This window comes from Perca fluviatilis, chromosome 8 (genome assembly GCF_010015445.1).
Source record: "Perca fluviatilis chromosome 8, GENO_Pfluv_1.0, whole genome shotgun sequence".
In the NCBI taxonomy this organism is placed as follows: domain Eukaryota; kingdom Metazoa; phylum Chordata; class Actinopteri; order Perciformes; family Percidae; genus Perca; species Perca fluviatilis.
In genome coordinates this window covers 22,212,884-22,284,271 of record NC_053119.1, presented here as the reverse complement: position 1 = coordinate 22,284,271, position 71,388 = coordinate 22,212,884, and the positions used below count along the sequence as shown (strand labels likewise).

At 41.0% G+C, this 71,388-nt stretch overlaps 5 protein-coding genes across 6 annotated transcripts in view; 3 read left to right on the top strand and 2 right to left on the bottom strand.

The window, feature by feature from the left end:
- nuak1b (NUAK family, SNF1-like kinase, 1b) overlaps positions 1-12,179 on the bottom strand; it is a 17,936-nt gene extending 5,757 nt beyond the window's left edge. The window contains 4 exon segments of the mRNA XM_039808546.1: positions 575-726; positions 5,880-5,935; positions 5,937-5,998; positions 10,881-12,179. Of these exon segments, the coding sequence (XP_039664480.1) occupies positions 575-726; positions 5,880-5,935; positions 5,937-5,998; positions 10,881-11,174 (564 nt within the window). The 5' untranslated portion in view covers positions 11,175-12,179.
- Positions 12,180-18,474: 6,295 nt separating this feature from the next.
- On the top strand, positions 18,475-44,207 carry mov10l1 (Mov10 like RISC complex RNA helicase 1). The gene is made up of 27 exons (XM_039808211.1): positions 18,475-18,606; positions 18,992-19,113; positions 19,264-19,451; positions 19,790-19,949; positions 20,261-20,379; positions 20,602-20,789; positions 21,128-21,268; positions 22,298-22,615; positions 22,826-23,023; positions 23,270-23,384; positions 23,788-23,965; positions 24,076-24,146; positions 24,249-24,340; positions 24,452-24,507; positions 25,627-25,715; positions 25,799-25,871; positions 25,954-26,135; positions 26,509-26,655; positions 26,945-27,066; positions 27,168-27,267; positions 27,824-27,970; positions 35,332-35,442; positions 37,276-37,425; positions 40,196-40,303; positions 42,172-42,312; positions 42,439-42,530; positions 43,935-44,207. Exons 2-27 carry the CDS (start codon positions 19,017-19,019, stop codon positions 43,960-43,962), a joined length of 3,411 nt encoding a protein of 1,136 aa, XP_039664145.1. The 5' UTR covers positions 18,475-18,606; positions 18,992-19,016; the 3' UTR covers positions 43,963-44,207.
- Positions 44,208-47,344: 3,137 nt separating this feature from the next.
- szl (sizzled) lies at positions 47,345-49,536 on the top strand. Its single transcript, XM_039809373.1, has 4 exons — positions 47,345-48,002; positions 48,157-48,323; positions 48,475-48,567; positions 48,701-49,536. The coding sequence occupies exons 1-4, from the start codon at positions 47,722-47,724 to the stop codon at positions 49,009-49,011; spliced, it is 852 nt and encodes a 283-aa protein (XP_039665307.1). The 5' UTR covers positions 47,345-47,721; the 3' UTR covers positions 49,012-49,536.
- Positions 49,537-50,672: 1,136 nt separating this feature from the next.
- LOC120564446 (prolactin-like) lies at positions 50,673-53,341 on the top strand. 2 transcript variants are annotated; one of them, XM_039809412.1, is made up of 5 exons: positions 50,673-50,721; positions 50,815-50,993; positions 51,144-51,245; positions 51,409-51,594; positions 52,930-53,341. In XM_039809412.1, the coding sequence occupies exons 1-5, from the start codon at positions 50,712-50,714 to the stop codon at positions 53,137-53,139; spliced, it is 687 nt and encodes a 228-aa protein (XP_039665346.1). In that variant the 5' UTR covers positions 50,673-50,711; the 3' UTR covers positions 53,140-53,341. The 2 variants fall into 2 exon arrangements, with proteins under 2 accessions (XP_039665346.1, XP_039665345.1); XM_039809411.1 differs by having other exon boundaries at positions 50,673-50,993.
- Positions 53,342-53,523: 182 nt separating this feature from the next.
- Positions 53,524-57,659, bottom strand: dbx2 (developing brain homeobox 2). The gene is made up of 4 exons (XM_039809594.1): positions 57,295-57,659; positions 56,386-56,469; positions 54,328-54,512; positions 53,524-54,144 (listed from the first exon to the last, which is right to left on the bottom strand). Exons 1-4 carry the CDS (start codon positions 57,569-57,571, stop codon positions 53,950-53,952), a joined length of 741 nt encoding a protein of 246 aa, XP_039665528.1. The 5' UTR covers positions 57,572-57,659; the 3' UTR covers positions 53,524-53,949.
- Between the last annotated feature and the right edge of the window lie 13,729 nt (positions 57,660-71,388).

Genomic DNA, 71,388 nt, shown 5'->3' with positions numbered 1-71,388 from the left:
CTTGGTAGTGATGATTCATCATTCATGGCTGTCTGGGACTCTCCTATCTGAGGACCATGACATCATCCCTATCTCCAGCTGGGAGGAGAATGACAAGAGGGGAGCCCATCCAAACAAGCCGTGGGACCTTGGGGTTTTTTATGGGAGTTAGTGAGATGTGGAACAGGGGTTGACATGGGTGTGGCTGGAGCTAAATCTCTGGGGGAAAGCTTTGGGGGTATCTCGGGACATCCATCAGCGTGTCAACAGATGAGGACAGAATTAACGCAGGGACTATTTGGCGCACTGTAATCGGAGTGTAAGCCTGAATTAAACTGGCCTGTGTTCCATCTTCACTCAGAAACAGATGACTCCCTGACACCAGCGCCAAGAAAAGCATACTGTGTAGGACCTGCAGATTAACTGGCTATATGGCTGACTGTGAAGGTGCATGGTTAATGTTATAATAAGCATGCTGTGGCCTGGAAAACAAAGTCTGAATGCGTGTGAGAGAGGCAAAGAGAGATTAAAGATGACCAAGAAAATGAATGTTCAAGTTTTTTCTCTATGTACAGTATGGTGTGGGTTTTCTCACCTTGTGGCAGTGGTGCACGGCGGAGACTATCTGTCTGAAGAAGTGTCGCGTCTCCCGCTCACTAAGGCGCCGGCGCTCGCTGATGTAGTCATACAGCTCGCCCTTGCTGGCGTACTCCATCACAATAACGATCTTGTCCTTGTTCTCAAACACTAAGAAATGATAAGAAAACAATTGGAGTCCATTAAGATCTATTTTCAGTAAAATACATCTATATTAATGGCAAGAGAGATGGGAGGACCACTTACAAAGTAAGTCCAGGTTCATTCTATCATAATGAAATCACAAATGGACGTTGTTGTGTAAAATGCAGAATAAACCAGTATACCCTCCTTTCAGTTTTGGATCAGGGATACAAATTCCAGAGGAGCACATTACATCTCTACATTTCTCCCAGGGTTACATCACCCAAACCCCACCTCATGTGTCTGGCTCCTTCAAAACATTGCAGGGAGGGTCTGTTAACTCAATCAAGCCCACTCCTCAGAGACCAGAGCGAGCAGAGAGCAAACAGAGAGAAAGCAGAAACCAAATCAAGAAGACAGAGTTAGCTTTGCAGACAGTATACTATAGTGTCAAGCGATGCCCTTGACACAACTTCACATCATGTCAACACATTTCACAACACATTCCCACATGCTTAACCACCATAGTGTGTCCATATCACATACATGATTGTACAACTGTTTAAATTCAGTTAAATTCAATTTATTGTATTATTGTAGCAACACGCTGCAACTTCCTGTTCTCACACCAAAATTAGGCTTATTTATTCAGAAAAACTAATGCATTACTTAAAAATCATCCCCTTTTTATTCTAAGATAATTCAACTTTCTCAATAATGATGGAAGCCAAGTAATATTCATGTCACTGTTTGTGTTTCTCGTTAAAGTCAAAGTAGTGAAAATGTATACAGTTTCTAATGTTTTATATATGACAGATGTTGAACTTTTATATGACCAAAACAAATCAAGAATAAAAATAGCAAACAATGCCGGATAATTAATTTTCAATCTGGCTGTTAGAAAAGACAACAACATGATTTAAACTAGGGGTGGGAATCACCAGAGGCCTCACAATACGATATCATCACAGTACTTATGTCAAGATACGATATTATTGCAATTTTAAACATATTGCATTAATTTATTTAATTTTAGTTTTTTCAAATGATGTCCCCAAAAGGAAACTTTGTCAACACCTGTTATATCTGAAAAGATAAATGGGTAACACTTTACTTTAAGTTTTCTACATAAGAGTGACATGACACTGTCATGAATACATGACACTCACATGACACTGTCATGACACAGTCATGACACATGAACCCTAACCCTAACCCCAAACCTAATCATAACCATAACGTGTCATGACAAAACCGAATGACACTTACTAAAAAAGAGTTATGTCATAAACGTTTATGACTTATTTATAATGTTTTATGACACGTTCATGACAGTGTCATGTCACTCTTATGTAGAAAACTTAAAGTAAAGCGTAACCGATAAATGTCTCTGTTTGTTCATGTCACTTCAATTGTATTGCTACAAAACGGGATTATCAAGCAGACAAACTAACCAACACATCTAGTAATAGATTGATACTTGGTGTCTGTGTATCGATACAGTATTGCCACAGAAAATATTGCGATACTATGCCGTATAGATTTTTTCCACCACCGCTAATTTAAACGTTTTATTTTTTTTATATTAACTTAACTTAACAGTACCAGTTGAATTTAAATTGTGGCTTGTTACACATCTGGTAACTGGAAAAAGAAATGTTATTACAGTTGTATTACTGTTATGAATTCCTATCCAACTGCAGTCACCAAACGTATCATTCTGTGTCAGTATTTAGCCTTCTGCTGTATAATTTCAACTTGGCAACATACTTCTCTCCCAGCGCTTTGGCATGAAGGGAATGAAAATGGTTAGGCAGGGAGAGAAGGAGATAGAGAAAGACCGAGGGAATACTGAGTAGATCACAACAACATATTCAGCCATGTTGTGCCGCATTGTGTGGGGGTGATTTTCCCACACAGCAGGGTCACCGAGGGTGAGAGCCTCTGCTTTCTGCACCCTTGAGTGAGCACCTTCATAGTTTGTCACACTACTTTCCTCACCCCCTTCCAGGGTCCTTTTAAAGATATAATCCTCTACAAAAACACACAGTTGCTGAGTGATGGTAATGCTCCCCAATTGTGACTGTCTGGCTGCTCGGGAAGTAACAGACGGGATGTAAGCCAAGCACCCGGGAGGGCAGATCCAGCCCTCTGATTGGTGGACGGAGTGGTGACCTCCTGGGGTGACATTCATGGTGATCCGTGGTGGGGTTGTGCTTGGAGAGCCAATTCTTAGCTTGCACTCACATTTACCTTTGACCCCTGGTGGTGAAGTAATTACCTGGCTTACATATTTTGGGTGTGTTACAGCCCGTTGGGTACGCCAGCCACCACTACAGCCTTGCTGTCACTCACCGGGCTTTGTTCGTAGGTCAGGCCCTCATCTCTGACTAATTAGCACCTATTGTCCTATTGCTGACACTGATGATAGACAATGTTGCAAGCTTGCACAAGGGACACCAAGAGCACTATTACAAAGCGTAATACAGAAACGTGGTGGAGTACTATTGATGCAGACAATAATACTTTTACTACAATAATACACTTTTTGATTTAGGTGTTTTTATGCAGATTACAGGTTATTTATTGAATTGGTGATCATTTCCTGAACTGAGCTAAACATAACAAAAGATCTTCAGAGTTTAAATTAATATCTTGGATTATGTCACCTTCAGAGAATGCAGCAACTTTCTTTCTGAGAGTTAAATGAGATCGATGCCACTCTCATATCTGTATAGTAAATATGATGCAACAGCCGGCAGCTGGTTGCTTAGCCTTCAGACAAGAAACGAGGGGAAACAGCTAGCCTGGCTCTGTCCCAACTAAAGGGCAACAACATATGTCTACCACCACCTCTAAGAGACAGAGTGTTATTGATCTTCTCTTCTAACTCTTGCAAAGAGAGTGAATAAGTGTACATTATGTATACTGTGCATGCTATTCAAACTGTTTCTTTGTCAGTTTTGTCAGGCTTAGCTTTACAGCGTCAGTCACTACCAGTGTACTACTAACTAATATTTGGGGGCCAACTGTCTAAACAATTGGGGCATTTACAACATTTTGGGGGCACTTTAAAAATGTGTGCACAAAGTTGCTTTTTTTTAATGAAATATGAGACCCAGATTAAAATACATGCAGTAATCACCATTTTGTGCAAACAAGAAAAAGTAAATAAAATACAGTAAATAAAAAGCATGTTATTGCTATTATCAGTGCATTTATATATAACAGCATTTGTGTAAGTGTGTTAGAGATGGAAATTAAATGAATTGAAATAAAATAAAATGATGGCTTAATGTAGGAATATGATATTGGCGTAAACTGGTAAATATATATGTTTTTTCAAATCTTGGGGGCTATTTTTGCCCCTCTGTCCTGTTTATTAGGGGCCTACTGAGATTTCTTGGGGCATTTTTGCCCCCATTAATTTTTGACTCTGGTCACTACATACAACATGTACGTGCTACTAACACTTTTTGCGTTGACAGCATTCTTTGGGGTTGATGTTTTGTTTTAAAAGGTGGACACTAGGGTACCAAGTTATGCCTGAGGAGCGATGAGCAAAATCCACTTTTAAATGCCCTTGCACAGCATGCTGATGGATGCAGAATGTGAGGGAGTGGTGAAAATCAATCTTTACACACACATCTGGTTCAGCTTTGCTTCACACAAGGCAGTTAGCAGGGCCTGTTGAAGAGGGTGTTGCCGGACACACAAATCTTGGGTCCTTTATATCTCTAAGGCAAGGCTGGGTGGAGGCCAGGCCACAACAGTAAACGCTGGGTTTGAGGAGAAACACCAAAGAGCAAGCGCAATGAGTCTGGTCGAGTTTGTTGGTGGAGTAGGCTGCTTGTAAAGGAAGGCAGCACACATTGGAACACCATACAGCCTCCTTGGAGTTTATGAAGCTGGGTGTTCTTTTAATCATTCTCCTACAAAACAAAAAAAACTTGGCTGCACTTCAGCCCTCCAGCTGACTACTGGCACGTTCCCATGACAAATAGTGATGTTTGTCACATATTCCCATTGCTGATAACAACCTCGGGACTTTGACACTGAACAAAGGACAGTGGGTAAGCCAGTTTGGGCAGTGGCACATAACTGGCTGCCATTGTGACAGGGCAGCTATACTGAAAAGGGCGTTGAAAGTGTTGTTTTGTTGATACTGGCACAAAAATAGTCACAAATCATATGAAACCGACTCACACTGCGGCGCCTTGTGACTTTAATTGCCAGCACATAGACCAAGACTACATTATAAGAGATGATTTATTTCAAGCAATATGTTGAAAGAACTCAATGGGAATTGTTCAACCTTTACACTCATCATTAATTCTAATCTAGGTTTTCTTTAAATGAAGTTAAGGTCATTCAAAAGGGCTCATATATAAAATAAAAAAGAGCCGTTAAAGCCTGACTTGAAGGCTTTGATATTTAGAGAGTTGCTTCCTGAGGTAGATATATGTTGATGTTGCTCCAGGGAAGGCTTAAGGCCTTTCCTCCCTCTGCATAGCACTGGACCAGGGTCAGACAGGGTGCAAGCCTGGATGACTAAGGTCAATTCAGTGTCTCCCTAGATAGACACACACACACACACCCGCCACACACACACACACACACACACACACACACACACACACACACACACACACACACACACACACACACACACACACACACACACACACACACACACACACAAGGACTTATGCAGACACACGTGCAAACACACACATACACAAGTAGAGTCTGGTTTCCAGATGCAGTTGTCTCTAAGTATCAGCAGATGTCTGGCCCTGAGATCAAGACCAGAGAAGACAAGAGATGAGACCTCTTAGATGTGGACAGGCAATCCCTTACAGTAGAATAGCACCCCCCCTTACATTCAAAGCACACGTGCACACACACATTCAGAGAGATCCAAAGCCATCCAGACTTTAACTGGCCGAGGCATCCAGACAGAGCAGAGAAGATGAATAACATCCCAGAGCTGTAGTCCAGGTCTTATTATGACATCTGCATGTCATAACATGACAATCCTGCAGCTTGGCCACAAGTGCTGAATGAGCTGAGGGAGGGGTGGATTTCGGACGTGTGTTTTTGTTTATGTGCGTTCAAGGCAAACAAGCATGTATAATTTGTTGTGTGTATGTATTTCCAGACATGCAGAAAATGATCACCTTCATATATAGAGATGATGTGTGGGTGACGGAGGGATGACATGATCTCAATCTCTGCGGATGTGAACCATGTCTTGGTCGTCCTTGATCTTCTCCTTCCGAATTGACTTGATAGCAACCTGGAAATAGAAGACACTTTGATCAGTTAACTTATAGCAACATACAACAAATTCACATTCACATGCATACAGATTTCACAGAAACAGATAGCTGGGGTGCAACACATTATCCTTTTTGCCCACTTAAACTGACTACATAATGAAAACATATGCTGATTTAACTTGGAATGGGAAATGACCAAAGAAAACCGTAAAATAAGACTAAAGCGTATTCATGTCACATTCTATATATTATCAGTGAACTTAAAAATGTACATGGCTCTTGCAGAGTACATACTGTCTCAGTAAAAACATGTGAGCCAACTCAATATGTATTGCTACATATCTTTCCCCAATAAACTGTCAACTTCATCTACCTCATTTAGCTCCCCTTTCAGGGGTGTAGGGCCTGTATAAGAACATTTGACCCAGGCCTTGCTGTTATGAGATGAGTCAAACAAGGAGGTCTTAGTCTCACACTGTGTAATTTACTTTATTCTGTATAAAGCAAAATTAGGGTGAAAAACAACCTGACATATGATGCCACAATGGAGGCTTGCTTTGTACTCTGCTATGGGCCTACATTTAAGCAGGTATTAGTCAGTGTTTTGGGCTGGACCCCCAACCCGTCTCTAACAGAGAGTTCAGAAATCAGATTCACATGGTGAAATGTGGGGTTTCCATAGTAACCGTCTATCTGAAAGCAGATGAGGACCCCGAATATCATGAAAAGGTGATATGGGAGGTGTTTAATGTTCTCTGGAGGAAGGCAGGGAGGCATGCAGGTCAGAGTGCTCCTCCATAAATCAGATGTCAGTATTAACCTACACAGCCGTGTTTCCTCCCCCGTCAGAAAGTCCTTGAGAAGACAGTACATTACATCGCGGCCTCTTATTTTTAGTCATTCTGATTAACTACAGCTAATGGCCTAGTTTTGAAATAGCCTGAAAAGCTGGCCTGCTGGGAGTTTTATGGAGGAATCAGGAGAATGGGCAGGGGGTTGAGGAAATTATTCAGTCTACTTGCCTTGCCAATGGGCCTGCTACAGGAGGTTCAGCAGTCAACAACTACACTTGATTTGACAATTTTTCACTGTTATGACTATGCCACCGGGGTAAGAGTCGGCCACAACTGGATGCATTCAACCCTCTAGCCTATGTACTCCTTAAATAAGAGGTTAGGGGCCTTTTCCAAAGAAACTAATCAAGAGTACATATGTCACTATAATTGTAGCCTAAACATTCTGGATTGAGTCCTGGGTTTGCTTTGATCAGGCCTCTATAGAGTCTGTATGCTCTGAATTCTGTTAGTTTAAACTTTTGTCCTCTCCTATCTAAGCGGTAGTATTCTGAGGAGCCCAGCTTTATTCCATTCAACAGAAACCACAGGCAGTAGCGAGTGCCAAACTAATTACTGTGTACATCAATAAAAATAACCCCAAACCGGAATAGTTCCTTTCCAGAGCATGCCTTGATTACATAGAATTTAAAGAAATTATACCATAATAAGCAAGATGAGGTCCAGGGGGTGCACATGCTGTGTTCATAATTGGTAAAAGTTGTTTGTGTCTTAACACTGATGTTTTCCTTCTGTTTACCTCATCAGATTCATCAACATTTTATCACTGATTCCCAAAACGTGAGTACATTTTTTGACTTTGGTGTTTAACAGTGAGTCATAATGTGAGTAACCTTCCTGGATTTAATGTAGGAATTAATTCAGGAATGTATTAATTTAGGCAACAACTGAGAAATGACCTACAAAAGATACATGCAAAGGCAAATTAAGGTTCTCTGTATAACTACTGCCTAAAACCACAATTTTCTCCAAAAAGGGTAATCAATCTTTAACAGCCATGGTCTTCATTCCACGCAGTATGTTAATTTATTGAATTAGCCAGCTCTCCCACGTTGGGTTTGAGATAAAGCCAGGTATCTCTTGTCTATCTCCTCATGTTCCCCTGCCCTGACCCCAATGTGGATCATTAAACAGGACTGCAGATCAGCCACTTGCCAGCTGGCTGGGATGGCTGACACAGCTACGCTTGTCCTTAAGTGGATCCCTATTACTGTCACTCACAGTAAACAGGCGCTGTACTGCTGCCCATGCCGGCCCCTGCCAGGTATGCCCCCCCCCCCCATCCTTGTTCGCAAGAGAGCTGTTTGAAGTGAAAGTCCATGCTTCGCTTCACTGGAGCCTGACATCTTCCTCCGCTTTCTCAGGCCATTAAAATAGATGAAGTATTCATCACAAGCTCACCCTTCTCTGTGTTCTCTAAAGATCATGATCATCTGTTGTGTTGAGTGTGTGTGTGTCTGAGTCAGAGTTTAGCGGGAGAAAGAGAGAGTCAGTGAGAGGAAGAGGCCCATCACTTTTCCAAAAAAATATATTCTCAAACACAGCCAGGAATCATAATACCTCATCAACGGCACCACATATAGCAGAGGAATGTCAGTGTTTTCCCCTCTTGCGTACCTCTCCAGTGAATCCATTTTTGGGGAATGATGTAATCTGGTGCTTTAAGCTCTTATTAATATGACTCTCTAACCCCTTTAACTAAGGCTGTCCCTCTGTTGTTATGGTTGTGGGCTTCCCTGTCTGTGATAGATCCCCCATACAGGCTATTAAACTTCCCCTTCAATCTCATTTCCTGCTGTGGATGGCCTTTTAAGTGTCACTGCCCATTTCAGGCCTGGCTGTCACCACAACCTTTTTACTATAGTGTTCTAGATGGCAAATACTAAGACACACACAGTCTCTGTCTCTCTCTCCTGAGTATACAAACATGAAACCCATCTTCTAGAGGCTTGTGCATATGTCACATATCCTCTCTATGATCTCTATGATCAACTGCACTCCATATAATGTTGGGTTTCAACTGAGCTACCAAGCACTACAACATATTGCTTTGCAGATTAAAGCAGACAGTCACTCAGTTCTACTTTCGCTGACACACTGAATGTGCCCACATCTAATCAATCTTTCTCATGTGCCTTGAGCTCGTTCCACACATGCATACAAAAAGTCTCACACAAAACCTTCTCAGTCTGTCTCCTTACTTAGTTCTCTCTGCTCTTCTCATTTGGTTTGTGGAACGAACCAGTAAAGGTACAGGGAGTCAAGATGATTGCATAACAGTCTCACCATGCAGCTGTATCTGCCATACGGACACAAGGGACTAACTTAAAGTCAGAGGTCAAGTAAACTCTAGCAACGCGGTGCCAGCAACACGTGGCCCGTAAGGTGGCCGGCAGTTATGCTCTGTCTGTTTTCTGCTGGTTCTGCTGGTTTCCTAAGATATACAAACTCCCACGTAAAACACAGTGGTGCAAGGAACTCCTATACGATACTGAGATGCTATTTAAAGTCTGAATGCTATGCTCAGGACATTGCAGCACATTACAGGAGAAGGGAAGGACTTAAGCCACTGAGTTTGGACCTACAAAGAATTATTTGTATACTGACAGGTGTTTTTTATTATTTTGTCCACCCCATTGCTATCAGAGAGGGTCGGCTAAATAACAGAAACACCTGTCTGTGTAATGCAATACATATTAATAGCAGCACAAACTACCGGTACATCCGCCAATATGACCATGAAATTGATTCAATACCTCTCTAAAACTGAACATTATAACCTTCATGTAGGTAGGATTTGATGCAGGACTGTGGTATGAGACTAGTTAGACGAGATTAGTTTCAGCTAGGTGTACCTGATAAACTGACACCTAGTTTGCATGTACTTTCTTGAAGATTGGTTAAGAGATGTAGTTTAAAACATAAGTACCTGTGGGGTAAGCTTTAAAGCATGGTTTTAGAAACACAACACATGTAAACAAACCTTGTGGGTGGCTGTCAAATAATGCAATTCGTTCAAACGATACATTTCGGAATGACAACAAGTCTTTTGAGTTATCGTAGAGAAACAATATCTCAAACTCTCTCATGGCAAAATAATATATAATAATATAATATAATAATTATAATTTATTTGGACCCTTCCAGTCAATGTGCATTGTGCAATTCTACAATGCTAGTGAAAGTAAAATAGGCTTCACATTCGAGCTGCTGCCATGGTCATAATAAATAGGAAAATGAAGACATGGACAAGGATCCAAGTGGGACAGGCCAAGAGAGAGTAAGCCCTATCGGAGGGTTTATGGTCCCCCTAGCAAGCATTCATTTGCCAGGAGCTATGAAACCATTAGGGGACATTGTTGATAGATACTAAGTTCCCCCCTGTGTTCTCAGTGCATGGACAGTTCCTCATGTCCTGCCAGGATGGGCACAGGGGTCAAATTTTGCCACAGGAGAAAATATTTGGAGAGATGTGCTGGTCTGCAAAGTCATTACAGCAGATGAGTTTACTATGGCAAAGACCGCCTGCATTTTTTTTTCCTTCTTTAGAAAGAAACAGAAAGTGTTTGACTGACCTCTGCAAACAAACTCACACCCACATAGCAACATAAAAACAAAACCGAAAGGATATAAAGCCTGTGTCTAAAACACTGTGTCAAAAAATGTGAGTGGGCCCTAGTAGTCTATCTCTGGGGGACTGTTAGCTTTTTTTTTTCTACTGGGATCATTGGAGTCACATCAGTCAGTCAGTAGCCGGATTTGCACTCCAGCATCCGGTCGTGAGGCCCCGCACAGGACATGGCGTGTGCAGCCACAACACCCTGGCCCCATGGGCCCTTCTGAGCAAAGGGGAAATTCCCGGGGGGAAGGAGTCATGCACACGCCTATGAGTGCAACAAAGCACCTATTTTTTTGACCAAGTGTTTTTTTTTGTAGTGGCTCCTAAAGCGCTTTAAGAACACAAGTTGCCTGCAAGCGTCTGGACCGACTAAAAGCATCATGGCAGAAGTTTACAGCTGCTTAGAGTGTCTGTTAAGTGGCTCACCTCTCTGCCGGAGTGTCGCTCAATGGCCTTCTTGACTTTGCCATATGTGCCTCTTCCCAGCGTCTCCAGCAGCTCGTAGCGGTGTTTCAGGTTATGCTTGTGGTGGTGTTTCTTCACGCCCGAGTTTCTCCGTCCATCACTGCTTGCCGGGGTCTCTTCGGTTGAGTTGCCGGCAGGTAGGGATGGAGCTGGAGGGGAGAGGTCACCCCCCGCCGGTTTGCCCGCGGAGGTTTGGCCTCTCTGGGCCTCAGGACGCGTTGCCCCCCGGTGGGGCGATAAATAAGCGGTTTCCATCTCACTAGGGAAGCGTTTTACCTTCCCACTGTTAAATATTTCAAACTACCTACCTAAAATAAATTGCTAATATAATACTTATAGGTCTAATAATAGTAATAATAAATAAATAAATTACAAGGAATAACGCGTAGCCTACTAGTCATAGCCTATTACATGTGGAAATTAACATTTCCAGATTGTCTCGGTTGATCAATTGGCTTTGATCAAAGTGAACAGAGATTTCTCCTCCTACCTATTCATGTTTATATCGCTATATAATCAATCTACTAATGGATTAAGCACAACAAGTCTATAAGGACATTATCGGTCCATAATTACCTGATACATAGTCGTGTATTACTGGATACAAATTTATTATAGTGCCAATATAATAAAATATGTATTCAGGTTTCGGCAGCAGGCAGCATGCCGGAAGCTGAATACACTTTGGATTTAATGATGATAAATTGGCTATAATGCAGGCTCTATCCCAATAAAAGAAAAAAATGACTAAATCAATTGGTCTGATCTCCTCACTCCTCAATCGACTTGCATGATCTAGCTGTTAATTCTGGCTCGTTCACCTTATCTGTCGTCCTAAACGCTGGCAAAAGCACCGACTCACATCTAAAAGGCGAGAAAGCTGCGACAAAACCGGCGTTTTGGATGAAGATGACCCTCATTTTGTCCACGGCCCAGGTATCGCTCCTCACTCATCTGGGCTGTGTCTATTGTGCGACTGCATGCTCCGTGCAGTGGTCGACGGTGGTAGAGGTGCGCTGTGATCGGACACTATCTCAAGCTGAGACGATTTGGATATTGCCATGGTCGTTTTGCTGCTCCCCTTCTTCTTCTTCGCATGCCCTTCTTCTTGTTTCTCCCCTTTCTCTCTCTATCCTCAACGTGAGAGGCTGTGAATAAGACTTGCGAGAGGATCCGAGACCGGAGGCGGGGTTTACGCAGACCTCCTCCTCCCCTGTCTTTTCTCTCCCCTTCCCTCTTTGTGCTATCTTCCCCTCGCCAATCTCTCATATGACTGCTGCTGAGTTCGGGGGCGTAGCTGAATCATGTGCACAGGAGGTGACACCTCCCCACTGTCATCCATCTTTGTCAAAAACGTCTAATCATTCAGAGCTCAAATACAGTTATTTATTTACTGATCACAATTGCACAGCCCTTCATCACACCCAATTATTACCTCCATCAAGTATGTCATATGTTCTTACCCATTGATAGTTAACCTATAACATTCACATCCTTAAAGGAATAGTTTGACTCAGTTTGTTTTGCTTTCTTGCTGAGATTGATACCACTTTTCTTTTCTGTCCAGTGACTATTAAGCCACAGCCATCAGCAAATTAGCTTAGCATAAGTTAAAGACTGAAATAGGTAAACAGCCTGCCTCTGTCTGAAGGTACCAGCAACTCTAAAGCTCACTAATGAACTTAATCCAAACAAAATCCACAAAAAGTGAAAAAAACAACATGCTGTGGTTTAAGGGGGTTCTGTGCTGGTTTCCTTGTCTTAAACTCTTGTCGTCACCATGAGGTTGCCAGGCACCCGGCCAACAAAGAGTGTATTTCCTAAAATGTTTTTTAAATTCATTTGAGGTGTACTGAAAATCAAAAAGTACCCACGCACTGCTTGATGTTCCCCAAAAATGTAAACATGATTGCAAACGGTTCCACGAAAGATGGTCTTTGTCAGGTAAAGTAGTGTGAACACGCCTACACATTTTTTGGATGAAATGATTAGATAACTGACTAATTACCTTTTACGCCCGTTATTTAATGTTGACAATGAGAAAAGGCTTCCCAAATGGATCAGTAATACCACAAAAAAGGGAGTGCTGAATGTTGAATGTAGAAAAGTAAGAATATTTAATATGCTAACTATGTGCACAACAACAAGCACTTAAATGGCATGAACAACACAAATAGACTCAGAGTAGCAGCTAACCTGGATTGATAATGTCATAATAGAAAACTGTATGAAGAAAACAATAGTGGGAGACTATAGGTTAAGAGTACTGAGCATATGATCCTCTTACATATTTACTAATGTAACATCTTTAACAGCAATTTACAATATTCGTAAGGCTACTCTTCAGTGTTCCACTCGTGTCTTTTTAGATTAGTCTTTACCATTTGTAATTTCTTTCATTTTTAAAATTGTTTGCAAAATGTTAAAAAGTAACACATGGAAGGTTATGTAACAAACAATGCAACAAATAGTTTATTTTTGATGCAGATCCATATGCAGGTGAGGGTCAAGTTTTAGTTTATCATTTATTGTCACATACATGTTTGCACAGCACACTGTAATGTGACTGTGCATTTAAACCTTTCTGGTTCAACCTAACTAACATATACATATACTACTATGTATATTGTATTATGTGTTATATGTACCTGTGTCTGCAATAACGTTTATATATAACATGCAAACTCCACACAGAAATGTCTTACCTTGACTAGGGATCTAGCCCAGGGTTTAGAAAAAGAAATATTTTACATATTTCCCATTCTTGTCTCTGTGTTTCTTTCAGTTCAGATCTGGATCAAGCATGCATATTTAAAAAAAAATGTAGGTAAAAACAACTGAAGGGTGAAGTGTGTGCGATCTGACTGCTCTAGATAATATGTTGGTGCAAGGAGATCTGGGTTAGATTCCCACTGCAGTACATCAACCAATGTGTCCCTGAGCAAGACACTTAACCCGTAGTTGCTCCAGAGGTGTGCGGCCTCTCGTGTATAGCAATTGTAAGTCGCTTTGGATAAAAGCGTCAGCTAAATGACATCTAATGTAATATAGGATTTGGCAGTTATCATGATATCACTAACTGGATTGTTATCAGAATAGTTGCATACTGATCTTCAGAAAAAAATCAGCTTCCTGTCTAAAACAACAGCTGCTGTATTACAGTTATATAGAAAGTTTGCCAGCAGTTTGGTCAATTGGAAAGGAAAGGAAAACTCAAATCACCGTGAAACAAAAATATGTCAAATACACACATTATGAAATGCTTTTTAGGTATGTTATGCTATACAGTGCAATGTTGTGCATTCATTCCATTATAATGAATAACAGACACCAAAAAACACTGGCTCTGTTTGTCAATGTAATGTTCCTGCACTTCCCCTGTGTTTTATATACATTCATCATTCCAAATGAATTCATACGGTATTTGCATCTGGTTTCCATAATGAAAGAGAATGGAGACAGATCTCAGAAGGGATTATCAAATGAATCCCATGTTTTTATGTGGGCTGTGCTATTTTGAATAGATGTCATCAACATGTGAACATATTTAGTTTACTAGTTTCTTTTTGTATAAATTCCAAAATGTCTGTAAACTTTTTTTTATGTTGACATGCGTATTCTTAGCAATATGGGCAGGAAGCCAACTCTTCTTTAAATAACTACTGACACCCTGGCCAAACTCTGTCCAACAATCAGATTGAATTGACTGTATAGGTACTTGTTCATATGCTTGTGTATTTTAGCTGCTGATTACAGATATATAGGGGAAGTCTAGGCTCATGTCAAACACTTTATGTTTAAGGAGGGAATCTGTTTTCCCAATGGTCTTCAGAATAGCTGGCATAATTTTTGAGGATTCGTGCCATTTGTTGTCATTAAACAGGGCAAGTAGAGTGTCCAGTTATAGCAACACCGACTTGAAGATTAGTATCTGATCTGATTCCTCCCTTGGCCTCATTTGCACTCTGCAGCAAAGACGGTAGTTGTTTTTGTGTACAAAGAGTGCCGCCACTGCCCTCTTGTGGTGAAAGTAGGGTCACATCATTGTCACGAGGAAGAAGAACTTTATTAATCTCTCTTTTTTACATTCTTTCTTACATTTTTTCACTCTGTTGTTATTTATCATTACACACGCGCACGTGATTGCGTCACTCCAATCAGTTAGGGGTTCAGTGCCTTGCTCAAGGGCACCTCGGCAGTGCCCAGGAGGTTAACTGGCACCTCTCCAGCTACCTGTCCACACTCCATGACATTGATCCAACCTGGACTTGATCTGGCCACCCTCTGTTCCGGTTCTCAAGCCAAGTCCCCTATACAGACTAAGCTACTGCATTGACAGTACACAACGAAAATTGTCATGACAAAGTCAGACAATAAGAAAACATTCAGAGTGACCGAAAAAATATATGACATGATCCACACATAGAGCCTGGTTGTTGATTCACTGTATAAACCGTTCTCATTCAGCAATCAAACATAAAAGCATGACTTCCCTTTGTGCTCATAAAAACTAGTGTATGATTCTAGGCTACACCCGTGGAAACGGTTTTAATGGTTCATATATAAACTTGCAATGTTAATGTGCTATCACATGCCACAATCTCCTGAAGGCACATCATTTTAAACCACCTTCATAAAAATGCTTTTTGGGAACAGCTGCAAACATAGAGGACATGGTGTGCCATATAGACCATATCAGTGTTTTTTTCATGTTTTACTTCTTTTTGCAAATCCATTAACTACAAGTCCTTCATACCCCTCACTTGACTGCTGGGCATTTTCCAAAGCACCATTTCCTCTTTAAATAAGACTTTGACTTGCAGATATTTGATTTGCACAAGACAGATAACAAATCACAATGAACATTTAACTTTTGTCAAAGGTATTGTTGCATGACAATTCGAGCAGTTTTAATTGTAAAATAACAATACACGTTTAATAACTTCAGAAGACTGTGGGATACAATTGAACTCTACAGAACAGCTACTTGATGGACCTCCTGAGATAATTATTCAACACATTTTATGCTGATGGGTAATCAAGTAAGGTCTATCATTATTAGTCTATTATTCACATTAATGCAAGTACACCATAATGACCATTAAACGTATTCACAACGGCGTCCTGTCGGCCGTTGCCATTGACTGTGTATGTATTCGATTAGGCTATAAAAAGAGAAGAGGTGCAATGCCGTCTCGGTTCGGAAGTTGAAATCCTTGTTTTCTTTTTCAGATGGCCATTAATTCAGCGATCTCTAAACAACTGTCAGATCAAAATATAAGGTCGTCATGCAACGCTCTGAGGACGCAATGAGCGCGTCCTCAGAGCGGTTTTACCAAAGATCCTTTCTAAACTGTCTCTGGTTTAACCGGTTTTACCACGGATCATATAGGCGGCTATCTACCTCCCTCCCACATTAGCCTACCCAAACCTCCACCTCACCCGCCGCCTATGGTATTGATTTTCAGAGAATGTTCTATTGGCACTGTTGCGATAACTTGATATCATTGTGAATCCATCAATACTTTGAAGGTATGCTACTCAGTACAAATATTGAGCCCTAGCAATTGAAAGGGAGACAGTGTGGTGTTGGTGGAAAGTTCAAACATGTTAGAAATGTGAGTTAGTTAATGCAAGAAGGTACCAAATTCCATTCCATTTCACGAGAGTGACAGAGTCTATGCGTACACTATATGCAGCACTGCCTGACATAAATCTCCAGTCTTAAGTTAAAACACTTAACAGATTTATCCATCGATATTCAGAATCCCTTGGGCAATTGTCATTACAAAGACAAAACAACACACATATTTTTTACAACCCTGGTGCGCACACAGTGATAATCTAAAGTGAAAAACGGTTTTAATACTAAGACTAAGACATAAGTGAGTGAAGGCTGTAAGGAACACACTCGGCAGCAACACTATCGTATTAAAAAGGTCTATCTTACACTGAAATAATATTTGCTATAATACTTGCTGGAGAGGAGGATAATGACAGGGGGACATGTCACACATCAGATCAGCAGACTGACTCATCAGTACAGTTTGTTATAAATTCAGTAAAGCACAGACGACACACTGGCAGATCGCAGGTGTGAATGTGATGGCATTGAGAGTGATGCAGTGGGTGTTGCTGAAAAAGAGTACCGGTACAGTGTTTTCCTTCCAGATGAAATCATTAAAAAAAAAGTGTTCCACAGAGAGATGAATGAGACAGTTGGTAAGTAAAAAGATGGTTCTTTAATGCTTAAATGTGGCAAACGAGTTTACAGTGGATTCTCTATTCATCAGTGGTGACATAGGCCTACTCAGTAGAGTTAGCATATGTTAAAGGTCCCATGACATGGTGCTCTTTGGATGCTTTTATATAGACCTTAGTGGTCCCCTACTGTATCTGAAGTCTCTTTCCCGAAATGCAGCCTTGGTGCTGAATTACAGCCACTAGAGCCAGTCCCACAATGAGCTTTCCTCAGAACGTGCCATTTCTGTGTCTGTAGCTATTGAGGAGGAGAGAGGGCGGGGCAAGGTGGAGAGTGGGGTTGTGGCCTTGACCAACTGCCACTTTTCTCATTTGAAAGCCATAATGTCTCTCTCTCATGGGTTGGCCAAATTCTCTGGGCGGGCAAAGCAGAGAAAGGGGAGGTAACCTCGCTTGTTATGACCTCATAACAAGCAAGATTCCAGAACAGCTTATCTGAGCTTTCATTTTCTCAAAGGCAGAGCAGGATACCCAGGGCTCGGTTTACACCTATCACCATTTCAAGCCACTGGGAGACCATAGGCAGGCTGGGGGAACTCATATTAATGTTAAAAAACCTCATAAAGTGAAATTTTCATGCCATGGGACCTTTAACAACTTGCAACGTTTGCAACACTGTCATCTCACTTTATAAAATGTCAAACTGCTTTAGCCAAAACAAACAACTGTGGAGGGTAACGTTAGGCAAAGGATTAAATAACTTAGATTCTAGCATACATGATAGACATTTTAATTCAATTCAATTCAATTTTATTTTATTTATAGTATCAAATCATGACAAGAGTTATCTCAGGACACTTTGCAGATAGAGTAGGTCTAGACCACACTCTATAATTTACAAAGACCCAACAATTCCAGTAATTCCCTCTTGCTCAAGGGCAAGCAGTTAGTGGACAGTGGCGAGGAAAAACTCCTTTTAGGAAGAAACCTTGTGTGGTGAGAAAAACTTCCCTTTCCTCGATTTTCTTTAGGTAAATTAATCTTTATTAGGCTACTGCCTTCTAGTAAGCTTTAACTGAAAACACAACAAAAGCAGACAATTCACAAACTTTCCATTTCCATTTTAAATTTAAATGAACTAACATTAGGGTCCATAGGGTCATGGCTTTAGGTAGGGTTTTTGTTGCCTCAACCAATTCTCAGTGCGACCTGGCCATAGACAGTATATGAAGGACCTGGCTGGTTTGACAGTGAACATATATCTGGTAGGTTCACCATTTTTTTCTTAGCACCTCCCCTCGTCGTAGACATGAATGGTTGACCCATGGATGTATTAAGATAAGGTTGACCGCGTTTGACCCAGCGCTCCCGCGCACGTACGTACGCGTACCTGTCAAGTGCTTTGCATCCGGGCCGGGCTGAATCAGCCACAAAAAAAACAAAGAAGAAGAAAAAGTGAAGAAGTCTCCTTTCCAACACGTGAATTGTAATGTTAACGTTTGTTTAGTTAATATTTGTGTTGACAACGGTAATTATAAAAAAAAAATAACATCACCTAGCCCTTATTCTTATATAATGTCCTCAATTACTCTCATCTAGCTACACGCCGAATCAAGTAACTTTAAGCTAACGTTAGCTTTGGAAAAATAGCATTTTTTTTCTAGCTAACTTGGTGTGAGCTAACGTTAACTACCTAGGATTAGGTTAGCTGACGAACTTGGTTATTTGGATAGATGACAATCTATTTTTTAAAAACTGTTCCCGGACGTATTAGCCAGCAAGTAACGTTAATGCCAAAAGCAATACACAATGTGACCCATGTTTGTGATGTTAAAAAAACCGCTACCTGCTAACATGATTCCGTTTTCTAGCTACTTCAGCTACCATTTTGCAGATATGCTTACTGCTGTGCGGTGTATGCTATCTAAGCTGATTTCTCCATTGTGGAGGACGGTAGAGGTGGATGGAGAAGGCATTTTCTCCGGTACACCAGGTAAATGCAACATTCCCACAAAGTATAGCTAGCTAGATCAAGTTTACTTAATTATTCTATATTGCTTGGTGTTTAAAACACTACAATGGCAACACATCCAACAGCATTGATACCATGTCGTTTTTGGTCCACATTTGTTTTGCTTGTTAGGCATGGAGGACATTCGCCACCTGCGGGGCAGTGTGGTAACTCAGCTGTGCCTTGACTATGCCATGATAGACGATGCAATCTACTTCACTAGTGGAGAGGTGTTGGGTGGGGTACCTTTGAAAGAAGGAGACGTTGTAAATTGCATAGCAGTACGAGATGGTGCCCAAGGTGGATGGAAAGCTTTAAGGGTGAGAATCATGGCCGGCATGAATATTGCAAACAACATACAATTAAAATGTACCTTGTTTCAGTTAAGTTGTGTTTTGGGGTTTGGTGAAATAGGACATATTCATCAACTCAAATATCAGAATCCAAATGTTTTATGCATCTCTTTTGTTGATTGATGCGTTGCTCCTCTAATATGATATAAGAGTTGGCATAGTCAGAGAGGTGACTGAAGAAATGTGGGAATTTAAGCTATACTTGTACTTTGTTCCCTCGACTTACAGTGAATCTGTCAGGAAAAAGGGCCATCATGATGCACATATAACATGTCAGAAATACACCATATAATCCTGTTATTTAGGTGGAGAAGAATGCAGATGCTTGGGAGGATGGAGGAAAAACCTCAATAGAAGCGGACAGTATGCAGCTGCGGCCTCTCATTGGCACAGTCACATCATTTGAAAAAGATGGTGGCTACATAAACCAGACCACGTACTTCCCACGCTACAGTCTATGGGAAGGTATCGATACTTACTGTACTTTACTCGCTAATATGGTCTTGACCCCATGATGCTTTGCAAAAACATACTGTTTTTAACACCCACACTGGTCTTTCAGTCCCAGAACTGTCCAGCATTTTAGGCAGAAGTAGACATTTTACAGATTTAACAGCTATCCTATTTTTACAGTTGATGTTTAGTTAGCTCTCAAACTTGAGAGTAGGTTAGTCAAACTCACAGCCACACTAACTTTTATTAGCACTTGGCTAAAGGCTGATGTCAACTTTCCTGCTTGTTGGCACACTTTGTCTATTTTCTCTCCTTTTTGTCAGGTTATGAGCCAATGAAAGGAGACTGGGTCCAAGCTAAATATTTTATCAATCTTAGTGGATCACAGTGGACCACCCAGGCTCATTCTGTGGCTCCTTTACGCTACTGCCGCCTAGACAAGGTGATTGCATCATTGAAAGTCTTTGGCTATATCCACTCATTAATCAATTTAGTCCTTTTTTTTAGTACTTCAGTTGCATTTGTAATTAATTTTGATAACGTGCTAATGCTTAAAAGCTCATTCATGTCTGTCTAATCCAGTTGAGTAATATTATATCCTTGTTTGGTTATAAATCTAATGACTTATTTCATTCCCCTCCTCTGAATGATCTGCTATCTCCAGGTGCGTGTGACCAGTGTGTATGGTAATATTGGAGTGGTTGAGGACGATGTGTTCTTCAGCCTGGATTCTCTGCTGCTGCCTGCCCACTACCAGCCTTTGCCAGGGCACTTGGTCAACCTGGTAATGGTGGAGAGCAGTCAGTCCCTCTACTGTTGGAGGGCCCTGTGCATGGCACCCTGCCTTCAAAGGTATTGGAATTGTATCTTTATAGGGCTACAACAAACTTCTTTTTTTTTTCTCAAATGTAAGAGGAAAATAATTTATAAGGCGAGGTCTTCAAATGTCTTGTATAGTCTGACCAAAGGTCCAAAACTCATAGGTATTCAGTTTACTGTGATATATGACAAAGAAGCAAATCCTCATTTGCGAACCTGATATTTGTTTTCACTATTTTAGCTTAATAAATGACTGAATCGACTGAAGTTTCTTTATCATCAGAAGTTTAGTGGTTTTCCATATTTGTAAAAATGTTGGTGATACAGATCAGTATTTTGATGGCTTTTTTCCCCCTTAATTATTGTTGCAGTGGGAATTCTTCTGCTACATGTCTTCCAGAGGCTGAACTCCAGAGCATTTTGGAAAACAAAGGGGGGCTGGATGTAACAGTCTATGGCCAGTTTGAGGATCTGATGATTGGGGAGAAACGAGAGCTGGTGCTCTGGATACAGTGAGTGACCAAAGAAGAAAGAAAATATTCACATTCAGAGTAAAACTAAATTAAAGCACTAATAACAAACCTCTGTAAAATATACCTATAGTTCTTATGATTAGCATTGGTTATCGTCCAAGAACATTTGGCTCCGTGCCGGCGATAGCCGTGGCCAGATTTTGTCCCTCCTGTTCTTGTGAACACAATATCTCAGGAACGCCTCGAGGGGATTTCTTTAAATTTGACACAAACATCCACTTGATGCACTTATTAGAATTTGGTGGTCAAAGGGCACTGTGACCTCACCAAACACATTTTTGGCCACAACTCAAAAATTCATATGCATTTTGCATGACATTTTATATCCAAAAAGTCAAAGGTGAACTTCACTGTGATATCATCATTTCTTGCCATTATTCAACACCATAACTCAGCAACAGAAGGGAGACATTTGGTCGGATACTGAATTGGTGACTCTAATCTTGGGTGCCCACCTTGGAACTGGTGATTGTATAGATCTTCTGTTCTGTCGGGTCTAAGATGTTTGTGAAGCATCCCCATTTTAGAATTCGTAGCTTCTTTGCAGCAGCATCCATATTTGAACTTTGTGTTCTGTCCTCTTCCTCTCAGTTCACCACAATATCATTGGTTTTGCTGATATAGTGAAGACAGCATGCTTCTCATTGGAAATTATTCAGTGGAATCATACATGTCAATATAGTGATAACTCAAAAAATATATAACTAATACCTTTTTTTTTTTTATTCCTTCAAAGTCTTCAGTAAATAAATTATGTTAGTCTGGACAAACATGGATGTAAACTGCAACTTGACTGGTTGGCAGAGGCATATAACCACGAGGTGGTAATTCTAGTTTATCTTTGCAAGCTTCATTAAAACTCTTGAGAGCATAGGTCTTTTGGTACAAACCTCTCAAATCTGAGATAAAATGAGATTACTAATATCTCTAAATATGTTACAGAGCAAATGACTTTCCACCTGTAGCACAATGCACTATTTTATAATCTTGATCTTTCTCTCATCACAGAAATAAAGGTTCAGAGACCCACAGGCTGAAGTGCTGTGACTTTGCTGGCTGGGACTCAGAGGAACAGTTCACCCTGGTTGCTGTCAAAGGCTTCACACCACTAAGACACAAAAGACCGCCTTTGCAAGAAAACTGCTCCAAGTCTAAAATCTGCTCGGAGTCTTCAGAAAAGCAAGTCAGTGATGCAAAAGAGATAGACAAAGAAAATGGTGAGGTGCAGAAGGATATTACCCATTCCCCCGGTGTAAGGAGGGAGGAAAGAGAGATGGACATTTCACCAGGAGAGAGGTTGTCAATTGTAGTAGCCTGCCAAGCAAAGTAAGTTATTTTGAAACACTACAGATAACAGAAACTGAAAGAAGAGTAGTGGATCAATAAGATAAATGTGGAATGGAATTTTGACTATATCTGGGCATGCTGTTTTGCCATATAACAAGCTCTTATTTTTTTCAAGTGTCAAGTGGATCTGTGGGGCTCTTGTTACTAGGTTGTCTGTACAACTAAATCTCATGTGGGGAAACTCCTCAGGAGCCTGGGAAGCTGTGCTGAGCTGCTGTTGCTGCATTTCTCCTCTTTCACCATCGGGAGGCGCCTGGAGGTCACAGTCGGTAGTAAAGAGGAGAACCTGCTGCAGCCCTCTGAGCCCTACAGTCCCAGAGATGCAAGTCTGGTCTCAACAATGCCTACTCAAGTGATCACGGTCTCTGCTCCAAAAGACGCACCAAGGTATCAACACAACTGATTCTGCTGCCGCCTGAGGAAGAGCACCAAGCTTGAAATTAATTGCCTACCTATCTAAGCTACTCAGATAATTTGGCACTTACTATATGTGCTTAGGAATGCTAATATATAATGGGTATATGTGGGTTGATCATAATAAATATTTGCACCTTTTGCATGCAGCAAGCTTCCAAAAAAGAGACCTTTTTTTTTTTGTCACCTCTTGTTTGAGATTGACTTTTGCACCTGCAGGCTCACCAAGCGGCGGCTGCCAACCTTCCTACCTAACTTCCCATTGCCCCAGGCTCTCAGAGACTGTGTGGAGGCACAGAGCGATGTGCTGGTAGTTCAGCCCTGCCTAGGAGAGGTGAGCATGCCTGTGATGAATTTTAGCTGGTCATGTAGAATGAGGTAACGGAAGTTGCAAATTAAGAGTTGGATTATGGCTACCTACACAATAAATTAGTTTAATGGTGCATTAAAGTACTTTGGGTAATGAAGGCTACCAATATTGATTTTCTTTGTGAATACATGCCTTCTGAATCAGCACAAGGAGTGAACATCTGGGCCTCTTAATTTCACGAGCAGGGCGATGTATGATATTAAAAGACCGTTTATTTTAGAGGACACAAAGTGCCATATAATTGACTCAGTGGCTTCTGTTACGTGTTTTGGTTCCTGTGGTAAGGGAAAGAAAATATACCATATTTGCCCTCAGAGATCAACTGAAATATCACATTATCCTTCTCCTGCTGTGCCTGTTCGCTCAGGAGCTGTCACCATCCAACATGCGTTCGCGTTTCTCAATCCTTCTCTGGCTGGAAGAGCTGAATGCAGAGAGGGAAATGAAAGAATTTTCAATTGAAGGTGCCCTTCTCACGAAAGGGGCTGTCTACCTGCACCTAGAGGTCCTTGGGTTGGCCGACGGCAGACCCAGTCTCAATATAGGTGAGGAAGCCTTAGGAGTCCTTCTTAATCATTGTTGAATTATTGCAACGGTTCATGTTGTGAATTTTTTTGTGCAACACAAGAAGGGTTTTGACTAGTTTTCTCTGCAGGTGACAGAATAGTTTTGAAGAAACCCCAGAGTGCAGGTGTGGTAATGGAGTATGTTAGTTATGTCACAGAGGTACGGAGATATTTGATACTCTGAAGCATTTTTTATGTTCTGCATAATCTTCTCTCTTTCTTTAGATTTAATCTAAAAAAAAAGCTCTGTTTTGACTCCCAGATCAAAGACGAGACTGTGAGTTTGAGAGTGAATGCAGAGTTTCAGCGCAGCTACCTCGGAGAGCCACTTGATGTTGATTTCTCTTATAACAGGTTAGAAAAGAGATTATGTTTTTGATTTCATAAACGCAATGCAGTCATATTTCATCCGGAAATAATGCGTCATCGTTGTAATACAAGTATTTTGACTGCTTGTATTACCAGATTGACCATGAGGCGGTGTCACAATGCACTTGAACAGACAAAACAGTTTGTGGAGAGTAAGTTAAGGTTTTATTTGAATCGCTTTAAGTCTTACTCCTCATTTCCACCAGATTCATAACGGCTGCGGACCGGCTCCGCTGCGTGTCTGCTGCGTGCTCCGCCGTCCGTCAATACCCACCGGGTCCCGATTTGTTGCGGCACGGCTGCGGCCATGACCGACAGCTGTAGTCACGAGGACCCACAAGTTCTCGCGAATTCAGGTAGAATAGAACCACAAAACCAACAACCGTTAGTTTCCATCCAGAGGAGTAGAGGGGCAACAGCTCTGTGCTGTGTTTCAAGGTGTAGTGCAGGGAAATATGATCTGCCGTGAGCACGGTGTATTCTATTTTGAAAATTAACCGGATGTTTTAATTTGCTTCTGTGCTCGACTTCCTGTCCCGCACTATCTACCGTGTGCTGAATTGCTGCGGAGCTCTCCGGCGTCCGGCAGAAATAGAAGCTCTGCGTATCTGCTGCGGAGGGCTGTGGATCGCCGGAGCTGGGACGCAGTCGGAACGCAGCCGTTATGCAGCCAGAGGAAATACACCCGCTGACTTTAATGGAAACCTAATGACTCCGCCGCCGTTTCGGAGCTTTTCCGCATCTGGTGGAAATCCACGGTTACATAAAATTGCATGCATTATACAGTGCTCTTAGGAAGGTACAATATAAGATGTCTTTAGAAGCAAGTATCGAACTGACATTCATGAGGATGAAAAAATGTTCCACTGCAAACGCAGAACTAAAGTAATTTCCCGAGCCGCTTTTATATTGAAAAAGCTTGGCTCCAGAGGGTGCCGTTTATACCTCGCCTCTTTTTTGCCTTAGTGAGAGAAAGAGAAAACAGAATTGCCCAAGGGATGAATTAAAAATCATTTTTTACTTCCCCAGCAGTGTCTGCTTGCTCAGGCGCTTACAATCTTTTTGACAACCAAAAATGACATCATATATCTGTATTTCTACAGAGTTTAATAGACCATATCATGATTTGAATATTTACAAGTTTAAGAAGTCTTGTTTTATACTTCTGGTTTTATTTATACTGGAGAGCTTCACATAAGCTTTCATGACGGTTCATTTTAAAAGTAGTCCAGTAAGATTTAAATTGCTGTCATTTTCACATTGTTGTGCAGTTCTCTTCCCCTCGACAGTGACTGTTCAGACCCCTCAGTGGACAGGAAAGTGGGTAGAGGAGCCAGACCAAAATAAAGAGGACAATAAGGTAAAAGAGAGAGAGGCGGGGGGGGACAAAAAAGACATTAAGTCATTAAGTTTTGATTAAGTGTTATTGTATCTGAACAACAGACTCCAGCCATGGAAAATGGAAAGTTGTCAAGCATTTCCATCGACATGAAGTCAAAGGCCACACAGACTAAAGGTACAGATTTGATTTGGTACAAGCTTTGCCACATATCAGAAGACATTGAGAGCACCAATGACAAATGTGTAATCGCTTCTAGATGGTAGACTGGCATCCAAACCCATCCCCAGCCCAGGGAAATTCTTTAACCCGGACCTGAACCCCCCTCAGAGAGAGGCAGTGAAGAGGATCATGGCAGGGGAGTGTCGTCCCATTCCTTATGTGCTGTTTGGACCTCCAGGCACTGGAAAGACCATCACCCTCATAGAGGCCATACTACAGGTACATACCCACAAACACTAGAATTGAAAGTCCCTAAATGTATTTGACCAATAACACAATGTATTCTTAAACAAATGCATCCAACGAGTTATAGCTTTGTTGTATTGAAGTAGTGCCTCAGACCCTGCCCGCATTCATTTTTATTTTTGGAATTTTTCCTGTGGTGTCCACATTTTCCACCTGTTCAAGTTGATGGTCTAATGTTGTAATTTGGACAAGGAAGATTGAAAATGTTGTGTTCACACTGGTATTGATGGCAAACTTCTCAACAACTTAGAGCTGCAATAGTGAGTGTGAGTATTTTATGCCTGTCAAACTTACTCCCCTTCTGGTTCCCTGCTTGTGTGACTTCATAAAGTATTTCCACCTCCAGGTTTACCACTTTCTCCCCAGTAGTCGGATACTCGTATGCACTCCTTCCAACAGTGCTGCTGACCTCATCTGCGTCCGCCTACATGACAGTGGTTTCCTGCATGCTGCAAGTATGGCCCGCGTCAACGCATCTTGTAGGCAGGAAGAGGTACTTAACATCATCAGGGAAAAGGGATTCACTGCAGTTCCTTTGGCAACACACACCTAATTTAAAATGTGTATGATCAAAGGGAAAATATGCATGCTCCTGTGTGTACAGTATGGTCTGTACAGATGCCATCTACATTTACCCCAGGTTGGGGGGTATGCTTATCGGTAACCCTTTTTAAATAATAGATAAGGTTGTGATCACATGCTCTGTCTGCATCTATTTTTAGCACATTGCTTTATTATCTAAAAGTTGCATGCCATGTTGATGTTAAATTTTTTTTTCTTAGTCCATCCCAGAAGTGCTGAGACTGTACTCGAGGGCAGGAGAGGACATCCGTCATGCCTCTTTTCACAGGATTGTGGTCAGCACCTGCTCCAGCGCTGCCATGTTCCATAATATAGGACTACAGTAAGGCCTGGGCTGTAGTTGGGATAGTTGTATACAGCTTTTGTCCTCACTTCTATCTCCTACTTTCTCAGTTCACTTACTGTGGATTTGTTTTTCCTCAGAGTGGGACATTTTACCCATGTGTTTCTGGATGAAGCCGGCCAGGCCACAGAACCAGAGTCCCTGATTCCCATAAGTTTTGTATCAGAGAAAGATGGACAGGTCAGCACAAATGCACACTCACTGACTACATGGACTCCAGGATTAACTGATTTGATTTTGTAGGTAAAATGTCAAGGTCACATTATTGCGATATCTCAGGAACGCCTGTTTTGCAAAAGCACTTTTCTGGCTATTATTCAACCCCATAACTCAGGAACATAAGGGGAGACAATTGGTCCAATACTGAATTGGTGACACTAATCTTGGGTGTCCACCATGAAGCTGAGGTGATTGTATAGATAGTTTGTGCTGCTGGGTTGAAGATGTGTGTGAAGCATCCATGTTTTGCCAAAAAATATTCTTCAAAGTCTTGACTACATATATTATACAAGTGGACAGATATGGATGTAAACTGCAACTTGAATGGTTAGTGGAGTCAAACAACAGCAAGGCGGTAATTCTAGTAAATCGAGTCAAACAACTCGGCGGTAATTCTGGTAAATCAATTCTTTTACTTCGGGGAAAAAATGATTTAGAAAAGAAAATGAGCCTTATTATTGAAAACATGTCCAAGCTTTTTTGATTAATAATTACTTTTTTTTTCTCACCTGCTTAGATAGTGTTGGCCGGAGACCCCTGTCAGTTGGGTCCAATAGTGAAGTCCAAGCTGGCTGCTGCCTTTGGCCTGGGGGTGTCTTTGTTGGAGAGGTTGATGGCCAACCAACTGTACTCCAGACATGACTGGGGATACAACCCTAATCTGGTAGGTGCACTGTGCACACAAAGTTTTAAGGTGGTGTTTGGTAGCAAGTATCACATTGATATTAATGAAGATAATAAAAATGTTTCACATGCTACGCAAAGGATATGCTACATGGCATGACGTGTGTGTGTGTGTGTGTGTGTGTGTGTGTGTGTGTGTGTGTGTGTGTGTGTGTGTGTGTGTGTGTGTGTGTGTGTGTGTGTGTGTGTGTGTGTGTGTGTGTGTGTGTGTGTGTGTGTGTGTGTGTGTGTGTGTGTGTGTGTGTGACAAACAAACAACAGGCCAAACGTTTGGACACACCTTCTCATTCAATGCGTTTCCTTTATTTACATTGTAGATTCTCACTGGCATCAAAACTATGAATGAACACCTATGGAATTATGTACTTAACAAAAAAGTGTGAAATAACTGAAAACATGTCTTATATTTTAGATTCCTCAAAGTAGCCACCCTTTGCTTTTTTGATAGCACTGCAAACCCTTGGTGTTCTCTCAATGAGCTTCATGAGGTAGTCACCTGAAATGTTTTCACTTCACAGGTGTGCCTTGTTAGGGTTAATTAGTGGATTTTTTTCCCTTATTAATGGGGTTGGGACCATCAGTTGTGATGTGCAGAAGTCAGGTTGATACACAGCCGACAGCCCTATTGGACATTCATATTAGGGCAAGAACCAATCAGCTAAGTAAAGAGAAACGAGTGGCCATCATTACTTTAACAAATGAAGGTCAGTCAGTCCGGAAAATTGCGAAAACTTTGAATGTGTCCTCAAGCGCAGTCGCAAAAACAATCAAGCGCTACAACGAAACTGGCTCACATGAGGACCGCCCCAGGAAAGGAAGACCAAGAGTCACCTCTGCTGCTGAGGATAAGTTCATCCGAGTCACCAGCCTCAGAAATCGCAAGTTAACAGCAGTTATATATATAACAGATTAGAGACCAGATGAATGCCACACAGAGTTCTAGCAGCAGACACTTCTCTAGAACAACTGTTAAGAGGAGACTGCGCGAATCAGGCCTGCTAGGAAACCACTGCTAAGGAGAGGCAACAAGCAGAAGAGATTTGTTTGGGCCAAGAAATACAAGGAATGGACATTAGACCAGTGGAAATCTGTGCTTTGGTCGGAGGAGTCCAAATTTGAGTTCTTTTGCTCCAACCGCCATGTCTTTGTGCGACGCAGAAAAGGTGAATGGATGAATTCTACATGCCTGGTTCCCACCGTGAAGCATGGAGGAGGAGGTGTGATGGTATGGGGGTGCTTTGCTGGAGACACTGTTGGGGATTTATTCAAAATTGAAGGCATACTGAACCAGCATGGCTACCACAGCATCCTGCAGCGACATGCCATCCCATCCGGTTTGCGTTTAGTTGGACCATCATTTATTTTTCAACAGGACAATGACCCCAAACACAACTCCAGGCTGTGTAAGGGCTATTTGACCAAGAAGGAGAGTGATGGAGTGCTGCGCCAGATGACCTGGCCTCCACAGTCACCGGACCTGAACCCAATCGAGATGGTTTGGGGTGATCTGGACCGCGGAGTGAAGGCAAAAGGGCCAACAAGTGCTAAGCATCTCTGGGAACTCCTTCAAGACTGTTGGAAAACCATTTCAGGTGACTACCTCTAGAAGCTCATCAAGATAATGCCAAGAGTGTGCAAAGCAGTAATCAGAGCAAAGGGTGGCTACTTTGAAGAGACTAGAATATAAGACATGTTTTCAGTTATTTCACACTTTTTTGTTAAGTACATAATTCCACATGTGTTCATAGTTTTGATTCCTTCAGTGAGAATCTACAATGTAAATAGTCATGAAAATACAGGAAACAAACTGAATGAGAAGTATGGATGGATGGATATCAGAAAGTATTCAGACCCCTTTAAATGGTTTCACTGTTTCATTGCAGCCATTTGCTAAAATCAAAAAAGTTCATTTTCTTTCTCATGTACACTCAGCACCCCATCTTGACAGAAAAAAACAAATGTAGAATTTTTAGCAAATTTATTAAAAAAATAACTGAAATATCACATGGTCATAAGTATTTAGACCCTTTGCTCAGTATTGAGTAGAAGCACACTTTTGAGCTAGTACAGCCATGAGTCTTCTTGGGAATGATGCAACAAGTTTTTCACACCTGGATTTGGGGATCCTCTGCCATTTTTCCTTGCAGATCCTCTCCAGTTCAGTCAGGTTGGATGGTGAACGTTGGTGGACAGCCATTTTCAGGTCTCTCCAGAGATGCTCAATTGGGTTTAGGTCAGGGCTCGGGCTGGGCCAGTCAAGAATGGTCACAGAGTTGTTCCGAAGCCACTCCTTTGTCATTTTAGCTGTGTGCTTAGGGTCATTGTCTTGTTGGAAGGTGAACCTTCGGCCCAGTCTGAGGTCCTGAGTACTCTGGATGAGGTTTTCTTCCAGGATATCGCTGTAATTGGCCGCATTCGTCTTTCCTTCCATTGCAACCAGTCGTCCTGTCCCTGCAGCGGAAAAACACCCCCATAGCATAATGCTGCCACCACCATGTTTCACTGTTGGGATTGTATTGGGCAGGTTTTCTCCACACATACCACTTAGAATTAACGGCAAAAAGTTCAATCTTGGTCTCATCAGACCAGAGAATCTTATTTCTCATAGTCTGGGAGTCCTTCATGTGTTTTTTGGCAAACTCTATGCAGGCTTTCATATGTCTTGCACTGAGGAGAGGCTTCCGTCGGGCCACTCTGCCATAAAGCCCCGACTGGTGGAGGGCTGCAGTGATAGTTGACTTTGTGGAACTTTCTCCCATCTCCCTACTGCATCTCTGGAACTCAGCCACAGTGATCTTTGGGTTCTTCTTTACCTCTCTCACCAAGGCTCTTCTCCCACGATTGCTCAGTTTGGCTGGACGACCAGGTCTAGGAAGAGTTCTGGTCGTCCCAAACTTCTTCCATTTAAGGATTATGGAGGCCACTGTGCTCTTAGGAACCTTGAGTGCTGCGGAAATTCTTTTGTAACCTTGGCCAGATGTGTGCCTTGCCACAATTCTGTCTCTGAGCTCCTTGGGCAGTTCCTTCGACCTCAGGATTCTCATTTGCTCTGACCTGCACTGTGAGCTGTAAGGTCTTATATAGACAGGTGTGTGCCTTTCCTAATCAAGTCCAATCAGTTTAATTAAACACAGCAGGACTCCAATGAAGGAGTAGAACCATCTCAAGGAGGATCAGAAGATATGGACAGCATGTGAGTTAAATATGAGTGTCACAGCAAAGTGACTTATGACCATGTGATATTTCAGTTTTTCTTTTTTAATAAATTTGCAAAAATTTCTACATTTGTTTTTTTCTGTCAAGATGGGGGGTGCTGAGTGTACATTAATGAGAAATAAAATGAACTTTTTTGATTTTAGCAAATGGCTGCAATGAAACGGAGTGAAAAAATGTAAAGGTGTTAGTTATTTTATTTATATATATATATATATATATATATATATATATATATATATATATATATATATACACACACACACACACACACACACACACACACACACACACACACACACACTCATTCATTCATTCATTCATTCATTCATTCATTCATTCAGACCCCTTTAAAATTTTTCTGTATGTATGAGCCATATGAGTGGTATGAGCCATATGAGTGGTTTTCCTCCAAGCCACTGGGGGCATGATATTGCCTTGTGTTCCCAAGCCTAGACTGGCTTGGGTATTTAAGTTCCTGTATTGATGCAAACCGGTGTTGTTAATTGAAGAAGAGGAGCAAACTGTTTTTTAACTGTGCTCGGCTTACATTGTTTATGGGACTTTATAGGATTTATTATTCATTATAACTCAACGCTGTGGACGTGCAAAATAAACGACGCAAAATGCAACCTAAATGAAAAGGACTGGATATCGTTTGTCTGAGTACACGTTAGAAACACTAATCGCAATTGGCAACCAGTAGCAGCTAAGTATAGGACTTAATCACTACATTTAAGTTAAAAAAAAACTGCTTCACTTCGGCTGTGGGATTTGACGTGTTCATAATTGGGATCAACGCGATTTGGAGCGACACCCAAGTTGGACCGCAGCGGAACCGAAGGTGGAACGCAGCTGTACTGGAGCGTTTGGCGCGACACCGAAGTTGGACCGCAGGGACACCGAAGGTGGACCGCAGCTGTACTGGAGCGTTTGGAGTGACACCGAAGCTGGAGCGCAGCGGAACCAAAGGTGGACCGCCGTTGCTGGTGTAACGAGCTCGCTGACTGCGCTCTCACTCTCACACATGGGCCATTTAGCTAGCAGTAAGAGGGGAGTTGCAGGCCCTGGAGCTCTGTCAGGGCAGCGGCATTTGGTTGTCCATTAGCCCAAAAGACGGTGACTTTGCGCAGGTATGGAGTGCTGTGGGCTGCCAGCCGTGACGGAGCTCCAAGTACCTCATAGCAGGCCGGGGTCTGTGAAGGTAGGCAGGCCGGGCGGCGAGGCAGCAACACAGGCAGCACCGGCACTGAAATCCGACACACAGTTTTACCAAATTTGCAATTGGCCATCAATTTTTGTAAAATGGCCAATATTTGAGCTTTATATAGTTGATTTCTCGCTTAAAAAAGTCTCGGAAGTGAATTTAATAACGAAATAGCCCGACAAACAATGTATAACTTTGCAGTGTCTGAAATATGAGACCTGCTGTCGAGTCTCCCATGTATTTCTATGTAATTTGCTCAAACCAATCAGCGCGCAGCTCATTCTGAATATTCATGAGCATACCATATTTGGAAGAAAAGCTCTTGTTCCAAATAGAGCCATATTCACAGGGTAGTTAAGGGCCCAATAAAATAGCATTCGGGCAATTTTCAGCCCAACCAATGTTTGCATGAAGCAAAAACAAACAATAAGGGGGAGTGTCTATACTGTCTTGAACAATTTACTAATGGACAGCCAAGAGACCTTGTACGCAGCTGTCTTCATATGACACCAGAAAGAGGTTACACTGTTGCCAGACAGCTACTGAAGGAGCATTTTGGAAATGAAATAAAGGTCACAGCAGCCTACATGGAAAAAATTACTGGCTGGCCAACTGTCAAGTCAGAGGACATTAAAGGACTCCAAGCTTATGCAGTGTATCTGCGTGAATGTTCCAATGCTATGGAAGAGCTTGATTATTTGCAAGAGTTAAACATGCCAGCAACCATGAGAACTGTGATTCAGAAACTTCCGTATAAGCTCAGAACAATGGAGAGTACAAGCATGCCAAATCTTGGACACAACCAAACAAAGAGCTTGTTTCACTGACATTGTCAAATTCATTGAGAAACAGGTCAGAATCGCTTCTGATCCAGTCTTTGGTGACATTCAGGACACTCCATCTCCGAAAGGTACCAAAAACAAGTCTCAAATGAAAACCCCTTTCATATTTTAAGAAACAGTTTTGCGACTCATGTGTCTATTTCTGATGAGTTAAAAGCTGATGCTCAAGGAGTTAAAGCACAAAAAGAAAGTAACTCCTGTGACAAGCCAAACCAGAGGTCCTGTCTGTATTGTACAGAAAAGGGCCCGCCGCCCGCCCGCAAAATGTTTTACGTATTAAACGGAACTGACACTTCGCTGCAACACAAATATTTATTTACCTCTGTTCACACACAATGAGGCATATTTTCATTTCGTTTTGATTGAACTGTATTTTTGAGGAACTGTAGGTCTACAAAATGAATTTTCCAAGAAATTCTTCATAGGGAAACCAAAACCCAAAGTAGGCTATAGTATGAAACCATTCATAATGAAACTAATTGCATATTTGCCTCAGTGGCAAAGTTAGCAGCCTTGCTGTGTGCATTTGATTTTTCTTGGCTTTTGGAAAAATAACTCCAAGGCTCGGTTATAGGGGAATTCAGAAAGAGGTGGCCCATTAATGCTGAGTAGCCTACATGCTGCTAGATGGTCCCCCTGTGGCCTGTTCCTTAACCAGGGACCAGGACTGTCATTTTGACCGTTTTGAAATTTATATGTGTAATAACTTTGCTAAATAAAAAAATACAATCCTGCTGGTATCTGACTTTTCCTAAAAGAGTCTGTATTTTCATTTAAAATTGTTTTTAGGCTATATACATTACACAAAAGGCAAAGAAAATATAAATCACTTTTACCTATTTTGGCCATACACGGGCTCGGATTTTCACGGTTTTGTTTTTAATCTTTTGCGTGGTTGAAGATGCATCTTGGTTGCTTAGTAATAATCATAGTCTCTGTCAGAGAAACGTAACTAGCGATCTCGAGTAACAAGTGTGGGCATCACCGATGGGCCGAAGGCAAAGCCAGAGTTGGTAACGTAGGCTACGGCGTGGATGGACTTTGTTCTGAATCAGAAGAAAAGCACCAGGCGCTCACTCTGTGAAAGGCGCGGTACACGTAGATGGCCGGTAGCTGTCTACGTGTTCATATAACTTTATACATGCTACACCTGGCTGGAATCATTGCACACATCCTCTCCAAGGAGTGCACCAGCTGTAAAATGTCCCAGAGGAAGTTCACGCAGCAACTGCCAGAGGAGCTGAGAGCGGAGTTTATGGAGGAAAAAAAGGGCAGCGGCGCACGGTCCGAACAGCGCTGCGCACCACAGCAGACACCAAAACGGAGGCAGTGCCAGGTTAGGTTATAAATGTTCAAATAACATACTTTTAATTGTTATTTGGCTGTGAATTATGTTGAATGAATTTCCCCCAATATGTTTCTGGACATGAATGTATGAAATAATCACGGTTTAGCCTACTATGCCATATGATATCAAGGGTGATCACCATACCTCGTCTGGAACTCACTGCTGCTGTTGTAGCCATTAAAGTTGACAAGATGCTTCACTCAGAGCTGCAGATTCCACTGAAGAAATCGCGCTTTTGGACCGACAGTACATCAGTTCTAAACTATATCAAGAATGAGGACAAAAGATTCCTAACCTTCGTTGCTAACAGAGTTTCCATGATAAGAGACAACTTAGACGTTTCACAGTGGAGTTATATTCCCACATCCCTAAACCCTGCAGATGACGCTTCAAGAGGATTGACAGCTGAAAGGTTGGTAACCAAAGATGGATTGAAAGCCCAGCTTTTCTATGGGATCCAGAAAATGAATGGCCAAGGTTGCCTTTGGATTTCAGCGTCCCAAGTGATGATCCAGAGGTTAAGCAAAGCATCGATCCTCAGACTGAAAGAAATCCTGCTGAAGCTGAGTAAGCAAAGAAAGCGGTTGCAGCTCCCACATAGTAGTGCTAATGGAGCGCCAATGGTGGATGTGCAGCAAGAAATGCAAGCTTTTCGATCTTCACTCAAAGGGAAGAACTTGTCACTGGATGACCTCTTAGAAGGTGAGAACTCACTGATTTCCTTTTGTCAGCGCGAGAGATTCCAGGATGAGATTGCTGCATTATCATCTCAAAAATCTGTGAAGAAAGGCAGCACCATCTACAAGCTGAATCCAGTTCTAGAAGATGGCCTTCTGAGGGTCGTGTGGACGCCTCAATAAATCAGCTTTACCTGAGGACACAAAACATCCCCTCATCCTGTCTAAAGACCAACACCTCTCAACTCTTATTCTCTGCCATTTTCATGAGCAGTTGGGCCACGCAGGAAGAAACCATGTGCTTTCCACTGTAAGGAGAAAATATTGGATCACAAATGCTAACTCTGCCACGAGGAAAATAATAGCAAGATGCAGATTTTGCAAACGCTACAGAGGAAAGGCTGGTGAACAAAAGATGGCAGACTTGCCCACAGAGAGAATTGTTCCTGATCTCCCTCCATTCACTAATGTTGGTGTTGATTATTTTGGTCCATTCGAGGTGAAAAGGGGACGTAACCCTGTAAAATGTTACGGAGTGATCTTCACAAGCAGGGCCATTCACCTGGAAACTGCTTACTCTCTTGATACAAGTTCATGTATCAATGCATTGCGAAGATTCATCTGTCGGAGAGGACAAGTTTGTCAGATGAGATCAGACAATGGTACCAACTTTGTGGGAGCTGAAAAAGAATTGAGAGAGGTCTTAACATTGTTAAATCAGGATCACATTGAAAGATACCTGTTGCAAAAAGGAATTAAATGGAGTTTCAACCCACCTTCTGGATCACATCACGGTGGCGTTTGGGAGCGCATCATACGGATAATCAGAAGGGTGCTGAGTTCAGTTCTTCGTCAACAAAGTTTGGATGATGAAGTATTTCAAACAGTGATTGTGAAGTTGAAGCAATGCTGAACGACCGGCCCATCACTAAACTATCTGAAGATCCAAATGACCTTGAGGCATTGACTCCTAACCACTTGCTTCTACTGAAAGGGAAGCCTATTCTACCACCGGGACTTTTTGAAAGAAGTGATCTGTATGCAAGAAGAAGATGGAAACAGGTCCAATATATTGCTGATCTCTTCTGGAAAGGATGGACTCCCGAGTACCTACCATTGTTGCAGGAACGACAAAAATGGACAAAGGAAAAAAGAAGCTTTATGCCTGGGGATGTCGTCGTTGTGGATTCTATAGCTCCACGTGGATCTTGGATGCTTGGAAGAATACTGGAAACTTTCCCTGATAAAAGGGGACTTGTACGTTCTGTTCGTCTTCAAGCAAAGACAAATGTGGTCATACGACCTGTAACTAAAATATGTCTCTTATGTGAGGCCACAGAGTAAATACGTGCACCAAGGGTTAAATATGGTTATGCAGTAAAGATTTTTTGCATAAGGTATCAAAACCAAAGTGTGGGTTTGTTTAAAGTTTTTTATTTTTTTTATTTTTTTTATATTATGGTTCCTTTATTCATATTGTTAATAATTGCTTTGTCTTCTACCAGAAGCAATTAGGGGCTGGTGTGTAGGAGCCATATGAGTGGTTTTCCTCCCAGCCACTGGGGGCATGATATTGCCTTGTGTTCCCAAGGTCTAGACTGGCTTGGGTATTTAAGTTCCTGTATTGTATTGTATTGTATTGTATTGTATTGTATTGTATGTATGTATGTATGTATGTATGTATGTATGTATGTATGTATGTATGTATGTATGTATGTATGTATGTATGTATGTATGTATGTATGTATGTATGTATGTATGTATGTATGTATGTATGTATGTATGTATGTATGTATGTATGTATGTATTTTGTATGTATGTATGTATGTATGTATGTATTTATGTATGTATGTATGTATGTATGTATGTATGTATTTACTAATTAAAAAAAAAAAAAAGTTTATTACGTACATCTAAAAATATAGTCTTTGTTTGATTATTCAAGTAACTGGGATATTCAGCTCCCACATTTATTCCAGGGATTTTGCTCTTCCCTAGGGCACAGAAATGAGGGAAGGTAACAACCCATCATGGTTTAACCCAGTGGAGGCTGTACAGGCCATGCTTTACTGCTGCCAGCTGGCCAAGAAGCTCTACAACCCTGTGGACGCCTCTGACATTGGCATCATTGCCCCCTACAGGAAACAAGTGAGACTGCACGGTTCAGCTGTGAAATGTGTATTGTGCTTTTTGAGGTCAGGTTTCAAATCAAAGCTTTGAAGGGGTGATAGAATGATTATATAGGGTATTTGACACTCTTCCTTATGGTCCCCTAATGGGGTATGTAACATTGGTTGGGCTGAAAATGGCCTGGTTGATATTTTATTGGCCCTTATGCATCCTTGTGTTTTGGCCCTATTTGTAACAAGAGCTTTTCTTCCAAATATGGTATGTTCATGAATACTTAGATGAGCTGCGCGCTGATTGGTTGAGCAAATTGCCATACACACACATTAGAGATGCACGCTGATTGGTTGAGCGAATCCCCAATACACACATTAGAGACGCAACAGAATCTCATATTCCAGACACTGCAATGTTTCGTTACCAAATTCACTTTCGTTACCAAATTCACACCAAATATGGGCCGTTTTACAAAAATTGATGGCTAATTGCAAATTTGGTAAGACGTGTTGGACTTTAGGAGCTCCACACAGTCTGACGAGAAAGCGGCAGCCTGCTGGGCTCCATACCCAGCGCAAAGTCACCCTTTGTGGATACTGCACTACCGGGGCTCCGCTGCCGGCATAACTATAGTATATTTACAGTTTGAATTTCGTCACGGCACTTATATCACAGCTACCCCAAGGTCTTACAAAGCTAACGTTGTGTCCGATTTGAATTTAAGGTATTTTCTATGAACTCAGGGTCTTGATAGGAGGAGCAGCTAGCTAACTAGCTATATGTCCCATTCAATACAATGGGGAAATATCGCAGCTAGCTAGCTACACTTTCGGCATAACTAAAGTATATTTACAGTTTTAATTTCGTCACGGCATGTATATTACAGGTTCCCCAAGGTCTTACAAAGCTTAGCTAACACTTCAATTGAATGCATTTTTGTGAATGTCAGAGTTAGGAGGAGGCTAGCTAGCTCTCATTGATGGACTCCAGCTCACCGCGGCTCTATCAATGAGACTCGCGGACAAGAGGCGTTTATTTCCCCGATTGTTTGTTTAAATAACTCAACACACATATCCATTATAAGATAAACTGGAACATACGGGCTGCGGTAAGAGACTGCGGGCGTAACAAGCTCGCTGACCGCGATCTCAGTCACTCACCGGCCGGCCGGTAGCAGGAAGAGGGGAGGGAGAACAGTGAGCTGCAGGCCCTGGAGCTCTGTCAAGGCAGCGGCGTGTAGTAGTCCAGTCACCCAGAAAGTGTGAGTTTGCGCGGGTATTGAGCACGGGGCCGCCGGCCGACCTCAATCGAGCTCACAGCAGGCCGGGGTCTGTGACGGAGGACAAGCAGGGCGGCGATGTAGCAACCCAGGCAGCACCGGCCACTAGGGGTGGTACGGTTCATGAAAAAACACCCGAACCGCTCGGTTCGCTAGTCTCGGTTCGGAGCGTGTGTGTACCGCACGGTTCGTCAGTACACTGTTAATGTGCACTAACCTCTTACTGCCGTAGTGTCCACTTTTGACACCTATGTTAAAACAGTTACTGGAAATGACGAGCGGGATGGGCGTGACAAACGCAACCCATGGCAGCTGATTGGACAATTGCGTCACATGGGTCTGGCTGGTCATGGCGGCTCGTTCAGAATACGATCTCATATTGTACTAAAATAGTTCACCGAAACGTGTTTCTGAAAACATTTTAAGCGAGAAATAGGCCATGCAGTTGCTGAATCTGTCTTCATTTCAGATCGACAAAGGTCAGTTTAAAAGATTTTCGTCAGATTTTGAGAGACACCGAGCCGACCGCTCCTCAAGTGGAGTGGGGTGCCGCTGCAGGTCACGTCACGTCACCTGCAGAAATGTCAAGTGGTGGGAGAGGCTGCCCAGAGCTGGAGGATGCACCAGCGTCGTTTATAGTCTGGTGTGTGGGAACATTTTGGATTTCACGTTACCTATGATGAAATATAACAATATAGAACTGCCACTGTGTGCACGTTTTGTGCAACATGCATTCAATATGCTAATTTTAGCTATATGCTGAAGTATATTCTGGAGTGTTAAAGAAAAAATAAGAACCGTACTGAACCGAAAACCGTGACCCTAAAACCGTGATACGAACCGAACCATGGGTTTGGTGAACCGTACCACCCCTACCGGCCACTGAACTCCGACACACAGTCGGACAAAATTTGCAATTAGCCATCCATTTTCGTAAAACGGCCCATATTTGAGCTTTACATAGTTGATTTCTCGCATAAAAAAGTTTCAGAAGTGAATTTTGTAATGGAATAGCAGAGATCTGTGTGACCTAGATTCAGAAGACTACCTGATCTCAGGTCAGTTGTGTAGCCTATGTAAATGTTGGGGCGTGACCGTTCTCTTAATATACCCATGGGCGTGACAAAGGTACAGGTTTTGAGATGCTTACGTAAGCAACTAGCTTTGTTGAGATTCGCCCGTTTCCAGCGGCAGTTTCAAAATATGAGATTTTCATAGTAAAGGGGTGTCAATGGGATTTTGAGCTTCTATGTATGTCCTATTTACCCACCGAACTGTCGTTATTCAACTATGACAGGGTAAAATCGGTTTTGCATTCTATCACCCCTTTAAAGCACTTTAGTTGCATGAGTGAGTGAGAATCTCTTTTCTTTTTCCTTCTTAGTAGAGTGGGAGAAAAGCTATTTCAGTGTCCTTTCACATTGAACTCCAAGGTAGCTTGAATGGCTTAAAATTTTTGAAGTTGCTTTGCATATGCTAACCCAGTAGTGCCCTTGTTTTCTTATTACTCTCAAGTGTGAGAAGATTCGAGTGCTGCTGGGTAAGGTAGGCCTGTCTGACATCAAAGTTGGCTCTGTGGAGGAGTTCCAAGGACAAGAGTTCCTGGTCATCATCATGTCTACGGTAGGAAAAAACTGAATTTGGGTTACAAATGTCAGAATATTTTCCGGCTCAGTCCAGACATATGCCAATTGTGGAGGAGAAAACTTATGTGTGTGACAATGGTGGGGCATCTGTGTTGTGCCTAAACAGAACGATGTGTTGTGATCTAAGGACCTGTTCAGCACTTACTGACCAATTTTTTTTAATTTAGTTATGCCGGCAGCGGAGCCCCGGTAGTGCAGTATCCACAAAGGGTGACTTCGCGCTGGGTATGGAGCCCAGCAGGCTGCCGCTTTCTCATCAGACTGTGTGGAGCTCCTAAAGTCCAACACGTCTTACCAAATTTGCAATTAGCCATCAATTTTCGTAAAACGGCCGATATTTGAGCTTTAAATAGTTGATTTCTCGCATAAAAAAGTCTCAGAAGTGAATTTGGTAACGAAACATTGCAGTGTCTGGAATATGAGATTCTGTCGCTTCTCTAATGTGTGTATTGGGGATTCGCTCAACCAATCAGCGCGCATCTCTAATGTGTGTGTATGGCGATTTGCTCAACCAATCAGCGCGCAGCTCATCTAAATATTCATGAACATACCATATTTGGAAGAAAAGCTCTTGTTACAAATAGGGCCAAAACACAGGGATGCATAAGGGCCCATAAAACATCAACCAGGCCATTTTCAGCACCACCGTGTGGTCAGTGAGTGTAGTTTCTGTTGGGTGATATGTATCTACCTCTGCCAAATTTGGTTGATGTAGGTTTAGCAGTTTCTGAGATCCTGATAAATTTGCTGCAGAGTGAAGATTTCTTTTGTACTACATATCAGTCAAAAGTAGCATTAAAAATAAAATCTGTATCCATTTGCCTTAATCACAGCTTGCAATACATAATCTAATGATTCAACAAGCATTTGTAGAGTTTAAGAAATGAAATGACGATGACAGCGATCATTTCTGTTCCTTGACCTTGTCCAGCAAATTGATGTGTGAGCAAGATGTTCACATACTGTACATTAACATTTCATCCAAGCATTTTTGTTCAAAATAATCTATTCATGAGAAATGAATATACATGTTGGCTTGCTAAAAACAAAATCTTGGAAAAAGCAGCACACTTTGCACCACACCAAAAACATTGATTAAATATTAGAAGTTTACCATTTGCCACTTTTACATGATGAGAGAGAAGTCTACATAAATCTTATTTAAACCTTAACGGCCATTTTCTCTCTTTAGCTTGCAACTAGAGTATAGAAGTAGGTAGTGATTAGGATGCTTTGGTTATTTACAATGTATCAATCACTAAGACTGGGCAATACCTAATGATTGGAAATATACCGAAAACTGTTGCATTTTTACAATAATGTGTTGGTTTTTCTTTAACTGAAAAGCAGATGATGTCATCCATTTAAAATTATTAAAGAGTCTGTAGAACACAAACAGCAATCCCAACCAGTGGTGGGAGAAGCATTCAGATCCTTTTAGTTAAGTAAAAGTACTAATCCCACACTATAAAAATACTGTTACAAGTAAAAGTCCTGCATTGAAATTTTTACTTAAGTAAAAGTACGGAAGTATCATTAGGAAAATGTACTCGGAGTATTAAAAGTACTCAATGCAGAAAAATCCTCACATTTTAGAAACTGGAAACGATCAAAACAGTTCTGTCAATCAACTAAGCCTTTTGTGTGCAAAAAATAAAATAAAGTTAAAGTACAAAGTGGTATGGAAAGAAAGGACTCAAGTCAAGCAAAGTACCTCAAATTTGTACTTAAGTACAGTACTTGAGTAAATTTACTTGGTTAAATTCCACCACTGATCACAACCTTCCCATAGTTTATTCCATATTTTGGCAGTTACTCAGTTCATTTCATTCTCTTATGATATAGGTGCGCTCTAATGAGTCAGTACAGAGTGACGATTTGCAGAAAGCACTCGGCTTTCTGGCCAACCCCAAGCGCTTCAACGTGGCCATCACTCGTCCCAAAGCCTTGCTCTTAATTGTTGGAAACCCCCACATTCTCATCAGGGTGAGTGACAAAACACTATTTGACCCTAGTTGTTTTGGAATGTGTTTTGGAATGTGTTTTTAATGATACAAGGGTGTTATACATCCAGTCTTTTAAGTACTTTTAAATGTCTTAATATCTTCCCAGGATCCATGCTTCAGGGCTCTACTGCAGTACTGTTTCATCAACGGGGCATATCTGGGCTGTGACCCCCCTCCCTCTCTCAGAGACTCTCAGATGTATGTAAACTTATCAGCCATCATATAGTCTTTATTCTTAATTAGGGATGGGTCTCGTTAGGATTTTATCAAAACTACTATTCTTATCCATGCTCCTAATCGGTTCGGTTCTTTATCAATACTCTTATCATGTAACCGGAGCTCAGACTCATCTATCCGTATAGCAGCGTGCAAATCCCGTTAACGTTACCGTAAACGGGAAACATCACTGGCTATCGCTGCCACAAAAAGTCTTAAACACTATGAAGGTAAAAAAAACGAAACACGAGCACCGAACTGCCCATGAGTTTGTGTAGCAATAGGTGAATGTGTCCTGCAGCAGCAAAGCAAAGTCACTTCATCTCTAGCTTCATCTCTTTTGTTTCTCTTTTTCTCCACTTTCTTCACGTGCGGTTGGAACATATGTCCGTCCACCGCTTGATTAGAGACTGGACAGAGCAGATCGATTACATGACTGGAACGTGTATATTTTTTTTACTTAAGCGAGGCTGTAACGTTACGACTATGCAAATTTAGCGAACTTTAGCAAACGGTAACTGTGCCATTTACTCGCAGAGCGCTTGTCTGCCTGTCGAGAGAGAGATTTCCACTATGAAAATCCCACTCCCTACTTTCTCAAGAAGCAATAGCAGAACCGATAACTTCAGACCTTTTTAAAATACTCAGTTCCACTATAAAGTTATTTAGACACTGTCATAGGCGTGTTCAATAAATGTATTTTAGCATTGAGGCCATGGTGATGATGTTGTACTGGACTGCATTATACAGATGTGTTTGTAACATTTTGCTCACCTCATGTATGGACATTTGGAAGGACAAAAAAAAAAAGTTGTAAATACCTATCAATGTAATGTAGTCCAGTATAACACCACCTTTTAACTGACTTACATAATAAACCTAAAACTTAATTTAAACATTTCTGTCAGTGTCACCAAAACCTGAACGTTACAGACTTTTAAACGTAAAATTAAAGGCACCGTTGAATTGCAATAGATTGTACAGGTGTCCCGTAAAAAGTGGCCCACTGAGTATATGATTGTCATTATAATTAAATATTGCTGGAATATCAGGTGAAAGCATGCCTCTGCATTGCTGCCACACCAGTGTTTTGCAGCCAGGTCCTTTTCTTTAGACATGTAATCCAATTGACAACTTGTCATATCAGTAAATTAAACATAACACTACTGATACCAACTGTAAATATATTTGTGTTTTGGTCAAACTTTATCTGCTATAGGTTGGTGTGAATTTTTCAGAAAGTAGAATACATTTCCAGCACAAGAATTTATTTAGCATACTTTATTATGGAACAGATAGTACACGTAAGGGGCATTGCTACCATTAACGGTCCTGTTAATCCATTTGTAGCCAATAATGAACCCACCTCTTTTACTTCTCCCACAGAGTTGCAGAAGAGCAAAGGACTGCATAAGAGGACGATGTAATCATGGATGATGTATGTCAGCTTCGTCAACTTGACTGTCTTATCGTGTTCCAAGAGTTTTTTTTCCCCCTTCATATATCCTTGGCTTGTTTCTCTTTTGACTGTTTGCAAAGTGAGCTGTAGCTGTCTTGATCAGTGTTAACAGAATTAGTAATTTCTTGTTTCTGTGAAAGCCAAATGCAGTTCCATTTGGGGGGTGGAAATAAAGATGATGCTCGTGTACTGCATACTTATTTCTGTATCCTGTGATTATTAACTTGATATGCTTGACTGTGCATAAAATATTTCAATTAATTAACTATCACAGATTATGGGTAAATTATTGTGAATTGCGTCATAGCAGTTATGCTGTGTTCATCTGCCAAGACTGCACAATAATGCTACTGAAAGAATTTGAATGGCCTTGGCCTGATTGTAACCGCAGTTGCAATTTCACAGTGCTTCAGTATCAGGTCTTTGTTGAGAATGGAAAATTAGTCACCATTTTAACTTTTTTTTTTTGGGGTTAGTATACTGAGTTAATCCACAGATGTCTAGTTTCTGGGGCCAAGTTGGCTGCTCTTCTCGGTGTGGCAGCGTCTGCTCTTCTCGGTGTGGCAGCGTCTGCCCACAAGGCATAGAGACTGGATGTGACAATTGAGTGCTACTGGCAGGTCTGCTCAGGGACTGTCAGTCCTACTGGAGCCCAGCAGGATGGAGAAGGTGGTGGGGGGGGGGCTACAGGGGGAAGAGAAAAGAGGCAAATGGGTGGGGGTTCCATCTCTTAGGATAATGAGTCTCTTATGTGCAAGGAGGAGACAGCTTTTATCTGCGTTCACTGTGTTGCAGGGCAGGCCAGCTCAGACACCCTGTCCCCCCTCCTTCCCTTCCCAAACACAACTCTGTCTTTGATGTATGTCTCAGGTGGCTCTTCTGATGTCCCACTCTGCCAATGGAGACTGTACTGTAGATGGAAAAATACCCCAACTACAATTTATGGTATGCTACTCAAATGATTTTAGATGATGGCTCCAGCATCTACAAACCTCTTTCTTAGCTGGATACTGGAGCAGGAAGACTTGAGTTGACAGGGTCTTCTTGTGACATGTTTGAAGTTGGTCTGTTGCTACCACTAGTGACTGGCTTTCAAATTAGTTTTGTTTTAATGTAGAATCACTACCTGTAGACCTAACATCCCCCCACATCCCAGATAAATGACCATGGTGTGCTGTTGTGGTAGAGAGAGCTTTTTATTATTTACCATCAGTGGAGCAGCACCAAGATTTCTCTCAAAATGATGGCACCACATGTATGGTCTTGTATCTCTACTTTCACTTGAAGAGGAAAATGTTTCACAAAAAAACTGAGCTGTAATGGTAAATGATAATGTCTTGTTTACATGGTGCGAAACACTTACAGTAGCATATTGTGATTGTAACACAGAAAGCTATTTTGCTAAATATAAATAGATTTAAGCAGGATGTCTTGCACTAGCAAAGGCGATTCCTAAATCCAGTGAATATATTGACTTTGCACCTTTTAGAGAGAAGCATCAACAAGTCATGTTTTGGTTCAGTGTATAGCAAGATAATTATGAAAGCTCATAGTCATGCTTAGGATGCTAATTCACATATTAAAACAGAGGTGTATATGATGGCAATAAATCATTTTTTAGGGTGGATTTCCACTTCAGTACTGGTCCTAGGGCAACTTCTGGTAGTGCTGAATCAGAAGAACTTAATTGCCAAGTACAAAAAACTATGAAGAGTAATTGTTTTGTATGGTGAAATAAAATGTTGTGATTTTAAATATTGAATTGGTCAGATAGTTAGCCCAACATGTGTCCCATATGGAATTGGAGCAGGATGTTGTACACTAGCAAAGAAGCCAATGCCTAAATCCAGTGAATATGTTGACTTTGAACCTGTAAAATCAAGTATAGTTATGTCTTGGCTCAGTGTATAGCAAGATTCAGTAGTTAAGCTATCTATCTTAGTGGTGAGATATGTTTGACAGACAGGTGCCCACCCGTTCAGCTCATACTCTTATTACCTTCTCATTAACTGAGGCAGGGGGAGGCAACACATTACCAAGACAGACACAGTGTCTACAGGGCAGCCATTAGGCCCAACAACAGACCCCTGCTGGGCTCCTGGCAGGGGGAGCTTGTTAAATGTGTGGACCTATTGTTCTCCTAAATTGGTCTGTGACTCTAATTGCCCAGTTAGTCCTCTCTTACGGGCTATACTCGTCTACCCGAACTGGAACCAGCCTCTACTCATCAGATCAGGCTGTAAAAGTTGGCTTGGCTGGGGCCGATGGAGGGCTCTTGCTGGCTGCAGACAGGGCTGGTATAAAGGCACAGAAATGAGATTTGGGCTATCTAGAATGGGGTTTGCTTTGGCACGTCTGACTACACAATGACCATTGCAGGCTGGGTGGGATAGAGACCTCTGATTCATGAGGGCAAGTCCTCCAAAGGCCCAGAGGCATCAGCCCCAGATATACATCTACATCTGGAGACAGACGACATCCAAACAAATACTAAGATTATGTAATGTAGTTCTATTGTTAAATTAAGTGGCTCGACTACACGAGACAGAGAGAACGAGACAAATTAGCATTTATGTCTGTGCCCCTGGTCTGCATCTCAAGACGAGATCTCTGATGTCTTGAATGGGATATTGGCATATTATGACAGATGAGTCTGCCTGATGGCACATGTTGCATGTTGCTCTGGTTAATTAGTACCATTCAAATGAAAGTTATTGATATCTTGTCTGAAAGAAATGCATGTAGATCACAGATTTTGTGTTGAGTTCCATGTACAGTGGCTGATGATGCAATAATTTCTTTGCTACTGATGCTCCAAAGAGGTGGGCTAATAGTATTTTGCATGTGGTTCTGAGTTTGTGTTATTGGGAGATCAAAGCCAGGTGAGCCAAAAGAGACGCTCCGTTGCTAATGAGAACTGGAGGCTGTGCCGATGAAACCCTCCAATTAGGAAGCAGGGACACATGAAAGAGACTGGCAATATGAAGGAGACTGCCTGTCTGTCTACAAAAGAAAACTCACCTTTATTTCAAAAGGAACTTTCAGTGATGCATTTTGTGACCCTGAGCAAAGACTCTTTATGGGATTTGGTTGTTTTTTTACATAGCCAATGCAACAAAGTGGCATCATTTTATAATGTGCTCAAAGCAAATATAATATAGGGAGTGGACAAAATAACACATTGACTTTTAAGGTAAATGGGTCACTACTGCAAACACTGCGAAAATTGCCTGCCAAGTAGCAGCACTTTAGTCGGCCGCATATTGTACGCTTTTAACGCCAAGAGTTAGAATTTAAGTTTCCTTCAATGAGGTGTTCACATTATTTTTTTTTTACCTCCTGGACCTATAAAAACAAACAGAGCAGATTCAGTGACTAGGCTTTAGTCGGTGAAAGCTGGGTTGTGATTGCCCATTGTCCCCCCTCCCTTCTCCCCCTCACACACACCCTCCATCTGCTTATTACCCACCCTCTGTCTGCAGTCGTCACAAAAAAAGCTGTTGTCTCCAAACACATCGTCTCTGCGTCTTTGATAGGTAGTTGATAACAGACTTACAGACTGATGGGGCTGGCTGATCTTTCTGCGAATATAAAAAAAGCAGCAGCAGCAGCTACAAAGCCATTCAAGGACAGAAGACACTTCTGACAACAAGCAACCTCAGTAAGAGCTCATCTATCTACCCTGTGGACTCTGGATTTTGTGAACCCTTCAGTATGGCTGTGTTCTTTACCGTGGCTCTCCTGGCTATGGCATGTCCTTTAATGGCATTTGACATGGGTCAGTCCACTCGTTGCGTCGCTATCCCCAACCAGATGAAAGTCTGCAAGGATGTTGGATACTCTGAGATGCGGCTGCCTAACTTCTTGGGTCACAGCAACCTGGAAGGTGAGGTGGTGCCACGCTCAGAGGACTGGAGGCCCATGCTGCAGACAGGCTGCCACCCTCAAGCCCAGGCCTTCCTCTGCTCCCTCATTGCCCCCGTCTGTCTTGACACGTAAGGAGATTTTACATTTCTTGTTATTTTGACTCTGTTTTCTGTGAAATATACTAAACAAAATACTAATGTGTATAACATTGACTTTTTGCTTTTATCATTATTGCAGTCATTTTGCGTTCATTGTGTAACATCTTGTCATTCCTTCTTTCAGTTTTATTCAGCCATGCCGTAGTCTGTGTGTGGCAGTGAGGGACAGCTGTGCTCCGGTGCTCGCCTGCCAGGGTCACCCATGGCCCGAGGAACTTGATTGCGACCGCTTTCCTACCGAGGAAGACATGTGCCTTACTCCTCACGCAAAATTTGGCCACATTGCAAAAGGTATGCACGGCCCACAGACTTTGTTTAACTTTACTGCTTTGTCATCCCATTGGCAGAATGGACTACCAAGTGCTTTCTCTTTTAGATTTCCTATAATTACTGTATATGCCCTACAGTTTTGTTAAATGTTATGTTTAATTTGTTATTACAGATTTACCCAAGCCTGCCTGCCAAAACTGTCCATCTGTGGATGTAGCTCCTGCCATGAAAACAGTCCTGGATGCTTTTTGCCAGCATGACTTTGGTACGTTTCAGAATTCTTTCAATACACTGTTGCTTGTTGATGTGTATCCAGTATGGGCATGTTTTTTTTTTTTCACAATTGTGTGTCATTTTCCAAACCAGATGATTCATTGTTTTTTTTCTCTTCTTCACAGCTGTGACTGCCAAACTTCACCGACGTCGCCTACCCATGGGAGAGCCAGAGTTTGATGTGGAGGGCCGTGTTGAGTTCATTCGCCAGGGACCTCTCCTTCCTTATGACACCCAACACCTACTCCAGCAATGGCTCCTCATCAACCTTCAGTGTGCCAATGCGCTTTTGCGCCCCGGACGGTCACAGCTTTATGTGCTGACTGGTTCCGTGCAGCGTGATGGCACCCTTGCTCTTACCCGTCTCTTCCCTTGGCACAAAAAAGACACAAACATTGCAGTGGCCACTCGCAAGTGGAAGCATTACAGATGTTGAATGGATTGATACTTAGATGTAAAAACTGGGGCTCTGAATCTGTGTTTGAAGTGTAGACTCACATATGAACAATTTGTTTTTATTTTATTTATTTACTTTTTTACCAGGAGTATTCCCATTGAGATTCCGAATCTCTTTCACAAGGGACTCCTGGTCAAGACAGCAGTATAAGAAAATTCAGATAAAACAAACAAGCAACAGATGATTATTCGATTCCACACCTAAAACACATATGATTTAAGACCAAATCAAGGAGGACTTATGACATCCAGTGAGAATTTGTGAAGTAAGCTGAAGGGATATAAGAACAGAGCTGGACATCAACACCGTTGCCTCCCTCAGCAGGTCACATTCTCACCACTGCTCTGACAGCACACAGTAATAGAATGCACTCAAACCTGTACATAGTATTAATTAATGTAAATTGATTGTAGATTCTATTTTCTATAAGGATATTGGTGTATTTATGACATCTTTTTTATGTGTATGTTATGTGGAAAAAGATGACAATAAATGTTTGTTCTGCAAAACTATACCATTGTATGTGTAATGTTTAACCGTAACAATTTTGTTGAACGTACTGCTTAGTCCTTTATAGTCCTGTGGCCACAATTACATTCTTTATACAGCAAAGGGCAGGAGTCATGATAAGGTTTCCCTCCATTTCTCCACAAGGTGGCACACTAATGGAGACAGAGAGCACTGCTTCACTATTATTGTATCATGCCTCCTTTTCATTGCAAGTATTAAAATGGGTTCAGAGACGATGTACAATGCAATGTAAAAAAAAAAAATCCAAGCATTCAATTCAATGTGGATTTTATCCCTTTTGCCTAAAAACTTGACTATATAATTGTGTGCATTGCGTTTACAAATGATCATATAATGTGGAAAGTGGCTCTGTATAAGAAGTAAAACTGTAGAATGACTCATGACTTATTCACTGTAGATGGCCTGTGATCTTGGCCAAACTATGTAGCGCTAATGAGAAGATAAATCACTCACTTTACATTTAAATAGCCTTGTTTTCACCGCCAGGCTGAACAGTTCTAGATAGGGTTGTTGAACAATGGACTTATTGTGTACTCGTTTGTGATACTATTCAGTTGTCCTCCTGAGAGATGATAAGCTGTCTTGTTGTTTAAAATAAATGTTAAAATGCTGAATTATTTTAAGTGATTGAATATTGTTGGCTGCCCCATTTAGGCTGTAATGATTTCAAATGTATGAGTTTGTAATAATTCTTTTTATCACACGTTTTATGTACTGCTAACATAAGACATGGGCCTTTTATAAGGAACATTTAATTTAGTTGCATGTAGACAGCCTGGGGCATCATCTGCTTTTGTTGATTAGTTGATTTAAAAACAAAACTTATTACACAATAAGAGCTGAGCACAAAGAAATGCAAGTTTTTATTTATCCCAGTTACTAATGTTCATTACTTTAAATTGATAAATTGCCCAAGCCAGTCTACAGTGCGTAGTACTTTTTCCGCCTGGGTTAGCTTTGTCTGTTTTCGGCTGAGCAGTTAACAGAGCAAAGCATATGACGTGCAAAGAGAAAAATCACATTCTTATCATGTATAAACCAATTTGTTTAATCAGCAACGTGATCACTGAATGAATTAGCGTCCACAATAGTAGCTCTGGTGAGAAAAGAGCTCCACTCATCTGGTTCGCCACTACAAGACAGAAACCATGGATAAGGGTAAGATGGCAAGATGACAAATTAAATACATGTTTTTATTTATATGTTTTTCTATGTTTTTTAGTGACAACGTTTTTTCCCCTCCCCCCTCAGTTTTGTTTGCTGTTCTTACACTACTGTACGTGGAGCTTTCAATGAGGGTTGTCACTGCCCCGATCTGTGCCTATGGACAGGCTGGATGCCATGCTCCTTCCCTGGCAGATCTCTTTGAGAGGGTCATACAACAGTCTTCAAGAATGCATGGCATCTCCAGTGATCTGCACTCTGAACTTGTGAGTTCTTTTATTTCATCTCTGACATCGATCATCCATCACCATCCATCAACCCTTCGACCGCCATTCATCCATCATCAATCACCCTTGATTGATTTGGCTATTTTTCTAGCCCTGATATCAGTGTGATATGTGTGTCCGTCTTCACAGGAGCAATATTTCTTTCCCAGGAAGAACATCCTAGGAAAACACAAGTGCCACACATATGGCATACTAACACCAGACGATAAGGAGAATGCACAAAGGCTAGGGGTGAGCGTTCATTGTGATTAATAATTTTACATATGGTCATTTACATATGGTCATGGCTACTCATGCTTATCAGTATGTGCATAAGTGATGTCACTTCATCCAGACAGATGATATTAAGCTGTACTTTACCACAAATTTATCTAAAAAACTCTTTAATGTGCAGCGAGAACAACTGACAGAGGTGATCCTCAGTCTGCTGGCGGCCTGGAGTGACCCCCTGTCTCAACTCCACAGCAGCATGTCTCAGGATCAGAATCAAAACTTCAACCACCACAGCTACAGCAAGGCACTGGAGATCAGTGATATGGTGCATGAGCTGAGGGAGGGAGTGGCAATAATGGCTGAGAAGGTAAGGACCCACTAATAGTTGTAGATGTGTTGTGGTCATTAGGGATGCACAATATTTCGGCAATCACATCTTGTCAGCCGATGTTAATAGTTTTTTTTATACATCATCGGCATCGGTCCAATGAGCAAAAGTGGCCCGATGTCAACAACTGATGAATATTTCGGTCTAGCTGCCATTGAGTGTGTTAGGGCGGTACTGGTGTGTGTGTGTGTGTGTGTGTGTGTGTGTGTGTGTGTGTGTGTTGTGTGTGTGTGTGTGTGTGTGTGTGTGTGTGTGTGTGTGTGTGTGTGTGTGTGTGTGTGTGTGTGTGTGTGTGTGTGTGTGTGTGTGTGTGTGTGTGTGTGTGTGTGTGTGTGTGTGTGTGTGTGTGTGTGTGTTTTTGTTTTTGTTTCTCCAATAAATGTGCCACTGGCATATCATTTATTCACCCCCAAGTGAAATCATTTAGTTATTTTTCAGGGGTGAATGTCTATGTCTACATATGTAAAATTATACATTTATGGTAGAATTAATCTTGAGTGTCTTGTTGAATGTGTATCTACAGCAAATGAGAGTAATAGGGTAACAGCGACTTGGGCTACATCCCAGGTTACTAATTTAATTCCCGGCTCCTCCACTTGCCTCCCTTCCTCGCGTTTAAGTCAAGCCCACCGAGGAAGCACGGGAGAGACGTGGGGAAATCATGGGAGGAGAGAGGAAACGAGCAAATGTGTTTTAGATGGATGAGACGTCCTTTCCTCTCAAGCGTCACATGAATTTGTCAGCTGTATGGGCGCAGTTAGCAACTCTTTCAGCTGCACGGCTTCAGGGAAGGCTGCTCTCATGTATCCTCGCTTATAGCTCCTCAATGATCCCTCCTCGATGCTTGATTCAATCTCCTCGGGGCAGAAATTAGAGCTTTGAGATGGCCTTCACAAAGGAGGGACAGAACAACTTCTGGTTCAGCCGAGGACCGAGGAGCTATCAAATAAGGGAATTGAGACGTACCTTTGGTGTTCTCTTCAGTGAAATAAAAAAAAGGTTCGATCGATATTAACATTAGCCAAAGTTAAATATCATGCATCCCTAGTAGTCATATCTAAAAGTGATTATTAGATAACTAATAAAAATTCACTGCTGGGATTAATAAAGTACTATATCTATCTATCTATCTATCTATCTATCTATCTATCTATCTATCTATCTATCTTTCTAAGGTTATTTGCAATATTTCACATTCAATGTAATGTATCACTTCATTCAGGTTGGGTTTTTTGTTTCTGTGACATAGAAACCTTCATGCATTCCTTGAAATATTGAATTATGTACCTTCAATGTTTCTGCTTTCTACCTCAGATGAAGCTATTGGGAGTGCTTGGTAACACTATGGGTTACATCTCTCCTGAGAGTTTGTTTCCCTCTTCTGCCTTTACCTTCTACAAACAAGGAGAACTCAACTCAGTGGACCATCATGATCTACTCTACTGCTTCCGCAGAGACTCCAACAAAGTCAAAAATTATCTCCGGATCCTGAAATGCACCATCCTTCCTGGACTGGACTGTTAATAGTGATAGCAAAGAGGTCTACTTTAGTATCTTCAAAATTTGGCTGGCTATAAAAGAGTCTTTGTTTCTCATTTGCTTTGAACCACACATGTTCTTACTGTACTGTAATGTGTGTATTTTCTGTATAGGATTGTGCGTGCCTCTTGCATTATTAGTGTTTTTAGGTAATTAAACACGTTAGGGTTTGAGCATTGAGCATGAAAAGGTCAAAAAATAAAAATGAGGTAAAACTTCATAATCGTTTTTTGTCATCTTCTTGTTAATGGGGAGAAAAATATAGCTTTATATATTTATAGAAATGGTAGATGGTTTATAGTAGTGTTAACATGGACATGGTTCTGCTCCAGACAGCCCAACACACTAAGAATAAGTAATGTGGAAATTAATTTATTTGCAATTGAGCTATGCCTTCATGATCATGAAAAAAATACTTAATTATGATTATGAGCAGAGTATTACTGTAAAGCTGATCAAAACATGATATGTAAATGCATTTCTAGTGACTCATTTGTGCGTGTAACTGTTGCAGTGGGAATATTTCCTGGAAAGACTTGTCAGTGTAATAACCAATAAATTGCTTACTGAAGCCACTGAAACGCAATTAGATAATTGACCCAGCAGTTAAACCTAATTCAATTTGATACAACAAGACAGTTACATGCATTGGAAAGTTAATATTATTGGTGTTAGTCTTCAAAGGCAGTGTAATCCATCCACATATTTTTAACATCCTCGCAGTACTGTAGCCCTATTACAGGTTTTGTGGATTTGAGAAAGTCATTGGTTTACTTTTCCACTTATTCCAGCCTCTCATGTGTCCCTGACGCTCTTTTGTGGTGGTGGTGATCTCTCTGTTTTTTGGACAGAGTGATTCTGTGATGGTTCTTCCTCATCCTGAGCGAGACCTCGTGCCATGAGCTCATCCATTGGGGAGCGAGTGTTATGAACCTCCTTTTCCTTACAGTTCCTCCACTTCATTCTGCGATTCTGGAACCAAATTTTTACCTAAAGCATTAAGAGAATGGAGAGGTGTTTAGTTTAATCTATGTAGTCCATTCATTTTTCACCCCCTGTTACATCTGAGCTGTAAAACTAAATATGTCTAAGGATGTACACAAATGTTTTTTTCTGTTTAAGGTCTTTTCAGAGATTAATCAGGCAAAAATTAGGTAATTCCTCCTTGATTACCTGTGACTCCTTGAGACTGAGATCCGCTGCAAGTTTGTTCCGGTCTGTCTTGCTGATGTATTTCTGTCTTCGAAAAGTTCTCTCCAGCTCCTTCCGTTGTTCTTCAGAGAAAACAGCCCTCCTCAGGATCCCTCTGCGGGTTTTAGGACTTATATCAGTAGACCACATTCGAATATTTGCTTCCTCTAAAACAAAAAAACAAAAACATATTAATGTCAGTGTGTTGATCCAAGCTACTATATGTCAACATCAGTGAGATATGGGTCATTGATTAGTAGCTGTCATTGGTAGACTGTGGAATAGGGAAAATAAATTGTCACTTCATGTTAAATGAGGTACAAGTAGCAGCCAGAAAATACAGATGTGTGTAGCGAATTGAGATGAAATCGCACATCATTGGCTAAGATGGCTATGGATCATTTTCCCAAGTGTTTTATGATATAGACAATTTTGATTAAAGGGACAAAATGTAATTCTGTCAGCCAGCGATATGCACACTTTACCAACTAAACAACATTTCCTATCTTTTCAACCCAAGATCATGCCTGTTTTTGTCACACTCACTTTATCACTCACTTTTGATTTCTCTTTTTCTATTCATCCAATTTAACAAACTGAGGGTGACTAAAGAGAATATAAAGCCACTTCAACTGAGAAAAAAGGGATTTAGTGAACTGTGAGGAGCAATCCCACGCTACTTCACTCACAGGTGCACGCACAACAAAAGTCAAGTGGAACAATTTATCCAATCCATTCAATGTTGCCTTTTTAATCTGTACGACAAATCTGCACATAGACCACCTCTAGGAAGCACATAACAGGTTTGGACATGCTTCTCACTTCTCTATTGAGACTCAATGGCTTTCACTTAAATAGCTGATTACCAGGTCATCCCTGGGCAACGTGTGTGTCTATCCTAGTGGGCCAACTATAGAGCCCTGTGGGACACCAACAATAAAGCTGTTCAATGGAAATGCCATTACTCGATGGCTCAGTGGCCCAACACTAAATCTTTTCACTTGCAGGTATGAAGCCAGTTTGTATGTGAAGATGAGCTCGAATAAGTCTATAAAAGTCACTTTCATTGAATGCTTTATGTCCTAGTCAAGAAGTCTCCAATGGGCAGGAATGAGAGTTGAAGGACAGGAGAAAAGAGGGGGGTTGGCGGACCAAGCTCTTTAGCCACACAATGGCTGGGGGATGTTCCTGGTCCAGCCCTCTTCTGTAGAGAAATGGGCGAGTTTTTTGTGCTTAGCGGAGTTCATTGCTGCAGTGAAAAATTGCAGTGAGGTCGCGTGTGGATAGTGGAGTGAAAGTGCCAATTGGTCACGGCCAGACTTGGCATTGTTGTGTTGCTGGGCACTGTGGGAAAGTGTCAACCTACTAAGAGGACTCCAGGGACCTGTGGGATGAAGGCTTTCTGATTTGTGCTGTTTTCCACAACAATTGACAGGCATCATACGTTGGAGAAACTAATAACTTCCAATTGCTGTGGGATAGTGCCAAAATAAGACAGCTGCTTGTCTTAATTCATACTACTAGAGTGCAATTTGAAGTCTGAAGTTATATGAACTGAAACATTTCAAGCACAGTTCAGAAGAAAGTCTGCAATTACAGATTTTCTGGACAAGTTTGAATTTTATGCAGCCTTTAAACTCGAAGCTGTAGGGATTCACAACCAAACTTCTTAATGTGCTGAGAGAGTGCCCTGCTCTGAAACAATCTGCCTTATTCAGCAGTAAGAATTCACACCTGGTAATTATAATCTTAATATGACAGAAGACAAGATGTTTATTAGCTCTGCATATTTGCGCTATTAAAAGTGTGCATTTGCAAGTACAAAATAGGGGGCCCCAGGGACTCTTAAAAGCCTTGCAGCCCACCCCTCTTCCCCATCCTAAACAGCCGTGAATGGTTATGAATAGAGCCGTGCAGAGTTGAGCGGAGAATTAGCTCTTTGGCATTGCATCAGTAATTAGCTGTGGAAAGCATGGGAGACCCTGCTGCTAATGCTTAGAGAGCAGCTCAGGCATTGCTGATGAGGCATAAAACACTCACTGTTGAAGACAGGAGGGGGGCTGGACCCACCGCAGCATGCCAGCAGATAATGCGGGCTCCGCAGGAATACACCACTCAGTACACCTGCAAAGAGAGATAGGAAAAGTCAGATATGATGTAGTAACCAGGTGAGACAGGTATTATCTACAAGGGGCTATATCTGGATCACCGCCCACTTTTAACGGCATTTGTTATCTACAGTTTTACAGCAGGGCTAAGCTTTAGGTGATGCATACAGATACATTTTTATTTAGATGTTTCAGCAGCTACACTTTTTTTGAAAACCACACTTAGAGACAGAAACCATTTACTTATTCAGTTTGAAAATGAATTGCTTAAGTAATAATTGGGCTCTAATGGACATGCCATAATTACAAATTAGAAAAAATAAATTGTAAAGATTGCACAGGTTTATAGTAATTAATTTTAAATGTTTGATTTATCTTGTCTTTCTGTGCGGCCATTATTTGTTATCAGGACTGAACGTATTTGATCTGTTATGAAATATAATATAAAGTGATATTTGTTACTGATTTACTTTTATAAATTATATTTTATATTAAATGCCAATGGGAGTATACAGTAATATACTCTAGGAACATTCACAAAAGAAAAGCAGGGACATTTCAATGTTACCGTAAATAATCTTTCTTAAATAAATTAACCTATTTTATACAGTAAAAAAAAATGCCAAGTCAACTTTAGACCCTAAACACTTATGAAACTTGACAAGTTAAGCAATATTTATCCTTCACAATAATATAAGTTTGAAAAAAGAAATAAAATAAGTATGGGAAAAAACAACAACATTGCTGTCATTATGTCACACAGATTTTAAAATCCTAGACAACATCTAAATATATTAGATTTTGTTTAAAGTCTGCTTGCATACAAAATGTGTTTATTTACCCGAGTGTGGCAGAAGTGGCCCTCCTAAATCTTTCCCCTGCTGGGGACTGTGGGCCTGTCTTTGGTAGGCTCCATGCTCAGAGCCCCAGATTCTCCTTGGACGTTCACACACTGCTCGTCTCAGATGTCCACCTGCCGTCCCTTCTGGACGGGCTGAAGGTGTCTGTGACTGCAGCAGATTGTCAATAAGAAAACTCTTTCCAGAGTTCCCGAAGCCCGATAAAGATGGAGGAGAGCCAGCCATATTCCTCCTGGTGCAGCTCTGAACTGAGACCATCCTGTTCACACAGTGACCCAAACACTTGAGTTCCCTCGTCAGCAGTCACAGCTCTGTGACACTAAATTCTCCTATAATCCCTTCTTGAGTGACCAGGCCAACTTCATTAAACTCTGAAGAAAACAAAAGTTCTCTGCTCTTCCTCTTTTTGGGTCTGCACTTAGCTACAGGGCTGTGTCGTGATTGGCTGAGAGGCTCTAATGTGCTTCTCAATTCAGATAAGGCTGGGGCCTTTCTGGAGTGGCAGAAGGTGGGTCTGGCTCATTCATTATGTCAACTAGCCTATTAAATGATAGACACTAGAGACAATGAACTGCTGGCCAAAGTTTAACATGCACCAAACAGTCTTCTCCAGTAGTAAATAGTTTTCTCTTTTCTCCAGCCTCCCATTGTGCCTTATTCAAACCCTGAGCAGTTCATTGGCAATGTGCTTTTTCTGTTTCATTCCAGAAACATTCCTCTGTGAGGGTTTTCTTCATTGCAAAATGATTTAAAAGCAGGCCATGTTAGTGTGAATAAATATGGGTTGACAAAGTAATGTAATCAAATTTTAAGACAAGATATTTTCTCCTCAAAGATGAGCAAAGTGCAAAACGCTGATAAAAGGAAAAACTTTGATATTTGAATTTTTTTTCTTAAAGGTCCAGTGTGTAACAAACTTGTCCTTTTTCATGAATATTTACCACCACCATCAATTCCAAGTATTCCTTTTGGCTTGAAATTTCACATTTGCATTAGCATGAACTGGGGTAGACGCTCCATATTCATACGCCATCTTGAAATACGTTAGCCGGTAAGGGACATACAGGACATACTGCTCCGCCATTCGCGTTTTCGCTGTCACATGATAAACTTACATGTGCTGCTAATGCTGCTAATGGGTATCGTAGCTTCCCGGGCCCCGGCAAATTTGAAGAAGGAAACATGGAGGACCACACATATTCAAAATCAAAATTTCAGAAAAGTCTTCTTCTTTGCTCAGAAAAAGAAAAATTATATTGAAAAGAGCAAGAGACCGTCTTTTTGAAGCGTGAAGGCTACCGTCACTGTAATACGTACTTTGAACTGCGTGGTGCGAGAGAGTTGATTGCGATATATGATCTCAATGCTAGATGGGAGAAATTGCTACACATTGGACCTTTAAGGAATGTCACCTTACATTCCCTTACAAGATGACTGAATTATCTTTGTACATTCAAGTTTAATTTCTTAATCAGTTTGGTGTTAACCTTTCCTTTTTTCAATTGTATGCAATTAAAAAAAATATTAATTTGTATTAATAGTTCCATATGGCACACTTTAACTGTTATTTTAAAATCTTTAATGTGAAAGTCATGAAATTGAAATTTTTGTAAAAATTAAAAAACTCAAAACTGTGGCTGCAACTGCGCTTCATATAATACTCACAGACTGCAGTCTTGACATTGTGTCTCTTAAAAAAAGCAATCTTTCTATAACATGACAGTATTAGTGTATAATTGAAAAACACCATGTCATTGACAAGATCAATTTAAGGATTAAAGACAACCTTCCTAACCATTAAATGTTGAATTCAGGTAACTTTTAGGCTTGTTTATTTGTTTCATTTATAGGATTCTGTCTAGGTCAGCATTGAGAGATCCATGTACAGTATCTCTACAGGCAGCAGACTCAACCACCTAAATATTTATTCAGTGCCAGTCGTCAGTGTAGTCAGTATATGCTGCATATTGCAACTGAAAGAAAAAGATGGTCACACAAACACACACACTCGTGCACGTCGGGATGTTTGGGTACAAACACGTCCAATGAGAGGCTTGTGTAACCTTTCACACTGCAACTAATGATCCTCAGCATCATAATAGGAAGTCCAACAAGAGGGGCGACAGACCCAGAGTTTAGGCACAGTAAACAGGCATATCCACACTGGTCGAGGATGTGGGGGGGGTGGCAGGGAGCGCCAGTCTGCGCGTGTAGATACCTCATGCTGAGCATGGAAATTGGCCCAGACAGCTCAGCCTATTGTGTGATGGCCAAGGAGCCAAAGGTTGCTTGTAATCAAATTTGAGGTTTTATTCCTCAGACTGGTGGAGAAGGCATAGCGCTCTGTCACATGATGAGTGTTAGCAAGTCTGTGCATCTACTTTTGTGTAGTGAGTGTGTGGTAACATGCTCCACATAGACCAGTGGCTGTGACAGTCCCCCAAGGCTTTTTGTTTGGTGGAGAGTCATTTGTTTATATGACAGACACAGAACAGGAGGGAACCCTAGACTGATCTCTGTGCTTTTAGTGACTCTATTTGTTTACACTTTGAAAGGACCCTAAATGTGGTCAAGGTATGTTTTAGGTGATACCATTGAGGATATTTGTTTAGTTTATTCTTACAGCCACACTCTGTTTCCTCTTTAATTAGCCTTTCAGCAACGAATAAATGTTTAGCAACTTTTAAAGTTGTTACGAACAGCTAAAAACTACCAACGCTACTGAAAGCATAATTTATTCCTGTTAGAATCATATATTTCTCTGTATTCAAAGACATTCTAGGTAGAACCAATCTCACACGACTACTGTGCACATTTTAAAAGGCATCGCTAAGAGCGTATCACCATTAAGATTCACCACTTCGTAATTAGCCAGATTCCAATTGAGCTCTCCAGGAGAAGGAGGTATAATTAGGCTATTCTTAAACAGTAGGTCTTGGAAACACCCTGAAGCAAGTTCATGTGAATGTATTTGATGTCCATTTCTTTTTAGAAATGGAGGGAAAAAACAGGGGTCCCTTCATTCAGAATCCTCACAATGGCCCTGTTGAAAGCTAGCACTCTGCAGACAGGCTGAGATCCATTTTCTCTCTTTTTTAACCCCACTAAAGCTCTTAAAAGGATACCGGCCCATTGCACACGCAATTGATATTCCACCACTCGAACTTAATATCGTGAATGGAGGGCCAAGCTCTATGAATCAGGAAGACAATGCGCTTAGCTTAGCAGCAAACTGGCACTTTGTGTGCGGTGTCTGTGCCTCAGAGGAGGAAGTTTCTAATGTGAGCCTCACAATTGTGTGTCTATAGAGTTCTAATGAGCTTCTGTAAGCTGAGTGAATGCCTGCTGGCCATTCACCATGAGGGTCCAATGAGCCAGCTCACTGCACACATTCACAATAAGATCCAGGGGGAATGGGAGTGGCTGTGTCGAGCAACTGCACTGCGTGGACAGTCTATAAAAGATCAACATATGTATAACCATGCTTCGATTAAGAGTATGTGCATACAGTATAAAGCCAGTAACATTTAAAAACAGATCTTTTTAACTCAGATTTAGCCCTCTGTCCATGCTGATCTGGTGTTTTCTCATTCAAAAAGGGATCCTTTCCAGATAAATAAATGTTAAAATACCAGCTTGTTCTTTTAGTGTGTGTGTGTGTGTGTGTGTGTGTGTGTGTGTGTGTGTGTGTGTGTGTGTGTGTGTGTGGAGAAAATGGAGCTTTTACAAAACAATGACGCAGGCCTGCCTTCTCACACTTGGGGGGTTGTGTCGTAGTTAGAAAAACTAAAAAGTACGTCAGCACATGGCCTCTGGAGCATGTTAAAGTCAAGCTCATTAGTGATGTGAATTTTCAAGGAAATATGGATTTTCTTTTTTTTTACTTTTAACTGGATATCTTGTTTATTTTCTATTCATTTATTTGTTGGGGACAATGTTAATTGACCAACAGAATTCTTTCTGAAAACTTCATCCGCTGTCCCTGACCAAAATTTACTTTTGAAATAGAAAGAAATGATTGGTGAATTAATTGACTCAAAGGTGTTGCTAAAGACTGTGAAACCTTGGTCTCAATATCATTGTGACAAAGTCAATAAAAGCAGCTACTTTATTGCACCACTGTCATTTGGAAACTGCTTGCAAGCAAAGTAATACACAAAGACATATATATATGAAAAGGCCACAAACTCAGCAATATTAAGTGAATCATGTTTCACCTTTTTCTCTATATTGGCACACACCAATTATATGATTCCTGTATTCCAGCATGATACTGCTAAAGTAGTCAAAAGAGATGGCATTACCATCAGGGTAAAGAAAACCCCTTTCTTGATAAAAACATAGTTTAGCCATTGATGGCTGCCTGGAATACATCATTTTTTTTCCTTTTTATTCTCTCGCTCTCTACCTTGTCCCTGCAGTTACTTTGTGTTACCCATATCTCAGGTCATCAAGTATGTAGCCCTGGGATGGTCCAAGGGTGACACTGTCTGTTGTACTTCAGTACTGCTACACTCTGATGCTGTCACTGCAATTCACTGCCATGCACACAAGATGGCACCAAGAGAATGAAAACCACCTGCATTTAAGTGGCATGAATAAAATAAAATAAGTATAAATATAAGTAATATTTTTCCTGTTTTATATTGTTCCTGGAAATCTTAAATGTTTTGCTATATTTTGTTTTATTTTTCCCACACTTTTTAATATTCATAATGCAGTTATTTGTATTGCATACCATTTTGTTGTGCTAGGAATTTAAACTAACAACACACAATTACAGTATATACAATTGGTGGCTGTATAATGACATCATCATGCTTAACATTAATTTGTAATGTAGTCAGTTGTTTAATGGGGAGACTCTTAGTTGTCAGCTAAGTCATACCTTTCTCTCTATTCAAATTTATCAGAAAACGTCTAAGTGGTGTGAATGAAGATTGTTTAGTTTAGTTTACGACTTTATTTGACAGGGACAGGGCATATTAATAGCGTTTAATTAGCCAGAAAAAGCTAATTCTCCTCTGTAGTCCTCGGGCAGGCAATAGTTAAAAGCGTTGACGTTAGAATAAAAGCAATGAAAATACAATTATCAATAAAAGCAGTGAGAATTATGCAGATACAAACAGATCCCACTAGAGACAAGAGAGACAGCCCGTATAACACACAGAATCAAGTATGAAAACAGTCAACAGATAGCACAACAAATGTTCGGCCTGGTGAAGTGTGGCTATTATGTACAGAGAGCAGCTCTCACACTAAACCCAGTAATGACAAATAACACAACAGACAACACAAAAAAACAAATTTGATTTCTAATAAACCAGGCTCTTTTGTGGAGAAGGAATGGTAGTTTGTGCAGTTTCTTATGTGTTGCTGTAAGTTGTTCCACTCCTGCAGGAGGCTGTGACAGAAAAAGCAATTTTGCTACTTACTTACTACTTTGTTTCCTAGGAGAAAGACAATCTCCTCTAGTTGTTGCTCTCATATGTGGGCTGGTTTTTAATGTGATGTATGTACAAAGTGGTTGAGCAAACGGATGTTATTAATCGTTAGAGCGCACAGTTTTCAATATGACTCATGAATGTCTAATTTGAAAGACAGGCAAGGTCAGTATAACATGGAATTATGCATTTAATGAATCCCAGGAGAGCCCTGTGGGAACAATATTGCCAGCTTTTCTGCAGTTTATTTAAATCCTGACACAGCTACTGCAAGCGATCCCATTTTGTCTATGGCATTAGTGTCTCTATATGGTGAGGAAAGTGAGTAGGCCTATGACAGCTTTGTAATGCATCACCCATCTGGATCTTCTAGAGAAACGACTTCCACTGTTTCACTGCCCTTGTCCTGAGAGAGAGAGAGAGAGAGAGAGAGAGAGAGTGTGTGTGTGTGCACAGGAAGAGTAGGTGTGTGTTTGCACTGTGTGCATTTATTCGTTTTCATTCTTGGCTGGGCACATGCTTTAATGACTCTTATTTTCCTGATGGCACTTTAGGAAATGGCAACTTGTGGGCAATACAAAGTAATTACATTTTCTGTGTCTGTACCCAGAAGAAATCTAGTATTATTAATAATGAAACAAGGGTTTGAGGCACATGTGACACTGCAGAGCCATTGCCTGCCTTTGTTTTATTGACAACAGCCACGCATTAGCTGAAGATGTGGACCAGCTATGTGAAATGGAGACAGATAAGGGCCTATTTGTCAGAACACATCCCTTTTCCATGAATTATAATTAAAACAAAAATGAATGAAAACTGGATCGTAGGAGTGGGGAGGATTAATATGACAAATAAATTGGCGTTGATCTGGTGTCCTTGGAAAGGAGCCGAGCACCACACAGGACCTAGAACCTCCCCTTGTTAGCTGTCTTCCACAGACAGCACAGCCAACAAAAGACTGTCCAAGCGTTTCAGGGATTGGCTGGGGTTTGTTGTGGACTTGGGATCGCCTCTAAACAGCCCGTTACGAAAACGCTTCAATTTATGTCCATCTGGCACAGAATGTATTCTCATTCAGGAGGAATGTAACTGTTTATCCTCCTTTTTTTTAAAAGAAAAAAATCATCACTAGCATGGCATGGCTGCTGATAAAACGGTTGTTCCAAAATGGTAATTGGTCCCATGGATGAAGAAGATGCAAGACACATCAACAAATATTCAAAGCACAAAGCATCTGTGCTCTATAAAATGCATTCACAAGGCTGAGTCACACAGAAAGCCAAGCACTCTATTTTAATTCATTTTCATATCACCTGCCAAAGAGCCAAACTTTAACTTTACTGGAGGACTTAAGTAATTGAAAGAATGAAAATGTCTGCTTACAGGAGGTCATAACACTTATCATAGGACAATTTAAGCATTTATGGCACACTGGTAAACCTAATGCTTTGAGACAGTTGGTATTTTCTCTATCAACCTCTGTGATTTATACGAGGTCAGATAAGACAGATGAAAAAGGAGTAAACGAGGCCATCTACATCGAACTGGAACAACCATTCCTTCACAGAGGGGGCTGTCTAGACATTCCTTGCCAGGATGTTTCACAGCAAGTTACATTTTAATTCATTAGACTCAAGATTATCATAATTGCCATTTGACTTTGAAAACTTCTGTGACTCCCACCAAAGAGGTTTAAATGCTTAGGGAGTCCACCTGTCAGGAGAACAGATGAAGCTTCTTGGATGAATGTTGGAACATCTTCAAACAGCAAATTCATATGCTTGTAAAATAGTACTACCATTTTACATCTTCTGACTTTTATAGCGGTCACATAGTATTACAAGAATAAGAAGTAGAAGTATGAGGGGAAAAAACATCCCCAAATATTAATTAATGCTTATATTATTTCTTTTTTACCCTTTCAAATCTCAATTCACTTTTGTTTGACTATTACACTGAAAATTACTGTAAAACTATGTGCTCTATCCCAATTAAAGATGTTTTTACTCTGGATAGTATTACTGTCATCATTAAAACCCCAAACTCCTGCAGCATAAAATAAGATTAAGCCCACTATTGAATAATACATTTTTAAAAAGGCTGAAAAAGGTCAGGACAAAATTTCATTTTATTCATCACAGGTTTTTACGCTCTTCCTGCTGACTCCAATACTGCCATTTTTTTCCTCTGTAAAGCTCAAATTTCATTAAAAACAAAAGCTAGATATTTATAAGTTTAAGTATAACTGGTGTATTTTAAAGGCCTTGACCCAAACTGAATTATTTGGTTGCACTGCTGTTCACATTGCTTTCTAAAATGTAATAATCGCAGGTCTCGATTTACTACTTCACAAACTCATAATACATTTTTTTTGTAAATGAATCTCTGTCTCCGCAACCAACACAATCTCATCAGTATAACATAGTTCATGTCATTAATTAATATGCCTAGATCAGCCTGCTTGTTTTCTTAGGCTAGGTCATTTACATAATTGACAAATACTGTAAATCAGTGGTTCTCAACCTTTTTTGTGCCAGCGCCCCCCTATCCATTATCCAGGTCCCTAACGCCCCCCATCAAATATTATGTAGGCTAAATGCCCCGAATATTAATGATTACGCCCCAATATAGGCCTATTATTGTTGTTACTATTGTTATCAAAAATAATCAAAAAATCAAATCATTGAATGACAAACACATGTATTAGTTTCCCAGGTATCAAAAAGCCATGTGAATAGAAATTATATATTTTTAAAAACAAATGCAACCATTTGACATTCAAATTAAATAACAGCAGCCAATCAGAACAACTAGATATGTAACATTCAAACTATAAATAGGTATTATCAAAAGGCCTGCTGCATGGTGTGAACCTCAGCACCTTTAGAAGATGACTATAATTTGAATGTCCTTTTTTGTTTGTGAAGTGACCTTGGGTGTCATGAAATGAGCTTTAAATAAAATGTATTATTATTATTACAAACACTAACAGTAGCCAATCAGAAACAGCTAGCACTTTAACATTCAAATCTATTTTTCATTCAAATCTAAAATCGAACTGTTCCAACGGAAAACAAGCACACACACACACACACACACACACACACACACACACACACACACACACACACACACACACACACACACACACACACACACACACACACACACACGTATTTTGGTGATGACAAACGACTTGAAGAACGACACCTACTGCCGAATGGAAATAAGTTTACAACCTTCGAAAGTTAGTGAGAGACGTTTTTTAATACTTAGAAGAGTCTAGCTATGTTTGCTATCGCCTGTCTTGCGAGTAAATAGCAGAAAAAAACGTTTGGAGAAAACGCCCCCCCCCCCCACATCACGCTGTGTTTTGTGGAGGTGTCTCTTTTCTTTCTCTCTTTCTCCGTGAAATTAAGCTGCCTTCAGGTACAGTAGGAAACGTTGTTTAATAAACCATCTGACGAAAAAGTGTTACGGTTAAATATAAAGTCTACTTGTGCTACATTGGGGGGGGTTACAGAAAACAGGACGTCGCGGCGATTGCTTTTTTTTTATCTGAACGCAGCGTCATGTAGTAGCTACAGAGCTCATTTAAGACGATGCTCTGACGTCCCGTTTCCATGAAGGCAGCACGGAGCTGCGCCAAACAAAGCTGACAGAAGCACAGAGAAGTTAGGATTCTCGTGCTCTTGTCGCAGTGCTGTAAACTGGCAGCTTTTAATGTTGCAGACTACTTATTCTTTAGTAGTTTAAGTGTAAACATGTGTTGTTATTGTGAATCTTTGGTTTAAACTAGCGTCACAAACAAACGCCCCCCAAGGGCACCTCAACGCCCCCCTTTCCAAAATATTGCTTCCAACGCCCCCCATCATCTTCTGAACGCCCCCTGGGGGGCGGTACCGCCCCCGTTGAGAAACACTGCTGTAAATCAAATCAAATCAAACTTTATTTCTATAGCACATTTCATATAAGTTAATATAACACAATGTGCTTCGTACAAAAAAGTACACTTACAAATAAAACACTTTATACATAGTATACAGAGGATATTAGGCACACGCACACAAACACACACACTTAAAAAGATCAACATTGAACAGCGACAAACTCTGTTAATCATAAACCTTTGTAAAAAGAAAGGTTTTTATCCCTTTTTTAAAAATGTTCAGTGTGGAGGCCTCTCTCAGTTCCACTGGCAGGGTGTTCCATATCTTTGGGGCATAGACACAAAAAGCAGCCTCCCCTGCTCTGGAGTTACAGTGAGGGATGGTTAAAAGACCACTGCCTGTGGATCTGAGGATTCTTGCTGGTTCATATATAATGAGCATGTCTATAATATATTGAGCTGCAAGGCCATTGAGAGCTTTATATACTAGGAGCAGAATCTTAAAATCAATTCTAGCCTTTACTGGGAGCCAGTGTAAAAGTCTGTGGACAGGTGTAATATGTTCAAACTTCTTTGTTCCAGTCAGAACACGTGCAGCCGCATTTTGAATCAATTGTAATCGCTGCACAGTTGATTTTGGAATGCCGGTGAAAAGACCGTTACAGTAATCTAATCTACTTGTTATAAATGCATGGATCAATTTTTCAATTTTTCAGCTTCTTCCTTTGACAGAAAGCCCCTTAATTTAGAAATATTTTTAAGATGGTAGAAGGCTGATTTTGTGACTTGGTTGATATGACGCTTAAAATTTAAATCACTGTCTAATATAACACCCAGATTACTAGCTTCGCTTTTGCTCTCTAGAGACAGAGAACTGAGATAAGCCACAATTTTCTATCTTTGAGCCTTAGCACCAAAGATAAGTATTTCTGTTTTATCCTTGTTTAGTTGTAGGAAATTCTCTTGACATCCACATATTAATATCACCGATACAATTGATGAGAGAGTGTATGGGATTCATGTCATTAGGAGTTAAGGATATGTATAGCTGTGAATCATCTGCATAATTATGGTAATTTATGTTGTGTTTCTTTATAACATGTGCTAGTGGGAGCATGTAGAGAATAAACAATAATGGTCCAAGAATTGAACCTTGGGGAACTCCACACATAGTGGCCCTTTTGTCCGAGACAAAATCCCCAATGGACACAAAGAATTGCCTATCCAACAGGTAAGTTCTAAACCAGTTTAAGACTGGACCAGACAGGCCGACCCATGTTTCTAATCTGTGTAATAAAATCTGATTTTCAACGGTGTCAAAGGCGGCACTGAGGTCCAGAAGCACAAGAACAGATAATTTATTAGAATCAGTATTTATATGCAGATCATTCACAACTTTAATAAGTGTGGTTTCTGTGCTGTGATAAGGCCGAAAGCCTGATTGATAATTATCCAGGAGGTTGTTTAACGTTAGATAATTATTGAGCTGAAACACAAAAAATTACAATTATATATACAATTATATATTTTTTTTCTTCTTTAAAACGGGTTAGTAAGCTAATTCAAAGTGAGAGAGAAATATCTGATTATGCTAACCTACTAATGCTATTTGGTCATTTAATGCTTGTTTAACATTATTAGCTTAACATTTTGCAATTTTAAGTATATTGTGTGATTCAATTTTAAATCTTCACTATTAACCCTTGTAATGTGTTAGAAAGCTGCACAAATATTTTGTGTTAGTGGGTCAAATTTGACCCGTGATTTAACTCAGCCCAAAATGATCATAAAATAGTGACTATCATCCAATATTGTTTTTCACCTCATAGTTAATTCATTATGTATTCATTTACATGTAAACACGCTTTTAAATGTTATTTTTTTGGCCCCATTGGTCTTTGATCTTAAAATATGCCACCCGTTTTTAACTTTAAAAATGTTTAAATTCACTCATTATATTTCCAATAATGAAGACAATGGCTAATTATGTTATCTGACTATAATATACTAATATTAGAACACACCTCCCAAATTATTTGCATGTGGCCTTTTTCAACTTAATATTGTAAACCGTAATGACATCTGTGGTGTTACGGGTCAAAATTGACCCGTATAGATTTAGGTTAGGAAAAAGGTAAGTCTTTGAACAAGAATACACATCTAGAATGAAGATGAGGGTCTGAATGACCCAGATGCTCAAAAAGAGTTATTTAAATTAAAAATAACTGACATTTAATGGTCGTCAATCGCTTATCACAACCAAGGCAGAGCACTAACTGAGAACATCAAACCAACATGGAAGGGTTTTGCTACTTTCTGGGGTGTACAGTTTATGGGATGCTGAGTTATGCCAGAGTATATTGCATGCTACCATGTCACTTCTGACTTTTATATGTCATCCTCTGTTTCAAGAATTATCTGCTTTCACATTCGGGAGACAAGAGTTGCTTGCCTTGTGAATGACAGCTTGCTCCCATCATGGAAATTTGGGACAAATGTGTGGAACACTTGCCATACATGTAGCCTACATCGAGGATCTGTACACCCCAGCAAGAAGCAACAGCCCCATGTAAGCATCCAGGTGTGTTTTGTAAATCTCCATCTAACAAACACCCTTCCATGTTTGTTGTCGGTTCTTCTCAACAGATGGCAGTATGAACAACTCAAATGCTGTCTTGATGTCTTGGACATGTGACACAGCATATCTGATTTCTCAGTTGGTGCTCCACCTTGGGTGTTAAGGGATCGATGACCATTTTGATTTGTATATTGTTCATGCCACCCCCCTAAAGATGATACTAACTTGTGAAAACAAAAGTGCTTGTGTGTGAGGGGTTTTAAAGGTGTGTGTGTGTGTGTGTGTGTGTGTGTGTGTGTGTGTGTGTGTGTGTGTGTGTGTGTGTGTGTGTGTGTGGTGGGGGTGTTAACATTCAAGTTCATTTTGAGTCAAAATGTATCAATATCCTGCGAGAAAGCCTGTGTTCCCAGTATTTTGGGGTAGGTTGCGTGTATGTGTGTAGGGGTGTGTGTGTGAGATTTCTCTTGGCACAGCTACCCAAATAGACTTACAACTTTCAGACAGGTTGCTCACGTCACATTTACGTTGTCTCTCTCAGTTGGAGGCTGTGCAGTAACGCTCAGCGCTCACCGGAAAAGTGCTTCTAATATCCTTCACTGGTCTCCATCCAGAGCAACGGGATCTGTTGGTCCAGTTTATGTCAATGAGTTTGACAGTCAGGCCGGGTTGCCAAATATACCTGTAAAAACGTAAACCCAGCGTGCTACAGCTGTAACGTTAGTACAGCAATGAAAGCAGCAAACAAACAAACAGGATCAACGGAGATAGATGCTACCAGACCAAAAAAAAACAATTGGCATGTTTCTAACAGTTGCGTGACCAGAGACGTAACAAACCCCAGGTAAATATTGGAGTTGTATTTGAAAGATGGAGACAGCTTAGAGCCCAAAAGGACACAGAGTTGGCTAATTTACTCCTGAACAGGTAAGCATTAGCTTCAGTCTAATTTATCACAGCTACAAGGAACGGGCATTTTATGCAATTTCAACATTTGTGTACTCACATTGAATTATATAACTATAGTACCCAAGTTGGTTACTCGCAAAAACAATTGAGACATAGCCAGTAAAGTGATCCCTACTGGTCCTGGCTAATAAAGCCAATAAAGTGTGGTCAGGTGGAGAGGACGGCAAGGTAGTGTTATTTTTAGCAGTTCTCACCGTAATTCTGAGCCGAGGAAGTGTGTCTGTCTGTCTGTCGAGTGGAGAGGACGGCGAGGTTGTTGTGTTTTTAGCGGTTCCTACTGTAATTATAACGCCGCCTTCACACTGGCAGTTGAAATCAGCTCCGATACGGCTTCGAAACGACCGGAAGTCATTCATTTCCTATGGCGATTCACAGAACCCATGCGAATGGGTCCGAACCCATATATATGTCAATGGTCCGAACCCGAACCGGGTCCGAACGAATGCGGTGCGAAGAAAATCGTGTCAGTTGGTCATCCGGATGTGTTCAAAAAATTGAACTCTTGCGAAAGGCTACGGACGGTTCCTATCCGATGGAAGTTAGCGTTGCTATGGTACTGATAAACAAACCTGCTAATGCTAATTGGTTAGCTAGCAACAGACACCGAACTATTGACGTTATACCGCTATATCACATTTAATCGACCTGACATGTCAACGTCTTGGGCAACTTTTATCCACGCAGCAGCCTTTCTATTTATAGCTTTATAAGAGAGGTCGTAGAGAATCGTACATTCAGACACTTATCACTCATTCTAGTCTCTCTGCCATTTTTGAGAGTCGCTTCCGAAGCTTTTCAGCGGTGTCCGCTGGGGGCGTATTGCGTATTACGGAGTTGATTTCAACTGCCAGTGTGAAGGCGGCGTAAACCTAGGAAGTTTGTGTTCCCGTCGGGTGGAGAGGACAGTGAGGTTGTTGTGTTTTTAGTGGTTCCTACCATCAGTCTAAGCCGAAAAAGTGTGCCTGTCAGTTGGGTACAGAGCTCTGGGTGAGCACAGGCTTTTATGACTGTCAATATAGCCAGCATCTAACGTTAGCTACTCCACTGTGCTCTGAAGTAATGTCTGACTACGTGAGACAAGTTTCTAGCAACATTGTTGTGGATGCTGCGGTCTCAGCCTGGCAACCTCCGTGAACTTCAAGTCTGGGGAGGAGGGGGCATGGGAGACGACTCTATCCAGTATTTTGATTTGTACTGC

Coding starts and splice junctions, on each gene's coding strand:
- mov10l1 (XM_039808211.1), top strand. CDS start 19,017: ATGCTTACTGCTGTGCGGTGTATGCTATCTAAGCTGATTTCTCCATTG. Junction 27,067..27,167: donor TTCCATAATATAGGACTACA/GTAAGGCCTGGG, acceptor GTTTTTCCTCAG/AGTGGGACATTTTACCCATG. Junction 37,426..40,195: donor TTGCCCCCTACAGGAAACAA/GTGAGACTGCAC, acceptor ATTACTCTCAAG/TGTGAGAAGATTCGAGTGCT.
- szl (XM_039809373.1), top strand. CDS start 47,722: ATGGCTGTGTTCTTTACCGTGGCTCTCCTGGCTATGGCATGTCCTTTA. Junction 48,003..48,156: donor GCCCCCGTCTGTCTTGACAC/GTAAGGAGATTT, acceptor TCCTTCTTTCAG/TTTTATTCAGCCATGCCGTA. Junction 48,568..48,700: donor TTTTTGCCAGCATGACTTTG/GTACGTTTCAGA, acceptor TCTTCTTCACAG/CTGTGACTGCCAAACTTCAC.
- LOC120564446 (XM_039809411.1), top strand. CDS start 50,751: ATGTTTTTATTTATATGTTTTTCTATGTTTTTTAGTGACAACGTTTTT. Junction 51,246..51,408: donor AGAATGCACAAAGGCTAGGG/GTGAGCGTTCAT, acceptor TTTAATGTGCAG/CGAGAACAACTGACAGAGGT. Junction 51,595..52,929: donor TGGCAATAATGGCTGAGAAG/GTAAGGACCCAC, acceptor TTTCTACCTCAG/ATGAAGCTATTGGGAGTGCT.
- dbx2 (XM_039809594.1), bottom strand. CDS start 57,571: ATGGTCTCAGTTCAGAGCTGCACCAGGAGGAATATGGCTGGCTCTCCT. Junction 56,470..57,294: donor GCCACTTCTGCCACACTCGG/GTAAATAAACAC, acceptor CTCTCTTTGCAG/GTGTACTGAGTGGTGTATTC. Junction 54,513..56,385: donor CCCCCCTCCTGTCTTCAACA/GTGAGTGTTTTA, acceptor TTTTTGTTTTAG/AGGAAGCAAATATTCGAATG.